The sequence below is a fragment of the Saccostrea cucullata genome, unplaced genomic scaffold (assembly GCF_032062105.1).
Source record: "Saccostrea cucullata isolate Sc308-1 unplaced genomic scaffold, CSIRO_AGI_Scuc_v1 ctg687, whole genome shotgun sequence".
NCBI classification, from domain to species: Eukaryota; Metazoa; Mollusca; class Bivalvia; order Ostreida; family Ostreidae; genus Saccostrea; species Saccostrea cuccullata.
This window is the reverse complement of record NW_026925479.1, coordinates 203,941-265,210: the sequence shown is the minus strand read 5'-3', so window position 1 is coordinate 265,210 and position 61,270 is coordinate 203,941. Positions and strand designations below refer to the sequence as shown.

The 61,270-nt window shown below is 33.7% G+C and overlaps 2 protein-coding genes across 2 annotated transcripts; both read right to left on the bottom strand.

The window, feature by feature from the left end:
• Positions 1-5,475: 5,475 nt before the first annotated feature.
• On the bottom strand, positions 5,476-6,288 carry LOC134268938 (uncharacterized). The gene has a single exon (XM_062751172.1). The coding sequence runs from the start codon at positions 6,286-6,288 to the stop codon at positions 5,476-5,478; it is 813 nt and encodes a 270-aa protein (XP_062607156.1).
• A 2,706-nt stretch (positions 6,289-8,994) lies between these two features.
• On the bottom strand, positions 8,995-44,534 carry LOC134268942 (neprilysin-like). Its single transcript, XM_062751177.1, has 22 exons — positions 44,196-44,534; positions 43,175-43,332; positions 32,501-32,536; positions 31,461-31,622; positions 30,499-30,582; positions 29,985-30,199; positions 20,846-21,025; positions 20,596-20,691; positions 20,292-20,437; positions 17,494-17,587; positions 16,854-16,982; positions 16,589-16,687; positions 15,334-15,411; positions 15,115-15,218; positions 14,966-15,024; positions 12,768-12,819; positions 12,504-12,571; positions 12,275-12,408; positions 12,112-12,177; positions 11,634-11,732; positions 10,998-11,074; positions 8,995-9,805 (listed from the first exon to the last, which is right to left on the bottom strand). The coding sequence occupies exons 1-22, from the start codon at positions 44,255-44,257 to the stop codon at positions 9,706-9,708; spliced, it is 2,298 nt and encodes a 765-aa protein (XP_062607161.1). The 5' UTR covers positions 44,258-44,534; the 3' UTR covers positions 8,995-9,705.
• Positions 44,535-61,270: the final 16,736 nt, after the last annotated feature.

The window sequence follows — 61,270 nt, the reverse complement described above, 5'->3', positions numbered from 1 at the left end:
TAGTGAATCGACATAATGTAGAACAGTGCGCACAGTATGACATGAGCTTTTCACATCAGATAATAAAAACTTAGATGTCATGAAAAGTAAACATAACGAAATGCAATTTGACGAAATGTAATTGTAGTGTGTGTAAATGTCATAAAGAGTTGACATAATGTAAAGGAAAGTTAACACGATGCAATAGTAGTGTGGGTAAATGTCATAAAGAGTTGACATAACGTAAAGGAAAGTTAACTCAATGTAAGAGTAGAGTGAGTTAATGTCATAAAGAGTTGACATAATGTAATGGCAGGTTCACACGATGCAATAGTAGTGTGGGTTGATATCATAAAGAGTACACATAATGTAAAGGAAAGTTCACACGATGCAATTGTGGCGTGAGTAAATGTCATAAAGAATTGACATAATGTAAAGGAAAATCCCCACGATGCAATAGTAGTGTGAGTAAATGTCATAGAGTTTACATAATGTAAAGGAAAATTAAGACGATGGCATAGTAGTGTGGTATAATGTCATAAAGAGTTGACATAATGTAAAAGAAAGTTCACACGATGCAATAGTAGTGTGGTCTAATGTCATATAGAGTTGACATACATGTAATGCAAGGTTGACACAATGCAATAGTAGTGTGAGTAAATGTCATAAAGAGTTGACATAATGTAGTGTAAAGTTGACGCAATGCAGTTGTTGTGTTCTGCTATAAGGCAGTGACGGCGTTCCATAAATGCACCTTTTACAAATATTCAAGTTCAAACATATACTGTAATGCTGCACAATGTGAAAAACCTTATTGATAAACTGGTCTCGACATTTTTTGCAACAGCTTGAAAAATATTGTTTAAGGACGAATTTTTTTTTCATATCGTCAAAGTCTGCAATCCGATCTCTTTAAAACGGCTCCTTTGAAATTTTTTTTCAATGAAATAAAATTTATAAGCATTTTAAATCACATGATCCAATTCATTATAGCACTTTTATAGGGTAGTGTTAAACTTTTACTTTAAAAAAATAGAAGACGAATCTTTTTTTTTTTTTTCATTCAATTTCAAACGACTTCAATTGTTCAATTTTTTTCTTGTGCATTACTATTTGTGCCTTCCACAAAAGGTTGTTGGTTTGCCATATATATACACTTTCTGTTCAAAAACATGTCTTTTTAACCATCATAAATAGTGAATATTACTACCCTTTTCCATATCACATCCTGTGCCTTATCAGCCAGAGGGCCCACAAAAGGTAGACATGTTGGTTTGCCATATATATACACTTTCTGTACATAGTCTAATGTCTTTGGGTTTGTTTCACTAAACATTGAGTAGAAATTAAATTTCAAAAAGTTATTATACTGTTATTGTGGTTTTATTTACTAAGGGTGTGAGTTAACCATCATAAAACAGTATAAAACAGTATATATATGTATCACCTTTTTGGTTTAACCATTTGCACTCAGTGGCGGTTGTTAGTGGTGTTGTTGGAGGGTGTGTGTGAAATATATGGAGATAATGGAGATAACAGTGTTCAAGCTCAAAAGTCCATTAAACAATGCAAAATAGGAGCAGAGCAAAAACATCAGAGGTGGGATAAGCGCCATGGAGGAGCTAAAACGAACTAAACTGTCTGCCTTCGGTCTAACGGCCTCAGGCAGACAGTTTGTAAAAAACGCATGTTGCCCTCGAACTCGGTCAATAAATGTATATTGGTTCATGAGTAAGGGAATTTGACGATTGAAAAGTTTAAGTCATCTCGTTTGTCATAAAGTTTGTTTTTTAGAATAGCCAGTTCTCAAGTAAAATATCTATGAAACAGATGTGTGGCGGTTGTTAGTGGTGTTTTTATGTCAAACTCACTGGGATAACATAAGAATGTGTGTGTGAAATATATTTAGTCAGAATAGCAAGTAAATGACTATCATGGTTAGTAATTGTAAACATAATTAGTAAGAAGGATGAATTCATTTACTTATAAAATGATTTACTAAGTATCAATAGAATTACTTAAATTATAGGAATTGTATTACTTAAAGTTAGTAAAAGAACTACTCATTATTGTTAAATTATTATTACTTAATTTAGAGATAATATGATTTCTATTTACTAAATTTTATGAATTATTACTAAGTAAATGTAATTCTGAAATTAATCAAAATCTATAATATTATTACTCAAAATAATACTAAGTAAATGAAATACTTATCATATTTACTAAAATCGACATTATTTACTAGAAACACTGCAAACGTCATGAGGTTCCCTAACTGGGCCCTCTGAATAGTTTAATAGAAGAAATCTACTCATGATGGAAACAATTATACTTTCTATTTCTTTTGCCAATTTCTTTGTAATTGTTTTATTATATATAACAATAAAACATTTAATTCCAACTTCGAAAGCCTTAAAAATTGATAAGTTGTATCTTTTTAAGGACCATTTTAAAAATGGTTAAACATTTCAAGTACTTAATGTCGCATTTTTATTAGTGTGACTTTTTTTTCACATGAAGGAATATTTAGAAGAAAGATAACTCCTCCTCACAGACAATTAGTGATTAGACTACCATATTTAAGTAATTACTGATCTGAATTCTAGATTTAGTAAATAAATTTTTGTTTTAAGTAAATCAATTAAATACAATTCAAACGAGATGTGTTTGTGAAACACCTATGCCCCTGTATGGCAACATTTCAAAGGTTAAACTTTTCTTAAATGCAAATTTAAATTATTGGGATTTCTTGATATCTCCAAGGTCAAAAGGTCAAGGTTATTGGTATCTAATGAAAGGTCTTGCCAAAAAAAATACATATGTGAAATATGGAAACACTTGCCTTAACCCTTCAGAAGTTATGGTCAAGGTTACCAATTTTGAAATGTAGCCCCAAGGTCAAAGACAAAGGGACAGATTTGGTGGTACAAAGAATACAAGGATGAACTATGTATATGAATGCACTAACCCTAATCCTTTTAAAGTTAGAGTCAAGGTTTGCTTTTAAAAGTGGGTCAAACTCCAAGGTCAAGGTCAAAGGGTCAAAGTTCTTGGTATCCTATGAATGGTCTTCTCAAAATGATTACATATATGTAAGTATGAAAGCACTATTCCTTACCGTTCAAACGTTATGGCCAAGGTTAAAGTTTTTTTCACAAGGATGGAAATCCCCATGGTCAAGGTCAAAATTTCATAGTTGTTGGTATTCAATGAGTTCTTTCAACAAAAAATATATATGTGAAGTATACATGTCCTGGTATTTACTGTTCAAAAGATTTGGATAAAGAATAAGTTTATTTTTTGTGTAATATGAAACTTCAAGGTCAAGGTCAAATTTGTGTCTCAGACTTGTCACAAGGAATACACGTGTGAAATATGAAAGTCATAGCTTAAATCAAAAGTTATGGGCAAGGTAAAAGTTTCTGTGGATAAACAGACAAACAGAGAGACAGCTCACTATATACGGGATTAAAATATTAATTATATAGTAAATAGTGGTAAAATGTAAGTAAAGACCAAGTAATGTTATTACTTATATACACAAATTTAAGTAAATATAAATTACTAAGTAAAACTTTTTAGTGTGTAAGTAAAACAATTCTTTAAAATACAAAAATCAAGTAAAACATTTGAATCTAGTAAATGACATATATTTCAGTAATTGATTTAAAATTTTAAGTAAATGCTTAGTAATTATCTATTACTTATCTTTGTTATTTCAAGTAAAAAATGACTACTAAGTAAAACTTTTTTAAGAGTGTAAATGTAGAGTTGAAGGCGACAGCAAGTGTTTTCTTCTTTTCACGTATAAAATGTTGGACAAAATCTGCTTAATATGAATACAAAAAGGTCTGCTAATAACGGGGCGCATTTGGTACCAATGCATGGGATTCCAATGGATTGTTGGAAGACCTGGTCTCAAAAAACACACAGAAACTCAGCACCTTTTTCAACTTCAGAGTACTTGTGTGTACAATCAGAATTTTTTTAACATAGTAATTTTGGAAATGACAAAGTAAGTAAATTTACGAGTTCCATTTTATTGAAAAAGCAGTTGTCGATGGTATCAAAACACCTGGGGTCTCAGTTCAGAATAATGAATCCAGAGTGTGATTCACATCGGCATAACTCATTATCATTCTTTTAAGCATACTGTACTATCTCCAGCGACTGATAATACTCTTAAGATGTCCCTTATATAGAAGTATAATATGATAACGTTTTATTTAGAAAACGCAATTGATATAAATATCCGTTTTTGAAAAACCGAAAGAATATTTGGTCACCTGATCCCACCTCTGATGTTTTGGAGGTCCAACCTTTTTCTTGATTATCAGAAGCCCTCCTTGAATGGGGAATATCCCTTCAATTAAACACACTTGAACTAAACACACTTGAACTCCCTTTGTCCAAGAGTATTCTATACTGTAGATCACTACAGAGACACCTAAATGCAAAATAGTTGTTTGTTATTTCTAGGCGAGTCAGCATTTTCGTGAGCTGTACCCTATAAATAAATAATATTTTATATTGTACAATATATGGAAAAAAGTAAAATTATTTCTTTTCCCACTGATCGCCATCATACCAGTATATCTCCTTTGGCAGTTCTCTGTTTCTTTCTCCTTTAGTGGAGTCTATCTTAAAGCTACTCTTGCTTTAAAATCTGATGTTACTGTTCTCAGTTCAAGGGCACTCAATTTCTATCGTTTCATTTAAAATCATATTAACCCGCTGTTCGTACTCTTGTATTTTTCAGATTGTTGTTTGTCAGCTTTCATGAATATGCAGATCCAATAACATTTGTTTTGAAAATCATTTTGGTTTTGATTCTTTTTTTTGATTGGTTTTGATTCTGACAAATGATTGTTTGATTGATTGTATGTTGTTTTAAGTCCCATTCAAAAATTTTTCACTCATATAGAGATGTCACCGTTCTCTGGTGAAAGACTTCAAATTTTAATCTTTACTCAGCACCTCGGACCACTGAGCATTGAGGGTTCTTTATCGTGCAGACGTGTGACTTGACACGGAGCCTCAATTTTTAAGGTCTCATCCGAAGAACCCGCAACTTTCACCTCAGAGTGCCTAGCGCTTAGAGAAGGAACATTTGCTATACCTATTTTTATCGACTTACGTCAGTCGCGGCCGAGATTCGAATTCACGACCTCCCGATCACGGAGCGAGTGCTATACCGACTGAGCTAACTTGACGATTCTGAAAATTGAAGCGTTTTAGATGTTCCGTAGGGTTGAAAAAATGACATTGTTTTAACTTTCCGTCAACTTTTTCATTCAAGTTCCAAAATCCATGATTGTGTACGAGTATTTATTTAAAAGAAACTCCAATTTACAAACTGAGAATGAAAATGCATAGTTTCTGCATTATACTTCCTAATTCATAGATCTAGTTATCGGAACTTTTTACACTACCCGACTTTGGCAGTGAAAAAGGCATAGATAGATAAATTAAATGTTTTAACGTACAAATATATTAATATTCCAAGTTGAACACAAGCACTCTGTTCAGATATCCACAGAAAATATGATTTTCTGAGTCTAAACACAACCCCTGACAATTTAAGTTCCCTGAAGGTGCAAGCGTAATAAGGTAAGCGAGAAACAGCCCTTTTCTATTCAGTAAATGAACACGACGTTCAGCACCGTCCATAACCAAAATGTTACCGTTTCTGTCACAGGAAATTCCCCCTGGACAAAACAACGCCTGTGAAGTTCCAGTATAAGAAAATCGCCTTTTCCCATTTTTCTTAACCACTACCAATGCTCCTGTAACTGGAGAACTCCAGTCAGAAACACAGATATCCCCATTGCCTCTCTCCGTAATATATCGAGGATCGTGAAAGATGGGTTGCCTCTTACTGTCACTGTCTGATGGGATTTTCCGAATTTCCCATTCTTTTATCGTGTAACGGGAAATTCTGGCTTCCTCGTTTAATTTCTCCCCTATCAAAAAATCTTTACTTATTTGAGAGTAAAATATGCAACATGGCGTCCAGTCGTTTGCGTTGAACGCAATTCGTCTTATTGTTCTTCCTTTTGGATTCAGTTCTCCTACAGTTTTGGTTGTCACATCTACAAATACTAAAATGTCATCTTCTCTTACTGTATGAATTCCGTACCCCTCAAGTGCATTAATTTTTTTCTCCTCCAATTCATTTCCGTCATTGTCAATAAGGAATATTTTGCCAAACTGATTGCTGACCCAAAATGATCCAGATGAGAGGCAAGAAATATGGCGGCTTCTGCCAGCACTCATAACAGACAAGTCTTTTTCTTGTTGTGCCATTGGTATGCGTTTGTCTTTCTTAGGCCGTCGATCCCTTTTCTGCTCGCATGGTTTCTCAGCTTTGCGGTCTAAATTCCCATTGCATCGGAAACAAGTAGCACCAATACTTTTTCTGATATATTCTGGCAAATTTTCTTGAAAGTCATAACTGCATGGACTCTTCTATTTCAACATTAAGATGGCAGCATTCAGTACATATTAATTTGTCACATATCTCACAAGAACATACAGAATCGCCGAAACAATAGGCGCACTTAATGGGACACTGGGCTTCAGCCATATTGACAGGAAAAAAACGTAAGAATAGTCCGAAATTTTCAAGAATATACGCTTCTCAAATATTTTCAAACATGTAAACGTACACACAACTTGAATAACTTGCTTATTGATAAACTTGTTGTTGTATAACCTGGCATGCTGTTTAGCAACAGTTTGAAAGACGGTAAGACACTATAACATTTTAAACTTGTAGGTGTCCATTTGTTTCGCCGATTATATCTCAAGATCAGCTGAACAGAGTTTGCAAACCTTCTTTTAAAGGCAACATTGTACCGATCATAAATATGTAACTTCTCAATTGTTTATTGGTAACCATCACAACTCCCATTCAATGACATGTTACGGTTTTACTATTAGGGTTTGAGGTATTGTTAGGAAAAGAAGAATTAAATTATCTTAAGTCTTATCTATATTGTTTATATTGTTCTTCCCTTATTTAATTTGTATTCTTTCAATGGACTTTTGGGCTTCAGTAATTTCGTTATTTTCACATTTCAACAAACACGAAAACAGATAGGTCACTATATAAACTTGGATAGCATAATATTATCTGTCTCCCTAATCAGTTCTGTTTCTCAAAATATAATTTCATTTTTCCCCTTTCATCAGAAATTTTTATTTTTTCTTTATATCCCATATCATTATTTTTTAAAAACCTTCCAAGACCTTTTCAGATACTGTAAATGTATTATTTTTAAATTTAGCGACACTTCTCTGCGGTAATGGATTTTTTTAAGGAGTTAGCGTTGATTAGCGTGTACTTGAATAAGTGGATGTTAAGGAAGCCTAAACACTAACAAATAGTGATTTTTGGACTTCTAGAAAAATATATCATATATAGGTGTGCATATGGAGACTATTTAATTCATTTTCAACAAAGGCACCTCCCTTGACTCTGCAGGAAATTTTTTTAAAAACAATGGACTATGTGTGAACAGAAACACTGTTGATTACTTACATTTATTTTGTGAAAATTAATGAAAATAATGAATTTAATTATTTATTCTTGGTCTAATATAATTCTAAGCATATTTTAGACTATTACAAATTGTGTAATAAATTATAAATAACTTTTTTCTATCTCACATCCTAGGGCGGAGCATAAAACTACCCTTTTAATAAGCAGTCTTTGGTGTGCTGTGTTTAGAGCTTCCTGAGAAATTCTAAGTTAGAATACACAGCGATATACGTAATATATTTACAGTAAATCTAAAAAAAATGAAATATTCATATTCATTAAAAGATTGTGAGAATGTATTATAAAACGTTTTCTACAGATGGAGTGCAAGAGATGATACACGCGCACGCGGAAAAATCAACATAATAAGCTAAAAATTCGAGGGAAAAAGATGTCAGGAAAACGTGAACTCGACGCATGATTGTTTAAATGTTTCTTGAAAGTATCTTGATTAGAATGTAACTTAAATTTTGGGATATGATATCTTAAGCTGTCAACTATAATTTGGCAAAGAAAACATTCATAAATTTTAGTTTTAAAATTTGATCATTTTATTATATCTTTCTCTTCTTCTAAAGGAAATCAAAATAGTCTAAAAAATAAATAAATATGATAGATAAAATAGAATTAAAACAATTACACAGTCTTGCCTATGAAGGAACTAGAGGTACTTTGAGCAATGAAATACCTTAATAATACCCCCGCCTCCCATATGGTTATAATGGCAAAGTCCATGTTTTGCTCTGGGAAACTCGAAATAAGTGTCAGATCAAAAAGTAAAATAGGAGATGCACAATGGCATTTTGTAATGAAGATTCTGTGAAAATACCATTAAATCTTATTCAGTTGTATAGGAGGAGTTGCGGATAAGAGATTGGTACACTTCAATATTATGGAAAAAATGACCGCGCCCATGTTTTGCTCTGGGAAACCCAACATATATGTCCGATCAAAAAGTAAAATAGGAGGGCACAATGGCACTATGTACTAGTATTATCAAAGCTTCTGTGAAAGTTTCATTAAATTTTATTCATTGGTAAAAGAGGAGTTGCGGATACCCCTCACGCTTTTCAAGTGGGGGGGGGGGGTGTATACTCTACATAACTAGAGGTAATGTGAGCACCGAGCTGTGCACAATGACATTGTGTAATAAAGAATGTGTGAAAGTATCGCAGCTCCTCCTATACCACTGAATGAAATTTAATGATGCTTTCACAAATTCTGTATTATCTTGCCAGTTTTGATTTCAATTCTGAATTTTTGTTTGAAAATATATACTTTTTTAGGTTACTTATTCTAGTGTTTGTTTAAAGCTTCCAAGCACGTTTTTTGATTAATTTACGAATAAATTTTGATATAAAAATGATTTATTAACAACCATTGTCATACAGTATTATATACATTTATTCAATAAAAATATGATTTAACCATTACTAATACAAATGTAAATCACATAAAACATGACAAAAATATATCATATACATGTATTGCATATAAATGTTCAGGTAGGTTAAATATCACAGCAATTAATCACCTTATACTTACTACATAGAAATTGAAAATAAAATCAATGTTCGATTTAAAAATAATTTCACTTTCTATGCAAGACTTGTAAAAAAAAATTGAGGGCAAAGTCATGCTTAAAAATTTACTGTGAAATCACTAATTTTCACGGGGGGGGTTTAATTTTCGTTGTTTTCGAGGCATGAAGAGACCCACGAATTTATGTCCACCACGAAATGTAAATTGTCATATACATAACTATTCAATAGTTCTTCATCCACGAAATTAAATCCCCACGAACCCATATTATTTCCTCAAACCATGAAAATTTGACCCCACGATAATACATGTATGTGATTTTACAGTAATTTACTTGGTTGCAGTCAATACAAAATTTATAACAAAACAGTAACATCGTATAAATATTGGCCTTCCAATCATTAATGACATCAACATATTTATTGTAAAAATAGTTAAAATTTTAAGTGGTGCATTGTGCTTCATAAAGAAATGTAAGATTTTTGTCTTTGAATAAATGCCATGGTTGCAAATATAAGTTTAAAAACAGTATTTGTTCTTTCCTTCAATGCTCTCCTTTGTATTTAACGAAGAAATATCTTATAAAAATTTAAGGATAACATTAATTTGGATTTTTGCAGTGGGTACATTGTTATAGACTACCACACAGAACACTTGTTAGCTGCGTTCATAAAACTCGAGGCTGGGCAGTTAAACGCTCTCGAGAAATCTTCAGAGTTCTGTAATGTACCAATCACTCTGTTAAAAGAAAAAGAGAATGATGCATGAATTATCACAGGGTTTTGACACAATTGGTGCTAAATTAGGAGAGTAGGGACCAAACATATCGCCATTAGATCCTTGGTAGCTATGGCTTGCTCCAAACTTTCATAACATCACGATTTATACGGAAATGTATAAGAAGTTTTTTCTTGTCAAAATCTAGCAAAACGTTCTAATTTGATTTTAAAAAGTCCTCTCTAAATGTCTATAATGTTATTTGAAATTGACTCAGTGCAAAACTTTAAATTGATTAATTAAGATTTTTCACATGAAAAAGACGTTAATGGTTATTTAACAACCAAAATCTATGATAACCGTGATGACGAACTTTTCTATCGTCAACTTCCCTTATCTATGCAGCAATATACCTTCATCACCTACATACGGAGTTAACATATCTCAGTTGATTAGATACGCAAGAGCATGCTCTATGAACAATGTCAAAAGCGAAGTAAATTATTGACAAACAAGTTGATGAAACAAGAATATCATCAGTCTCGTTTAAAGTCATCGATCTTTTCGTACGTTCTATGGTCGATACAATGACCTTGTCAACAAATACAATTTACCATTGAGTTAAATGCTGATTGAAGTTTTTCATACTTATTATTACTGCATTATTTATACACTGAATTGACGACGGACTTTACCTTTTTTCCGATCAATGACAGGGAGCACACGGCGGGTGTGACCGGTCGGCAGGGGATGCTAACTCCTCCATGGCACCTGATCCCACCTCTGATGTTTTGGAGGTCCGCGTTTGCTCCGCTCCTGTTTTGTATTGTTTTATGGATTTTGATCTTGAGTGCTGTTCGTTATCTCCATATGTTTCATCTAATATAAAGCCGATAAGTTTGAATTTGATCTTTCTCTAAAAGGACACTGAATAGCCAATTAAATAATGTAAAGCTGTAGTGTAATTTAAAAATTAAGTTTCCAAAACAGAACAGTTGTCATTTTCGAAAGAGTCTGATGGTTGGCAAAAATAGAAAAGATTAAGTTGTGAATAAAAACAATATGGGAAGGGTTAAAATTGAGTATACATATCTCTGAAGTTAGGTTCACAATTTATATATCAAACAAGGATAGTCTTCCGCCTTTTGGCCAAGAAAATTCTTTAAAAACTTTTATTTAGTAAAGATTTAGAGTTATCTTTCTTGCACCTTACCTGAATCTACCTGGACTGTGCACACCTGTCAGGATACGGTTTATAGCTGACTCTCGACGCATGTTTCCGCACCAAACCTTTTAGGCAACAAAATAAAAAAAAACATAATGCATTGTAGGATAACTTCCTGTACACCCCCTACTTATATCCTTCGAAAACTTGAACAAAAGTCTTTATGAAGAACAGTATGCTTTTAGAAACATCTTTGGCGTCTTGCAGCGAAAGCTCATCATCGCACTAACATCATCGCCTACAACATTCGCTGTTTTAAGTCTGCTGTTTTAAAGGTCAGTGGAAGAATCTGATAATTACCAAAATGATTAATGATATTTGACTCTTTAATTCTGATGAAAAGTTCATTTTTGTGCACCTGCGTTATGAATTTACAGTGTTCCATGTTACGATGATCTGGAAAATCCTGAAGCATTTCTCCCTACAAACAGCTACATTTACGAATATTATACAGGTCTCATCAAAACGAGATTTAAAATGTGTACGTCCGTACTCTAAAAATTGAAATCCCCAGAAGAAAGATAGATATCCATGTAATAATAACCCTGCCGATTATAAAAAGATTATTAAACTGTTTACTTTATCACTAACTGATATTTTTTGGTAGTGAGACATGATATTCACCTGAGCAAAGTTAATGAAGAATATTTGGTCGTGTGTGTACTTGACCCCCGGTAACTGTTCCTCCTCCCTTCCTCTTGTTTCCACCCATCTTCTGTAGGCCTACAGATTAACAGTCTTCATATATCAGGTCATTATGACAGTTATACATGTATAGAGTATTTTTAAGAAAGAAATAGCTACTTAAATGATTGCCAAATCCTAAATTTTGCAAATGTGCTTTGAAATCTAATACATCGTATTATTCATCATCTTCGAATTGCTGATAGAATAGTTTTGGGTCAAAAAGACTTCAATGTAAAAATGTTGAAAAAGTAATAAATTAAAAATCTTCCCATTTTTATCTATTTTCAAAGTTATTTGGTATATGTTTAATAGTCAAAAATTTAAAGCTTTAATTTTTTACGACTTCTTCATTGGCGAAGAGACATTCAGTAGGTACATGTATATTTCCTTGTATTGCATACACCAGTTATCTTACTCGATAGCTTTCCTTTAATCCTCCATTATCTGCAATGTTTTCTCCGAGAGTATTGATACCATTCATCTAAAACCATGAAAAGGAAAATAATTAAAAAATGTTGTTATTTTGGAGCAGTCAATGCAAAAATGAAATAAAACATTAATTTGGTGGAGGACCTGACCTTCATCCCGTCAGCCTCAGGGACGGAGAAGTTACCGTACTGGTCAACCAGACATTGAGCCTGCTTCTTAAATGTCTGTATCACTTCATCCGTCCACCATTGCTTGAGATTGCCATTTTTGTCATATTGACGTCCTTCAAAATAATTGTAAAGTTTAGATTTTAGATGTCCTCACAAGAGATTTGGAAAGAAAGTATTAAATTTTTATATTCTTTATAAGATTCTATACCTCTGTCATCAAAGCCGTGGGTGATCTCGTGTCCAATAACCACACCGATACCTCCATAATTCATAGATCTAAATAAAAGAAACAATCAAAAGCAATACCAAGATATATTAATGAATTAGAATTAGAATTAAAAAAAAAAGTTTCAAGTAGGTCACATCATCCGTGTGTTTATAATATATTCTAAATGCTTTAACACATTTCGCAAAATACTAGTATGGCAATTTCATGTCCAAAATTTACTCACTTGCTTTGAAAACTACTCACTTGGTCTGTGAACTTGAAAAGAATGGAGGCTGCAAAATTCCAGCTGGAAACACTGTAATAGATATTAGGCATTTACAATTTTTAATGGTATAGTTGTTTTTCTGGTTGAATGCGATACTGTTTTTAATGTTGATAAAACTTAAATGAATGCAATGAAGTATAGAGGTGGTATTTTGAAATTGTAAGCAAATTCTGATATTTATCGTAGTATTACGAATTTCACGCCAAACATGAAATTAAACCTTTTTTTCATGTGACATGAATGCTTTAGTCATTTTCATTTGTATGCACCTTTTTCTCAGAAAATTAAGAAGATATGTTACTTTGTTTATCAATTTATTAACAATCTATTATTTGCAACTGGAAAGAAGTGAAATTGAAGTGCTTCTTTTCACCATCACCTATCTTCCCCTTTCCTTGTGATATAGACCCCGGTAAGGAACAGAGGGTTTCTATTCATTACTACTGCCTGCTTTGATTCTGCTTTATTCTACGACCGCCAACCAGTATCAGCCCATTGGCTAGCAACATATACATATACTGTGGAAGTTTGGAGGGAGGGGTGATTGCAAAAAGCGTCTGTCTTTGCCAGACAAAACATCTCCGTAAAAGAGCCATCAGTCATGTGATCCACATACCTTTCCACAGGTGCTCAGGTGCTAGATGCAAGTTGGGTAAGGCCCCAGGGAGAACCACAAGGTTTCGAGGGACATTAAACCTCCATGTTAGATGCATTGTATGCATGGTCAACCAATTTGTAAACAGGCCATAATGCCTGCAAATTTAGACCAAATCTTTGATTTAAATAGAGCGCAAGATATGAACCATGGTGCCAGAGGTAGGTGCGATTTCTTTTGTTAAAAGTGTGGGTTATCTGTACATGATACGAACAAAAACTTGATAACTTGATGGAATCTTTAGTACAGATGACCTTTACTTTACCGAATATTTATACTTTGTGAATTGTACTTTGAATGCCATTCATTCTTGTAAAGATAAGGAAGTTTGAAAATATTATTCAAAACAATTTTAACTGCGTCTTACACATGTATTAACAAGGGTCGTTGACTTTTTGCTCAATAAGTCAGCTTTAAAATGAAAAAGAAGACAATAATCTTTGTCATCGGATACAGAATTCCTATCCTTTATATTCATATCATGAGATCGTGTTCTTATTCCCATTTCTAAATTTTGTGAAGTGAAACTTTAAAAAAAAATCTAAGACGCAGTTAAGATTATATATCTAGGAGATACAAATAGTCCTTTCTTCTAATGTTGAAAATATAAAAATATTACGTCGTTCGCACAAAAAGTATGTTGTTGAAATATGATATGTCGGTCGAAGGACTAATGCGAAGATTTTGTAATGTAATGAAAATAGAAAAAAAAAACAATTTTGATCTTATCACAAACAAATAAAAAAATAAATAAACAAATCCGGTAACAGGGGATAAAATTCAGACCTATAGAAATTCCAGATGATCTAGAACGAGTATTTGTTTACAAATTTACTTTGTAGAAATTTTCCAAGTCCCATATCTATGGAAAAAAACCCAGCTTTGATATTAAAAATCATCCTTTTGGTTCCGTCTGTAAGAACATCCAAATTTTGCGTTGATGTCAAAATTTAATAATGCAAGCTTTAATTATTGAAGGATCAAATATATTAACCTATTTACTATCTGAAAGAGGAGTACAAGTTTTTCTTTACCCCTAAAAAAAGCAGATACTCGTAGAATTTTTATACGGAATAATAAAGGCAAATATACGCTATATTTACAAATAAAAACTCGAGATCCGGTGTCACGGTTAGCATTTGCAGGATAAAGATGATCACTAATCAAGAACACTGAATGCCGAGAGAAGAATCAAATAACAGAAGCCCTTAAAATTCTGTTATACTTTTTTAAACTGAATACTAATATCTTCTTCTTGAGCTCCCACTGTGGGACGTGGAGACCGGTCCTTCGGATAGATAGGCCGTATAAACCGAGGTCCCGTGTCGCAATAGGTGCTGGCACGAAAAAGATCCCTCACTGCTCAATGGCCCTAAGTGCATAGTATAGGAGAAAATTTGCTAGCTCTCCATCGGCAAGTGGTGGCGTCTCCATATGAGTGAAAAATTCTCGAGTGAGACGTTAAACAATATACAACCAATCAGTCAATCTTTTTACAAGAGCTTTTTTATATTGACTTACTGATTCGATTAAGAACACTGTTGTAATAAGCATTTACTGTGGCGGGAGCCGTACCCCACCTGTTAAAAAAATAACAAAAATAAATTAATGACATAAACACAATGCACTAAGTACCAGAATGACAGTAAAGAATGTTTTGTAATACTCACTCATTTTTGTCGACTTCAAATCGAAGATAGCGCAGGGAGTCGATCGTTGACCTTCTCAAATTTGACAGGACATTTTCAAAATACGTATCTGCCTCTGCTGTATACTGTAAATATTATCTTTTTAATATAAGGCATCATTGAAACATCTCATTTTGCATAAATCCTCATTAAAACAGGTATCCATGAATAGAACTTATTAAACACCTATTAAACACTCACATTTTCGTAGTATTCGTCTAACGCTGTCTTATTTAAGATGAAGTCTTGATATCCAATCTTTTCTTGAATAAATTTCGCCTTAACGAAATTAAGAAATGTTTTTAAAGGAACAGTATAACTTATTGCCATCAATAAACGAACAAAAACACTAAAATTAAAAGAAATCTTGTAAGAACTAAATAAATTTTTCATAAAGGAAGTTCGTTTTGTTCTTCAAACAATCTTATAGGTAAAATAACAAGAGGCCCACGGGCCTTATAGGTCACCTGAGCATTCTGCAACAACTTTCCAGTTATTGAATTTGATTCATGTTTTAAGCCAGATGCTATATGGCATTCACAATTTTGAAAGAAGCACCATTGATCATCATAACAATACACTTAGCAGTTGCTTAGCTTGATTGATTTGAAAATGTCCAATAATAAGTTCATAGGATCTTCATGAATAAAATTCATGAAAAATTCAAATCACCTCGCAGGGGTACTGAATACCCATACACAAGGTAGGGAAACAAAAAAAGCTTTCCAACTAATCAGTAATATTCAGCAATAATCAGTAGTGCCCCTAACACTGTGTAATAAACCCATGACCCTAGGTCCACACATTGCACAAATTTTAAAAAGGCACCCTTAAAATTGCCTATCAAAAAATAAATAAATGTTTTATAAATACAAAGGAGCAGATTTCAAACAATTTATTTATTTTCAGTATATAAGTAGAGATAAGTTTTCAAAGAATTCATGTATTTTTACAATATAATCTATTTGACCCTGGGACCATAAAATTCACAATTTTGGTAGAGGCACTCTTGCTCAATAACTATGCACTTAGTTAGTTTATTTAATACCTAAGAGCAGAGAAGAAGATTTTCAAAGAATTTGTGTATTTTCAAAATATAATCAAAAGAGCCCCGCCCTAACACCAGAACCCCTGACCCTGGGACCATAAAATTCACAATTTTGGTAGAGGCACTCATGCTTATCATAACTATGCACTTAGTTAATTTAATATCTAGGAGAAGAGAAGAAGATTTTCAAAGAATTCATGTTTTTAGAAGTATAACAATTTTGATATCTGCTCATCATAAACTATGCAAAAATTTATTTGATACCCAGGGGCAAGAAGAAGATTTTCAAAGAAATCATGTAACAATTTTGGTAGAGGCTCTATAAATTTTTCCCTGCCCTAGCAAGAACCCTTGAGGAAGTTCGTTTTGTTCTTCAAACAATCTTATAGGTAAAATGAAAATGTATGCCTTTTCTTTAGCTAGTCCTCTTGTTGTATCATCCATCCATGTGTTTTCATCCACAAGTTCTCCAAAGGCTGCTCTCAAATTATGGATCATATCCAAGGTCTGGAAAAATATGTAATCAGTGTCTGACTCATTCACACATTGATGAAAAAAAAAATATTGATTTCATTCAGGAGATGATGAAAATTTCTATGACGATCAGCACAAGTCCGATGAGTTTTAGTATTATTGTTTCTTTCAAAACCATGTTGAAAAGAATTTGCATTACCTCTTGCTTTGCATTTTCATCGAAGGCTTCCTTTACAAAAAGACGGCCCAGGGATAGACCGTAATACGTGTTGACGTAGGAGGCACAGCTCCGCCATCTTGCTCTTGGAGTTGATGTTCCATATAAAGCCTTAAATGCCAAAATTCTTTGAAAATAGATTGTACCAAAGACTTTGAGAGTGGCAATTTACTTGTAAGACAGACATATGGACGGATGTAGCATCATTTTGCAAACAGTCTTGCAATCTGGTTTTGGACCAGTAAAAAACTAAATATGAGATTTACTTATATTCTACCCCAAACAAGAGATGATCATAATTTGGCAACCGGATGCATAATCTAATGGAACTAGTTCAAATTATTCTTAGGATGATTAAAATTAAATTGAGTCGTAGATACGCATTTCGAAGATGATCACCAGAATCAATCAATATTATTTTTGTAGTGAAATCATAATTTTCGCAGGTAGTTATTTCTTTCTTTGTATTCGTGGTTTTCGTGTTTCTCCAACCAAGAAATTTAATCTTCGGAAATCAGTGTTGTCCACAAACGAAAATCTGACTGGTTCAATTGATTAGAATCAATATATTCGTTCACAGGATTCTTTTAACGAATTATAATTGATCAAATTTAACACTTACCTTATTATACTCGGTCACCAAATCTTGGAATTTCTGACCCAAATTACCTATCCTGTTTTTCATAATACGCCATACAAGGTAATTTGAGATGGTTCTGAAATAAAAACTTTATCTTTTCTTATCCAACTCCTCGCAAAAGGCTTTAGATTTGTCTTGAGATACATTTTAGTAAGTATAGCTGGTGTACTTCCTTTTAACGGTTAATATTTAACTAGAAAATATGTACCCTTTTTTGCAAACTTAGATACTTTAGAACCCGTTATTGAGAGATTGGTACAATGTATATTTTGTAGACTTGGTAATAAAAATGGATTTTAAGATGTGGTCGAAAAAGAAATACATGTATCACTAAATATTTTAACAAAAATAAAAGAATCTTTATTACCCGGTACATTTTGTTTCACAAAAAATGTTAGGCCCCAGTCACACTGTCACGATTTTAGATCACGATAATCAACGGTTTGAAATTCTGCGATTATTCTTGGATGTCCACAGTCGGTCCGTTGTTTGTTTTTTTTTTAATGCTTTACTTTTGAAAATTTTCATACATACAAAAGAACAAAATACACTCACAAACACATCCTCACACACCACACACACTCTGTGCACCTTTCCCAAAATACCAAATGTTCATAATTACATCTAAAGTGATACTTGAAATTTTTTTTATGTATGACAAATCAAATCAAACATTGCCCATTTACTATACATTTTACTTCTACAATGAAAATTGCTCTCACAATATTTTTCAATTTTCCTGTAATACTTAAAGATGTTAATTGCTTCTGTGAATTTCGGTCGGTCCGTTGTTATTACCTTGACACATCCTAATAAATCGAAACAATCTTGAATGATCCGTAAATCGCTACGACTATTTTGAATTGTCGACGAATATCGGGAAGCTTCTTTGCCTAGTACTGAAACATCGTAGTCGGCCCGTACGGTAATCTTAATGCGTGGAGTTTTGAGATCTATTCTTGTTTGAGGGGAACGATGGCCGTAATACGGTAAATGTACGGCTATTACCGGTAATGACGATCATTTATGAACCGTACGTTGTGACTCAGTTGTTGAAGGACAATGCCAAGCAAAAAATAAGAATAATGTCGACGTACCAATATTTCCACAGGTTGCACAACGGTTTCTGACGGACAGCTACTATGTTTTCACCGTCACATACTGGTGGGGTACAATGTTTTACGGTTTTTAATTCACGTGTTTTTACAAATTTTGCAGAATTACCAAATCCTGTCTCGGTACTGATCTTGATGGATTTGATACTTAACCATCAGCTCAGATTTCGACTTCTGAATTTGCAACTACATTTGAACAGCAAGCACAGATAATACGTCTTGGCAATGCTTTTGAGAACCAGAGGAAAAGGAAGAGAGAGAAAGAGGAGAAAAGTTGGGTCAGACTATGGTTGCCTAGGCGAGATCTTTTGAGGTACTTCAAAAGACTCATGGGTGAACTCAATATCAAATATCTTGTAGCCGAAAAGATTTTTTTAAACAGTGGAGCATATCCTGGGGATCCTTTTCAGAATAGAGGATCGAATTAGAAGAATGATATATATGTACTCTGTTTAGGAAGGCTATCCCTCCTGTGTTAAAGCTGGCTATAACCTTGCCTCGGGAGATAGACATCACTCAATAATGTATGCTTTCAAATTTTCTCACAATACTACTTCCCTCTCAATACGTGAGGTTGTCAAGCTGCCATCGGGGTAGACGCCGAAGAAGTAATTGCTTGCCCAGTAACACCGGGTGAATGGAAGACCATCGAAGATGGATTTAGGATTCGATGGCATTAACTCCTTGTCTACTCGGAACTCTTGCGATGTGCTGTTGAAGAAATTAAAAAAAATATCCATAATGAACCTATTTCTTTGCGTCATTTCCCTCGCCCCTGCCCCAAGATCTGTTCAACGGCTCGTTAATTCGAATGCTGTCACACCGCCCTTTGAGTTCCATTGCAGACTCCATTTTTAACTATGTAGCTTTTATCTACCATACTTGATTTTTTGCCGGTGTCTCTAAAGTCTTTAGACCCTCTGAGTATAGACATGGATTTTCGTTTAGCCTATCTGCTAAGTTTTTTTCATTTTCTTCTGACAACAGAATAGAACATTTGCATGGTAGGAGTCTCTTCGTCACTGAGGAGAGGGAGTGTTTTTTTCATTTTCATCCATATTTCTTGACCCGGTAATTGTACTCTCACCCTTATGATCAGTCCATGTAGGGTTTTCAACAAGAGGAACAGACTTAAATGCTTCTTTTGCTTTTTTATGGTGGAAGAGTGTTCACATAATTATGATTTTTTACATTACCTCTTCTGAAAGGCAGTTTACTGTAACCTTTTGAAATTTGTTGAAGCTGACGCGTTTTAAAAGATCATGTTATTCCCCGAATTCCTTGCAATTTGCATAGAGTGATATTAGGAAAGTCTTCGTTATTCTTTGCGTGTCCGTACGTGCGCCATGAAAAGTTGTAGGATGAACGTATGAATGCATTGGCCGTCCTTGGTGTGACCGTTGCACTGTGAGATTTCAATGCGGAGCACCGCGTTTATCCGTGACGATGTCCGTAGTGAGAGAAAGGTGTTCTCCAATGAAACCGTGTTAAGACCTTCATAAACCCTTTTGTTATCTTAACCGTGTATATTATTTATCGCGCCAAAAAAAAACCGTATCAGCATCACTGTTCCATACGGTCTTTAAAATCTTTAAAAAAGTTGCTACCCATGCCTACTACCCTTGTTTCAGTGCAAATAACTGGCACAAGAAATCTTTTGAATACCTGTTTGAGTATTTCCCCAGGACTTCAAACATTTTTGAGAAGTATGGAATGGCCCTGACAATAATGGTCTCGTCAGGAGGAACATTGACATCAACTCCTTCTATTCTCATCACACGTGTGATAAAGTCATCCCAGTCAAACTTGGCCTACCAAGGAAAAACATCACATTAATGTTTTCTAATTATCCATATGCTGATGATATTTTGAAATTTTATTATACATTATGTGTTTGAAGTAAAAGTCAACTTTCGCATCAATTTTGAAATATAAATTAGTAATTTTTCATTTTTTTTCAGTGACGTACTCCATCTGGTACAGTATAGTTAATCTTCAGTTTCTGCATTTCTATAGGATTGTACAGAGCAAAACTGTCTCTCCTGTCCTCATCTCTCATAGAAATCTGAAGTAAGAAAAGAAGGAATGAAGCAGTTACTGGAAAAGGTAGACATGTCATTTGAAAGACAATGTTGGACATGATTGCACGCCGAAATATGGCCGACTCGGCTTTAAACAATATACAATCAATCAATCAATAGACATGATTGTAATGTTACATTTGCCATGTCAGTTTCCAGTTTGATAACTTCTTCCATATCTCGGTCGGCTGTAGATGGATCAGCATGGAACTCTTCTGCCACAGCTTGCGCAAGCGCTTTGTAAGCTCTCACCATGGTGTCGTTTAAGCCATTAAGATAGTACTTTCGACCAGGCATTCCAAAGTCCGGTTGATCCAACTGCAATATATATCATTTACAAGAATCTTTTATAAGAAAAAGGGATTGTTATGAGGTTTTCTCCAGGCTTATAAAAGGAATGTAATAGGGATGTCAATTTATACTTGTACAACTATAGCTACTCTATTTGCCGACACCGAGTCTTAGCTCACCTGAGCCGAAGGCTCAAGTGAGCTTTTCTGATCACATTTTGTCCGTCGTCCGTCTGTCTGTCCGTCTGTAAACTTTTCACATTTTCGACTGCTTCTCAAGAACCACTGGGCCAATTTTGACCAAACTTGGTACAAAGTATCCTTGGGTGAAGGGGAATTTAAATTGTAAAAATAAAGGACCAAGTCCCCTCACAAGGGGAGATAATCAAGAAAAGACAAAAATAGGGTGGGGTCATTAAAAAACCTTCTTCTCAAGAACCACTGGGCCAGAAAAGCTGAAACTTATATGGAAGCATTCTGGGGTAGTGTTAATTCTAAATTGTAAAAATCATGACCCCCGGGGGAAGGGCGGGGCCACAATTGGGAATCAAATTTTTGCATAGAAATATATAGGAAAAATCTTTGAAAAAAGAACCCCTAACCCTGGAGCAACGCATTTTACAAGTTTGAAAAAGGCGACCTTTCTCATCATAAATGTTTGACTTATACCAAGGAGCAGATTTCAAAGCATTTATTCATTTTCAGAATATACGAGGGGCATTTCAAAAGTCCTGAGAACTGTTTAATAAAAAATTAACCCTTTTACGGAAATTATGAAGTTTGATATCATTGGAAAGATAAGAAAAATATACACATATTGTGACGTCACTTTATAATTTTTATGACGTAATATCTCCAAAAATGACGTCAGAATATAGAATGTTTAGCATACTGAAAACTCGCGTTTTTATTCAAATGTCACAATTTTAAAAGTGCTGCCAAAAGCTTATTTGAAAATATATTTCAAAGAAAATTTCCATTTGCAAAGAAGTAGAGCAGAACAATGATACTGTTTATCAACAATACTATATTTCATTGTTTGGTTTGTTTACTAGCGCGGTTTATGTTCGGTTATGCTATCATCGACATTCATCCAAGGTTTTAAGTTACATGATACGACTGGATTTTTGGTCTTTTATATACTTCTCTATTGTATGAAATAAAACAGTTTCTGTGTAAAACTAAAGAACATTAATGCAGTTTTCAACAAATATATTTTGAGTAACAGTACTCTTACCGTTTACAAATAAAATGTACAAAAGTCTTGCCCCGGTTCATACTTCATGTAAGAAGTCACGAAATGAGATGAAATGGGTTGGTGGGTGGGGCAATTGTCCAAGACAGTGCTTCTGATAGAGTCAGCGGCATTTGTCCAAGACAGACCTTCTGGTAGAGTCAGCAGCATTGAGCAGCATTTCTCCAAGACAGACCTTCTGGTAGAGTCAGCGGCATTTAGCGGCATTTGTCCAACACAGACCTTCTGGTAGAGTCAGCGGCATTAAGCGGCATTTGTCCAAGACAGACCTTCTGGTAGAGTCAGCGGCATTTCTCCAAGACACACCTTCTGGCAGAGTCAGCGGCATTTAGCGGCATTTGTCCAACACAGACCTTCTGGTAGAGTCAGCGGCATTTAGCCGCATTTCTCCAAAACAGACCTTCTGGTAGAGTCAGCGGCATTTAGCGGCATTTCTCCAAGACACACCTTCTGGTAGAGTCAGCGGCATTTAGCGGCATTTGTCCAACACAGACCTTCTGGTAGAGTCAGCGGCATTTAGCGGCATTTCTCCAAAACAGACCTTCTGGTAGAGTCAGCGGCATTTAGCGGCATTTGTCCAAGACAGACCTTCTGGTAGAGTCAGCGGCATTTAGCGGCACTTCTCCAAGACCTTCTGGTAGAGTCAGCGGCATTTAGCGGCATTTCTCCAAAACAGACCTTCTGGTAGAGTCAGCAGCATTTAGCGGCATTTCTCAAAGACAGTGCTTCTGACAACATTTAGAGAATTTGTTTAACAAGATTGAGTGCTTTAATTCCTTTCTCCTTTATTTTCAGTAAATTCCTTCATCTTGAAAAAGATGTAGGACTCAGGAATAAACAAGTCCATAAATACTGTTTTGTATAGATCATAGATAAAACAATCTTAATTACAGTTTAATCTGTTGTTTTTCCATGGATTTACTGATATACAGTAATTAATGGAGAGACGGTTTACACTTTTATGTATGAGAGATACTTAAATAGTATAATATTTGTTTTTCCTTAATGGCAGGGACTTGCTCAATTAGTAATACATGTATTTATTTTTTTTTTTTCATTTGGTTTGATGGTATTTCCAGTACTATTCAAAAAACATTACCCCGGTAATTAAATATCAGTTTAACTTGTACAAAGAGCTCTTTGTTAGTATCTTTGAAAATAATTCAATTAACAGCTTTATCTTGGTCAACACTAGCCATGAGTATCATGCTGATTAGCAATTTGCAGTTATTGATATCTTGCAGTCAGATACAGACAAAATTACCACCAATATAACAAAACAGGAGATGATTAGGGAAAAGGTGTTAAACATCTGGCTTCATGCATTTGATATTGCTCAATTATGTGATTATGACTATTAAATTTGAAGTACCCCATGTATAACATATTAATTATAAGTTATATTTATGAAAATATGTCAAATAAAATACTAAATAAAGAAAATAATGTAATTACTCCATAAATTACAGTAACAGAAGAAGCTTTAATGTTTCAATATTATCTCATTATAAGTAGCTGTGTCTTAATTTATTCAACAAATAAACCCTATGAGCATAGTATGCGACTGTGTTAAACTATTTCTATCGATAAAGTTAGAAAGAAAAGACTGTCAGAAGCACACCATGCAAAGTTGAAATTATTTTTTTCAAGACCGATTTGTAAAAATCCAGTAAAGGATTCTCTACAAAAACTTTCATGCGCTGATTTTAGAGGAATACATTGTCTATTGATTTAATCATGCAGCTTATTCCGTAAAAGATATAAAACTGGGATAGGTTAACATTTTACAATCATGCAGCTTAGGCCATATAATAATTCAATAAATTGCTAGATTCCCATCCAATTTTTTTTTTAAAAATCAAGGCTGGCGGCCGGCTTTTATTTTATACTTTTTATTTTTTCAATTTCAAAGATTTTTATTGACCTGGTCATTCGGTGTAATTTTATCTACAATACCTGAATAAAGGTCATAGTAAAGGTTCAATTATCTCCTACTTCACATCATCACCAATCTTTTTCAACCAATGACCCTTGTTTAAAATATAGCGCCTATACGTATTACAGCAATTACTATCTTTTCAGTCGTTAAAATCATATCAACTTTCGCAAAATTTAAAACGAAAGTAGAATGGTAGATGGATACCGATCCCGATGAGAATTAAGACGAAGAAAAAAATCGAGGCGGGGATATAAATTCAGGGTGGGCAGGGATGAGAATCTAGAAATATTTTTATCATGGCCAATATTCAGTAAAAGATATAAAATTCGGATAGGTTAAAATTCTGTAATCATGCAGCTTATTCCGTAAAAGATATAAAATGCAGCTTATTCCATAAAAGATATAAAACTAGGATAGGTTAACATTTTATACTGATGCAGCTTATTCCGTAAAAGATAGGTTAGCAATTTGTAATCATGCAGCTTATTCCGTAAAACATATAAAATCAGCTTATTCCGTAACAGATATAAAATTGGGATACATTTTATAATCATGCAGCTTATTCCGTAAAACATATAAAATGCAGCTTATTCCGTAAAAGATATAAAATTGGGATACATTTTATAATCATGCAGCTTATTCCATAAAAGATTTAAAATGCAGCTTATTCCATAAAAGATATAAAAATGGGATAGGTTAACATTTTATAACCATGCAGCTTATTCCGTAAAAGATACAAAATGCAGCTTATTCCGTAAAAAAGATATAAGATGCAGCTTATTCCGTAAAAGATATAAAACTGGGATAAGTTAGCAATTTGTAATCATGCAGCTTATTCCGTAAAAGATATAAAATTGGGATACATTTTATAATCATGCAGCTTATTCCGTAAAAGATTTAAAATGCAGCTTATTCCGTGAAAGATATAAAACTGGAATAGGTGAACATTTTAAAATCATGCAGTTTATTCCATAAAAGATATAAAATGCAGCTTATTCCGTGAAAGATATGAAACTGGGATATGTTAACATTTTATTATCATGCAGTTTATTTCGTAAATTTTTTTTATTAAATGCAGCTTATTCCATAAAAGATATAAAAATGGGATGGGTTAACATTTTATAACCATGCAGCTTATTCCGTAAAAGATTTAAATGCAGCTTATTAGTCAGTGGATCAATTTAGTATGTAAATTCTAACATTTAATCATTCATGAAATTTCCAGAGTTATAACCCGCAAATCAAGTTCATATCAATTTCGGGAAATTGAAACAGTATGGTATTTGGTTTTTCATTTATACAGCCAGCAAACATTTCCAGTAGTGATAATATACAATTTATTTCACATGAAACGCTTCATACCGCTTCACACAACTTACTAGCTAAGTATATTAATTCAATTTTCAATCAAAACTCATAAGAATGACTTTTAACAATATTGGTGTAAACTATCTTTTAATTTTACTTCCCTAAGCAGGTAAGCATGACCTACGATCATTCTCATAGAGAATGCTGCTGACTCTACCAGAGGGTCTGTGTTGGACAAATGCCGCTAAATGCTGCTGACTCTAGCAGAGGGTCTGTCTTGGACAAATGCTGCTGACTATACCAGAGGGTCTGTCTTGGACAAATGCCACTAAATGCCGCTGACTCTACCAGAGGGTCTGTGTTGGACAAATGCCGCTAAATGCCGCTGACTCTACCAGAGAGTCTGTGTTGGACAAATGCCGCTTAATGCCGCTGACTCTACCAGAAGGTCTGTGTTGAACAAATGCCGCTAAATGCCGCTGACTCTACCAGAGGGTCTGTGTTGGACAAATGCCGCTAAATGCCGCTGACTCTACCAGAGGGTGTGTCTTGGAGAAATGCCGCTAAATGCCGCTGACTCTACCAGAAGGTCTCTCTTGGAGAAATGCCGCTGACTCTACCAGAAGGTCTTTTTGGAGAAATGTCGCTAAATGCCGCTGACTCTACCAGAAGGTCTGTCTTGGACAAATGCCGCTAAATGCCGCTGACTCTACCAGAAGGTGTGTCTTGGAGAAATGTCGCTAAATGCCGCTGACTCTACCAGAAGGTCTGTTTTGGAGAAATGCCGCTTAATGCCGCTGACTCTACCAGAAGGTCTGTGTTGGACAAATGCCGCTAAATGCCGCTGACTCTACCAGAAGGTGTGTCTTGGAGAAATGCCGCTGACTCTACCAGAAGGTCTGTTTTGGAGAAATGCCGCTAAATGCCGCTGACTCTACCAGAAGGTCTGTGTTGGACAAATGCCGCTAAATGCCGCTGACTCTACCAGAAGGTCTGTGTTGGACAAATGCCGCTAAATGCCGCTGACTCTACCAGAAGGTGTGTCTTGGAGAAATGCCGCTAAATGCCGCTGACTCTACCAGAAGGTCTGTTTTGGAGAAATGCCGCTAAATGCCGCTGACTCTACCTGAAGGTCTGTGTTGGACAAATGCCGCTAAATGCCGCTGACTCTACCAGAAGGTCTGTCTTGGAAAAATGCCGCTAAATGCCGCTGACTCTACCAGAAGGTCTGTTTTGGAGAAATGCCGCTAAATGCCGCTGACTCTACCAGAAGGTCTGTGTTGGACAAATACCGCTAAATGCCGCTGACTCTACCAGAAGGTGTGTCTTGGAGAAATGCCGCTAAATGCCGCTGACTCTACCAGAAGGTCTGTTTTGGAGAAATGCCGCTAAATGCCGCTGACTCTACCAGAAGGTCTGTGTTGGACAAATGCCGCTAAATGCCGCTGACTCTGCCAGAAGGTGTGTCTTGGAGAAATGCCGCTGACTCTACCAGAAGGTCTGTCTTGGACAAATGCCGCTTAATGCCGCTGACTCTACCAGAAGGTCTGTCCTGGTATGATGAAGTTGGCTATGATTTTCGTGACTTCTTACATGAAGGAATAGCCTCTTGCCCCTGACTTGTTTCTGTGCGTAGTTTTTCTCATTAATTCAACTCCGGCGCCCCAAAACTCAGTATTGCTTTTTACTTTTGACTCCAAAAAAGTTTTATAAGTTACATAGACATGTAAATTCTTATTTAATTTCCATGAATTAATTTTTGCGAATATGTGGAGGTACGGCGGGGTTACAACTGCGCCCGCGCCATTTTGGATTTTACGAGAAAATATAGGGCACACCAATCTTAACTTCTCTTGAGCTCTCATCGATCCCACAAATATGGTTAAAACACCTGACGAATTGATGCCATAGAATTTATTAACACGATCGTCTATTTTTCTTTGATTGCCAACTTTGCCTTATTCTCACAGTTGGGTCTGTTTTACGCAATATTTTGAGCAAGATTCGATAAAAGCATTCGATGTTTGACAATCGCTTAAACCATCTCAGAACAAGAAGATCTCTGAAATAGACCACCATATGATAGATTGTAGTCTATGTAAAGATTCTGCCAACTGTCATTTACGTCCGATAGCTTGCACCCAAGTAATGAGCAAAAGTTGTTTTTAAAATTTTTCATTGATGAAATTGTGTCTTTTGTTACGTCATTTTTATGGCCAGTATTGAAAGTATGCGGAAGTATGACGTCATTTTCAGAGTTATAACGTCATAAAAATTATAAAGTGACGTCACAATATGTGTGTATTTTTCTGTTCTTTCGAATGATATCAAACTCAATAATTTCCGTAAAACGGTTATCTTTTTATTAAACAGTTCTCAGGACTTTTGAAATGCCCCTCGTAATTAGAGCCCTCCTTCTATAATACCCCTGACCCAAGGGCCTTGATATTCACAATTTTGGAAGAAGAATTGTTGTTCATTATATAGGTAGTTCATCTGCTTTTTTACATAGAAATATATAGGAAAAATCTTCTTCTCAAGAACCACTGGGCCAGAAATCTGAAACTTATGTGGAAGCATCCTAGGGTAGTGTAGATTCTAAATTGTTCAAATCATGACCCCCGGGGGAAGGGCGGGGCCACAATGGAGAATCAAATTTTTACATAGAAATATATAGGAAAAATCTTTGAAAATCTTCTTCTCAAGAACCACTGGGCCAGAAAAGCTGGAACTTACATGGAAGCATCCTGGGGTAGTGTAGATTCTAAATTGTTCAAATCATGACCCCCGGGGGAAGGGCGGGGCCACAATGGAGAATCAAATTTTTGCATAGAAATATATAGGAAATATCTTTGAAAAAAGAACCCCCTAACCCTGGAGCAACGCATTTTACAAGTTTGAAAAAGGCGACCTTTCTCATCATAAATGTTTGACTTATACCAAGGAGCAGATTTCAAAGCATTTATTCATTTTCAGAATATAATTAGAGCCCTCCTTCTATAATACCCTTGACCCAAGGGCCTTGATATTCACAATTTTGGAAGAAGAATTGTTGTTCATTATATAGGTAGTTCATCTGCTTAATACCCAGGAACATAGGAGATTTTCAAAGAGTCATTTTCACTATATAATCAATAGAGCCCCGTCCTAACATTAGAACTTCTGACCTGTCTGGGTCCATGAAATTCAGAATTTTTGAAGAGGCATTATAGCCCCGCCCTAACACTAGAAACCCTGACCCTGGGTCGTTGAAATTTACAATTTTGAAGAGGCATTCTTCATCATTGTATCTATGTAAAAAGTTAGTTTGTTTGATACCTAGGAGCAGAAAAGATTTTTTTTTTCAAAGAAATAATGCATTTTCACCATAAAATCGATATAGCCCAGCCCTAGCACCAGAACCCTAACCCTAGTTCCATGAAATTCACAATTTCAGAAGAGACATCCTTTCTCAGCATAAATATGTATGTAGTTAGTTACCAGGTAACTCAAGAGCAGAGAAGGTTTTTCAAAAAATAAATGCATATTCACTATACAATCAATAAAGCCCCGCCCTAACACCAGAACCTCTGACTCTGGGGCCATGTAATTCACAATTGTAGAAAAGAAACCCTTTCCAATCGTTACTATATATGAAGTTATATTGTTTAATATGAATTAATGCATTTTCACTAATCAATAAAGCCCCGCCCTAACATCAGAACCCCTGACCCTGGGGTCATGATAATCACGATTTTAGAAGAGGCACCCTTTCTCATCATAACTGTGTATGAAGTTATTCTGTTTAATACCCAGGAGCAGAGAAGATTTTCTAAAACCTAATGCATTTTTACTGTATTTTTAATACAGTCCCACCCTAACACCAGAACCACTGACCCAAGGGCCATGAATTTCACAATTTTGGTAGAGGACTCAAGGCTTATTACAATCATACCAACAGTTTGACTGCTTGATGTCCAGGAGTAAAGAAGATTTTTTAAACAAGAATGCATTTTTAGTGGTTTTGGCCCCACCCCTCAAGCCCCAGAAGGGCAGGGACCATGAAATTTATATTTTTTTTCCCTTCACCCATTGATGTTTTATGCCAAAATCATCTCGGTATGTCATGGTGTCTACGTCATACATTCGACGCTGTTTTTCACAAGTCGAAAAGGATCGAGGAGTTGCGATTGATATTTGGACGCGACACAATGTTTGCTTCTGCTACGTCAAGAAAAAAAAGTAACGTAATTTTTTTCGATATCAATTGTACATGTCAATGCATTACAAAGTAAAATGATCAATAATGCTCGTTCAATTGAAATATATAGACAAAAGGGCCGTGTAGTATATACACGCAGCTGTGACCAGATAAAAGCAATCAGGTGTAATGAATGCAAAGGATTTATATACCCCCATGCTAAGAAAGAAAATTAGACAACTAATATGGCGTATGTCTATTTAAGATTCGTGTTCAGCTTTAAGCAATTACATAAGTAAACTCACAAATATGACTCTTGATGATGAGTTTTTGGAATCCGTATACACATACAAGTTAATTAGTGGTTTGTTGTTATAACGAAGGAGATTTAATAAAAGCGTTGTTAAGTTGTACTCCGACTCGTTCCAGTGTCCGCCCGTGTTGTTTCCTAGGACAGGCCAACCACCGAGTTCCTTCAGCAGGCCAAAGGAGGGTTCAATACCACGACTTTCTATGTATGCTGAAGAAGAATAATTTTCATGACTGTATCAAGAATTTTACAGTTTTACAGAGAAATACTACAGTGAAGATTTTTAGGTGTACTTCAAATATGACCAACAAAGCTCCATCGTAGGACCTTTGGGAGACAACATCTTACAATTATAGAATTTTGAAATGCGGAAATTGTCTCAATTCAGTATAAAGTATGCTTGCTTGTTTATTACCTAATAATTAATTAAGAAGATTTTCAAAGGTATGAACTACTGTATTCAGTTCCATTTGACAGACCTATGTTACTGGATATATAAGTGATCTTACTTTGATTGACACACGACTTGTAGAGATTTTTGGCGTGGGTTACAGACTCTGGGTCACTGGGTGATCCGGGCTGCTCCAGTACAACTAAACAATACATGAATACTCCAGTTCTTATAAGTGTACAATGAAAGACATAACATTTATATAACCTGAAAATAATTGTACGTCTTTTTTATTTCAGAATGTTCCATATTTTGATTTGAACATGAAATTTTGAGTGGGATTTTAAGAAAGAAAAATATCTTTCAGGCCCATTAATACATTGTTTTTATGCATGTAGGAAATTAAGACTCAGTATCTTCAATGGAAAGGCATTTATAATTATTTTTGTCACGTTAATTCAAGATTTGCCCCAATACATCAAGTTTAGATAAAGTTACTGGGGTATCCAGTTATAGTACAAATGATTTAGAAGTTTTTTTTTATGTATGACCTATTTTACTTATTTGATCTGGGTCATTTATATAACCTGAAAAAAATTGTACGTCTTTTTTTAGTTCAGAATGTTCCATATTTTGATTTGAACATGAAATTTTGAAGGATTTTAAGAAAGAAATATCTTTCAGGCCCAATAATACATTGTTTTTATGCATGCAGAAAGTTAAGACTCAGTATCCTCAGTGGAAAGACATTTATAATTATTTTTTGTCCCGTTAATATAAGATTTGCCCTAATACATCAAGTTTAGATTAAGTTATCCAGTTATAGTACAAATGATTTAGAAGTTTTTTTTATGTACTTATTTGATCTGGATCATTTGAGCCTATGTTTCAATGTTATTGCATTAGGTATCATAAACCATGCTTCAAGAAAAAGAAACATCGTTTGTAACACGAATCTGGTCGGTGTCATTTTTGCTGATAACCTTTTGGCCCTTTCTTAGCGGTGCTTACTTTGCCTACTGTGTACTTATGCTGACCTCGGGTATATCATTTTGGGTTCAGACAGAGGCATAGACCTACTTTTCATGATGACTTCTACGTCTTCACGAACAACACCAAACATGTCGTAGCTGGACCGATCTTCTGGAATGACATTCTTCTTCATCCAGGTTCCGCAAGCAAACTCGTAAAAGTTGTTACACGGTTCAACTTCAGTGTTTAAAGAGCTGAGAAGTCGTGAGGCTAAAACAGGTGTGAGAAACAGGTCATGTTTCTAAAAGTTTCATCATTAGATGTATATTCAAATCAAATAAATCATAGTCAATTCCGTCAAACCTGCTGTGGCCCTTTTCACAAAAACACTTAAGACTAAGATAAAAAATTTCACAATTCTGTAAGATTTTGTTTAATAGAGATATTCATTTTTTTTCTAAGATGTTATGTACAATGATGTGTAAATGATGCAGAAGTAAGAGTTTTTGTGATCTACTACTACGTAGATGCTCGTTTTTTTTTTGTCTTAGTCGTAAGGTTTTTTGTGAAAAGGGCCACTGAGTTGCACAGTGATAATAAATAGTATTCACAGACAACTGAAACATATTTACAACTACTAGTGGATAGTTAAATTTATTACATGTCTCTTGAGTAGATAATGTGTATTGCTTACACGTTGAACGGAATCTGTTGGAATATAAATTTTATCTACTGTAAATAAATCAAAGCACTGGCAACAACAACTGTTATATTGCTTTATAATTCTACTTTTAGTCATTTATAGAGACATCGAGAGGCATGTTATGACACCACGAGTAGCCTGAGACGAAGGCAGGGTACACAATAGATTGTACCTTTGTCAATTCTATTTTCGTACCATTGGAACATTTTTCTAAAACTTCATTATTTGCCATAGAGATACTTTACAATTTGTTAAATATTTATATTAGAATCCAAATACTGCGACTCATTTCGACAGAAAGCTGCTTCAAAATTATATTTTGCTTATTCGTGTCATTGCTTTCTTTTAGTATGATTGTATAATTCCTGAAAGTGCCAAGCAAGGGTTAGGTAGAAAATGATTTGATACCGAAATTACCATTTTTTAATTTAAATTTAATACTTACCGGCTATCGAACATTCGGGTGTGAGACAAATGTTATCTGAAAATTAAAAGAAAATGTTATAAAATAATCGCTGACGTATGTACTGCCATTCTTGTCTAATTAAATTGATATAGTTGTTAATAGATTTTACATGTATTAAATAGTAAACAATATATTACAGGAAAACTTTTTCAGCCGATACTGATGAAAATATCCAGCAGATACAAAATATTTTTCACGTGCGTTTAGAAGTTCATTAGGTGGGCTTTAGCTAGGACACAAGACTCATTATTTAATACGAGTATAGAACAGAACAGAACAGAACATTTTATTTCTAATTTAGAGCCCATAACAGACAAGTATGAAATTGTTACAATAATTAAGGAAAAGATAAGCCAATGAATAGCAAAACAATTATACAATTAGCAGTTGACATAAATCATTTCAACAATAATCCTGTCTAAACGGAATACATCAAATATGCATGTATGTGTAAAAGACTAATGGTACTATAACATGTTATCATTTATAAATTTGCCCACAAAATTAAGAGTTTCCTTATCTTCTGTATTGAGTAACCAATAAAGTTTTTGTTCATCGTCTAAAGCTGAAAATAGTGGAAATTTATGATTAATTAACTGAAATATTTCTTTTCTTTGATGATCAAATTTTTTACATGTTATTAAAAAATGAGTTTCATCATCTATGTTGTTAGAATTACATCTATTACATAATCGATCTTCTCGAGGAATATTGGTAAATCTTCCCACTTCAATTTGTAATCTGTGACAGGAAATTCTTAATTTACATAAAGATTTTCTGTGATGAAAATTTTTAACAACTGATAAATAATTCTCATAACCCCAATTTTGTTTGAGTTTCACATATGTGGATAATTTGCCATCGGTGTAACTTTTATAACTTGTATACCATTTCTTCACATAATAATCTAATAAAATTTTATGACAAAATGACTTAAATTTATATTTCCCATAACAAATAACTTCATCTTTAATATTCAGTAATTTTCTTAATTTCTGTATAAATGCAAACCATGAGTTCTTTCCATTCACAAAAAGCTTTTTACTACATTCATATGCATCTTTAAGTAAAGGAAATTCTATGGACAAATTCTCAAATCTATACCAACTTTTAATCAGTAACCTGGCAATATCATAATGCAGGGGGAACCTTCCCAATTCAGACAGTACTGCAAAATTTGTGCTTTTCTTATGAACGCCGAGAATATATTTACAGAATTTAAGGTGTATTCTTTCACAGGGTAGATTTTTAAAGCAGTCTTCAACTGTTAAATTTTGGCAGTTTAGGAATTTTTTAGTATTTATATTACTTGCACCCCACACCTCTGCATTATACAAAAGAATTGGTTTAATGGTAGAGTCAAATACATGTATACTGGTTTTAATCCCAGGGTTCAAATCAATAAAATCCTTTCTTAATTTATAATATGCTTTTAATGCTTTTTTATAAAGCTCTAATCTTGCTACATGAAAGCTTCCAGATACACTTAGGTGGACTCCAAGATATTTGTACCTGGGCACACATTCTATCATATTATTTTGAAACATTAGTTTTTGTGTAATATTACGACCAGCCTTATTAAAGATCATGACTTTTGTTTTTTGAATGTTTACCTTTAAACACCAATCAGAGCAATACTTTTCAAGTTTAGCGAGTCTTGCTTGTATACCTTTAGCTGATGAGGATAAAATAACAATGTCATCTGCATACATTAAACAATTAACAGTTTGTGTCTGAAGCGATACTTCATCAATACATGAATCTAAATATGAAGGAAAGTCATTGATAAATATTTTAAATAAGGAGGGGCTCAAATTATCCCCTTGACGGACGCCTATAGCTATTTGAAATGGATCTGAGAAGAATCTCCCAATTTTCACACATGCTTGACTATTTTTATATATATTACTAATGATATTATAAAATTTAGATCCAACATTCATGTCAAGTAATTTTAGCTTTAATCCTGTATGTATAACACTGTCAAAAGCTTTATGAAAGTCAACAAAACATGCATAGAGTCTTCCTTCTTTTGTGCTACAGTATTTATCAATTAGACATTTTAGAACAAATAGGTGATCAGATGTTCGTGCATTTTTGGTAAAACCCATTTGAGATTGATGAATTAAATTATGTTCTTGAAGAAATTTATCTAGTCTAAAGTTCAAAACACTGTTGAATAACTTGCCAAGAGTGCTGGTAATTGTGATACCCCTATAATTTGAAGGATTGTTTGGATCATCAGACTTAAAAATTGGACTTATGTACCCATTACTCCAAGCTTGAGGATAAAAACCATATGTGAAACAGCTATTAAAAAGTTTATGTATACAGGGAAGTAAATAAGATTGACTATGCTTTAACATTTCATTAGATATCAAATCAAGTCCCTTGGCTTTTCCATATTTTAAATTTGCTATTGCATCAACAATTTCTTTATTTGTAATCATATAATCTAATTCATTAAAGGATGGGTTATTCTCCATGTCAGCCAAAATTAAATCTATCTCTTGTATCCTAGAATTAAAAGAGTTATCACACACAGAGTGAAGATTGCGAAAATGATTAACCCATGTTTCAGGATCTATGTTTGCTGCAGAATTATCTTTATTATCATCCTTTAGGTCATTGATTAATTTCCAATATTGTTTTGGTTGTTTATTTTGAAGTGCTTCAAGTTGATTTAGAATAGAGTTTTGGAAATTTTTACGCTTAAATTTTCTTAATTTATTGTACTCTCTATAAAGTTTATAGTGATGATTCTTAACAAGTGGATTTTTAGGAAACATGCTATAAATTTTTCCATGTGCAATCAGTCTACAGCGCATTGTTTGCAAGTCTGAATCAAACCACTTTTTATTTTTTTGCTTTTTAACATTCTTTCTTTTATGACTTGTCCTATTTAATGACATGTTAGCAGCAGTTATGATTATATCATTGAATTCTTCAGCCTTTTTCTCAATATCAGTAGATGTAGCTTCTGTAATAAAGGAATCTAAAAAAGACTTGATTTTTTCTTGTATCTTATCGGAACTTAGAGCCAATTGAAATTTAATAGGGGAATCATCATTCCATTTAAAATTTTGAGGGGCAGGGTGCAAGGTTTTGGTATTAGTAACATTTGAACTCTCCTGAAACTTTGCTAGAACTTCCCATGATATTTTACAGTGACAATCAGAAAGAGTAGGAATAAAACTAGATACCCTGAAATATAAAATTTGTTTAACTAAGTTTTCACTTGCAACAAGGTAGTCTACTGTGCTTTGACCATGCGTGTTAAAACATGTGTAATCACCAAAAAAATCCCCAATGCATCTACCATTTATAATTCTCATCTGATTACTAATACAAAAATCGATCAATTCTTTTCCTCTTTCATTTAAAATGACATCACGGTTACTACGTTTACAAAAATCATTATCAACCTTGTAAGTTTTATACAGAGGAAGGTACCTTACATCATCATGTACAATAAAATCATCTGATGCAGCAGTGCGTGCATTCATATCCCCACAGATCATTATTTCCCCCTTAGTCTTAAATTTATAAACATCTTTCTCAATAATTTCAATAACATCATAATTTAACTTCTGAAAGTAGGTTGAATTTGAGGGTGGAATATAACATGCACAAAGATAAATGTCCTTTTGAAGATTAAAAAACTGTTTTTCAATTTTTATCCATTGAAAATCTTTCTGGGTACCTGGTAACAACTTGATATGTTCCTTAAAACAATTTCTACGAAAAATGCCAATTCCCCCATAAAATCTTCCATTTGCAGACATGTCCCTACATACAGGGAAGTATGAAAAACCATCAATAAAAAGATTTGTATTATACCCAACATGTGTTTCACCTAATATAATAAGATCATAGTTTTTTACCTCCTTCAAAAATAATTCATCATTTAGCTTATTCTCACCTTGTGTAAAAATTCCTCCAACATTCCAGTAACAAATTTTTATGCTGTGTTTATACATATACTTGTCCATATTGGACTCTTAATTGTATACTACTGAATAAAGAATTATACAAATAAAGAAAATTAACTAAGTTATATAAATTCAAAGATTCTCTAGTTTCAGATGTAAAACAAGTTTTGATTTACAATTTCAAATATTTATCACCATTGTGTTGATGGCCCTTTCTATGTTCAGCGAAAATAGTTTGGACTTTGTTTAAATTTACGGTTATAACTATTGCCCTGGTATCCATAATTCCAGCTCGGGTTGCCCTTGTAGTAATGGTCCCCGTTATTCGACTGGAAATGCTTTTCCTGGTTGTAGTTGAATCTGTTTTGATATTTATTCGCATAACCCTTAGAGACGGTGCTTATCTTTAATACGGTGTGAATTGCTCTCTTCATGTTGGACGCTAGTATGGATGTTCCCTTTGGAGACAGGTGAAATTTGTCCTTGGGATTCAGTAACTGAATTGTGGGTAGATATCCGTGCCACATGTTTTCGTTGTCAGAAATATGAACTCCAGGATACTCCATGTAGTCCCTCTTTATGATTCCATCCAGAATCTCACAGTTTACCTTGTGCAAGGAGTTGTCTTCTCTTGGAGTGGTTAGAGATATGATGGTGTTGACATCTTTCCACTTCTTTTTAATGACCTCAACCACATCCTTCAGTTTCTCGGCGCATTCTTCGGGACTAACATTCCTAACATCATTTGTTAAAGGGTGGAGGACTACTACATCAGGTAAGCAAGAAGAATTCATAATAACATCCTTTGTTTCATCAAGAGTATATGCTGTAACTTTAGTAACGTTTACATCAGACGTAAGTTTATCCTCTTTAATGCCATTCACATTGGAAGTACCTATCAATAACGCCATTGGTTTTCGATTCCTCTCAGCATTGGTTTCCAAATCTTTCGCCCTGCTGGTTTCAATGTCCTTTTCGCTGCTTGTGAACATTCTGGAGAGCTGCGATTTTAGGGACAAAATTTCATTGCAGTAGTCGTCAGCTTTTTTTCTGAGTGATCTATTATCATCCATGAGCTGATCATTTTCTTCATTTTTTGTGCTCAACTTTTCTGATAGGTGTTCATTTTCATGCTCCAAATTCTTGAGTTTTCTCCCCGTCTCATCCTTGGTATTGTTTCTGCTGCTTATGAACATGCTGGATAGCTGTGATTTTAGGGACAAAATCTCATTGAATTGTTCATCAGTTTTTTTTCTGAGTGATCTATTGTCATCCATGAGCTGATCATTTTCTTCATTTATTGTGTTAAGCTTTTCTGACAGGTATTCGTTTTCATGTTTCAAATTCTTGAGTTCTCTTCTCAGTGTCTCATCTGTTGTGTTGTTTTTTGCTTTTTCTGTTTTTAGCTGAGATTCCAATCTTGCGATTTCTACTGTTTGATCCTTCAACTTCAGAGATTTAATTGTATCTAACTCTGTCTGCAAATTATTTACGGATCTGGTCACTTTCTGTAAGGCGTCGGACAAGTTTTTCTCAATTTTTGACATTAGTGTTGCTTGTGTTTCAGTTAACTTGGTCAAAGATTCGACGAAAATAGATTGTAATTTATCAAAATCTTTGTAAGTCACTTGGGGACTACAGGTATCGGTATTTTCTGGTTGTGACAAATCTTCTATCTGATCTTTCGGCATATGTTCATGTTCAAGAGTTTTTAATAAGGTTTCATGATCAGGGTCCTCTGCTTCTTCGTTTGATATCTCAGATTTTTCATAATGACAAATGGCGTTCACAAGGGATAGAAGGATTGGGAAATCATTTCTTGCGAAAATGTCGTGATGCAACCCTTGTGCTTGTATCACTCCAGTTGTAATAAATAGGGTGACCTTGTACATAAGTTGTGTGTCCTTTACTAAACCAATACAAATTGCTTTGTTACTTTCAGCCACCCAGTCATTCGGTTCGTCATACCAGTCTACTAGATATGATAAGGCCTCTAACTTCCCATAATGTTCATAATAGAATATTCCCAGAGCTCGTATCCATGCTTCTAATCTCTCCCTAGTGATACGAAATGCTACCATGTGAGCCGCCTGATCATATAACGAGTTGTCGATCTTTTCAATTTCTAGTTTCTTTGCTTTAGGCCCTGATGGGTTTTTGAAGTTATCAGGTAAGCACTCTTGAGGGTATTCCTTGTAAATTACACTCACTGACAAATCCACCTTCGTTAGATCTACTTTGAATGGTAAACTCACTACCTCCGCCATTTTGACTTTGGCGCCATCCCTGTCATCGATATTGTTTACAGATTTGTCACTTTCAGCCATTTTCTATACTTCAATGTACTGTTTGTAAATTAATTTGCAGTCTAAAATATCTGTATACCTTTGTGCCAATCTACATTCATACACTTCTTTTCCATAGAAAGGGATAACAACGCTGGCTATTTTTTCATCAACCGTGCATCCATAACCGGAACCGGATAACCCACGTAGTTTTTAAAAATAAGTTCTTTACACGAAGCACTAGAAAATTCATCTAATTTACTTAACCGCATTTATATTGTCTGCAAGTGTAATGATCAAGAAATAACAATAAAATAATATATTTACAGGGTGATAATAAGTTGGAATTTAATTGGATCCCCTTATTGTGAAGAAATGTGTGATTTGTTTTTTCAAGTTAGGTGATATATTATGTTGAGGTGCTTTTAAAATGAGAATTAGTTGGAAATTTATAAAAATTGCTGCAAAGCAAGAAGACAAAATACACAGAAATAAATTGATCGAATTTGATGTTCTTAAAATGTGTGTCATTGAATGTAGTGTCATTGTGAAAAGTAAAATATGAAAGGTAAAGATCACGTACAGCGATCGATCGTAAAAAAATTTCAATAAACAATACACATCTGTGAAAAAGGGAATAAAACATGGACCCCTGGAAATTCCTAAAGTGGGATCGTGTGCCTAGGAGGAGTAAGCATCCCCTTTTGATTGGCTAAACCCACCGTAAGCCCCAGGTTATGATCAGATAGACAAAGTTATCTGTAGTCAATTCAGTATAAGAACAAAGGCCTAACAATTTGTGTGAAACTAGTTAGCGAACTAACGAAATATTTAAACGAGCTCAACTTATCAGCGAGTGATGTAGGATCGAAAATGAAGTGTGTAAAGCAATATGATTGAAAAGGCGATTATGAAACCAAATTTGTTTTGGACACAAAGTGTCCAAGATTTATTAATACTCACCTTTAAAGTGTAAATGTTTTTTTATGTACTTATAAAATTACACAATTGTACTTGTTAATTGTTTTAAATGCGGTCAAATCTCGTTTTTACATAACGTTAGTTACAGTGTGCAGAGGATGGGATATGAAGCATTTCATGGTTTTATTTTTTAGAATAGTTTTAAACCTTTCAAGGCTTTAGAAATCAAAACAGGAATACCAATCTAATTGATTTTTTTTTTTATTTTACCATAAAGCTCCAGTGTTAAAACATAGAAATTCAGACTCAGTGATATTTTACATAGAAGTTCAGACTCAGTGATATTTTACATAAAAATTCAGACTCATCAACTCATTTTGGTCCATTTATCACAAAAGTGGAAATTTCAAAGTAAATACTTTTTTGTATAAGCATCTAATGCCAGTTACTTATAACACATGTACATTTATTATATGTAGCGATTACGAGTATGAACTCTAAAAAATAAGAAACAGCTAAATAATAACACTTTAACTAAATTATGAGTATGTCTGTCATAATTTATGGGTTTCTTTGGTTATACTTTGCAATGACTTTGTTTTGGTCAAATTTCTTTCCTTAATGCAATTTCGGAGTGATCCCAATATTCTAGTTATATGAGATTTATAGGATTGTAAAAACTTTTCATTAAAAGTTCTGATCTCTTTCGCATTTTCTTGTTTTATCATTGGTGGAGGGTATGAGGATTGTATACCACATGTATATTGTAGACACACTCCTTAGTCTGGACAACAGGAATAAACCTGGAAACAATTTGATCGGGGAGACTATGAGATGTTGTCATTAGTTCAAAGCGAAACCGTCTGATTACGACAGACAGTAATCCCAAAAAGCACAGAAGAGATTTTCACACCTGTGAATTATGATGTTACTATGAGCTAAAACGATTTTAAACTGCTTTCTATAGGATAGTACATGTGTTATAGAACTTTCTTGTTATTTACACAAGATAAGAGAGAGAGAGAGAGAGAGAGAGAGAGAGAGAGAGAGAGAGAGAGAGAGAGAGAGAGAATAATGCTATGCTATGTAGCCAAGTGATAGACAAAAATGTTCTAAAAATGAAATGATTTCAATTTTCGCTGAAATATTGCCGACTCGACGTTAAAATCAATCGATTAGTAGACTCGAGTTGATCCAAAAGTAATGTCAAAACTGCTATAACATCTTTGATATTTGAAAGTTTTCAACAAAATTCAACATATTAAAATCTCTCTCTTTTTTTTTTTGCCCTAAAACGTCATTGAAATACATTTTGCAATACTTTATGAAATACTAAAATAAACACCACATTGGGTATCGTCTGTCATCGCAAAGAATCTAGTTACCGTATACAGAGATAGCGAAGATTCAAGATCAAAAGTCCATTCAAACAACACTTATCAGGAGCAGAGCAAACGCAGACTTCTAAATTATCAGACGTGGGATAAGGTGCCAAGGAGGAGTGAGCACCCCCTGTTTGTTTGTTTATTTACACTCAGACCATACAATGGTATATCAGGTACAAGACAAGAACATACTTACATATATACAAAATACAAGGCCAAATAAGGAAGAGTAGTGTCAATTAAAGAAAATAGTTATTAGAAGCAGGCCAATATCTTTTTAGCAAACAAAGACAGTTTTAACAGTGAGTCAACATTTGTGATGGAAATAATTTTCTCAAACTTATATAAGTATTTACATGAGAACAATACTTCTTATATTAATAATTTTTACACATAAAGACTAAAAAATTTTGACATTCCATTACATAATGAAATTCATCACCCAAAGTATTTTTGCTACATAAATTACATAATCTTAAAGATCTATCAGTATTAGTCCATCTACCAGATTCGATTGGAAGTTTGTGGTTACAAGTTCTAAATTTTGTTAATACAATTCTTAAGTCTTTTTGGAGTTTACTTAAGTACATTTCTCGTCCAAAATTGTTTTTGAAAATCCTGTAATTTAAACATTTAGATGAGTTTGCTATGCTCATATGCCAGTCTTGTATAAACTGATTTAACAATGTTTCTTTCACAATAGATTTTAACCATGTAATACTAATGAAATTTTGATTCATCCACACATAAGATAGACCACAGGAATTGCCTGTCACACCCGCAGTATGCTCTATATTATGAAAGGGTAATAACAAGAAAATCCGCCGACAATTTGGTGTGTAGATAATGCTCTAACAATTAGTTCATACAATTAGTATGAAAAACGACTTAATGATCTATAGATTCTATTTGCTGACCTTATGGTTAGAGCATAGAGCATGGTTAGACTATGCAATTTACGAAGTGATGAGTTGAAACAAATCTTTTGCTATTCTTGTTCAAGTAATTTCGTTGTCATAAATAAACTCATTTTAGTAATTTTTCATACGTAGAGCATGCTCTTGCGAATCAAATCAAGTGAGATATAAATCCCATATGCAAGTGATAAGAATACTAGTATATTGCTGCTTATGTAAGGGAAGTTGACGATTGAAAAGTTTGTAATCACATTTATTATAGAGCTTAGTTGTTAGACTACCATTAAGGTTTTTTAAGTAAAATATGAAACAAGTATGAAACAGATCTGTCACACTTTGTGGTACCTTTTATTTCAAGCTCACTGAAATATATTCATATGTCGTGATGAATGGAAATAACTTTCTTAATTGATAATACTTCGTCGACATATCTTAATGTCGAGTTGGAAGACTCGGCAAGTGTTTTTTTTCTTTTTCTCATGTATAAGACTTTAAATAAAGTCTACTTTATATGAATACAAAAATAATACTGCTGATAACGGGGTGCAATTGTTACCCATTGGAATTCCAATAGGTTGTTGGAAAATCTGGTCTCCAAAATCCTCATACATATTGTCAATCAGAAACGCCAGTACTTTTTGAATATCAACTTCAGAGTATCTGTGTACTGAGTATCTTTGTATCTGTTTACAATCAGTGTTTTCTAACAAAATAATTTTACAGAAGACCAAGGACAAAGCATATTTTCTCTTCGAAACTCATTTCGAATTAAAAGATTTAAACACAAAGGAGTGAACTTAAAAACAACATTTTGACTAAGTCAAGTAATTTCTGTTTCACAACTCAAAACGACGATTTGTAGCAACCGTTAAAGAGTACCACACAAGAGGTTAAAAATATCTGAAACCGTGGGCTAAAAATTGACATCATGTGAAGGTTATTCTGCTAGCCATAGGTAGACAAATTCTTAAGTTGTGTGTTTTTTATATCTTCATATTTAAAAGATCTGAATGAAATTGTAAGACAAAAAAGCAATATATAATGTAGATAGGGGTATTCATATATAAAACTTTTTTGAAAACTTTTGATTATCAAAGATTAAATAACTGTTGTGACATTTCTTTTGGATTAAACCTCGCATAAATCACCCATCTAAAGCAATATGTAATTACAGTTTTAAGAAATCCTCGTCATGCTGTTGGAGTTATCTTACCTGACGTGCTGGCAGCTGGTCCGCCAGCGGAGTTTGTAGTTTCGTCTTTACTGGTGTTAATGTAGAGAACAATGAACACAACGCAAACGACTAAAACGGCTACACTAAATATTATAAGGAACTTCTCTAGGTTTGTTCGAATGCCTTTCTTCTTGAAACTGCAAAAAGAAAAAACTGGCAATCAAAAAAATTATGCCTCGTATATTATTAGGTTAACTACTAAAAACGAGAATATTAAAATGACTTTTACAAAATTTACAAGCATTCGTCAAAAATATTACATGCATTCGTAAACAAAATAATAATCTGCTCTAAAACGTAGATTTGGAATTCCTTAGTAGCTTTCATCTAAAATTAAATAAAAGAGGGCAGTTTAAGTGCGTCAGAGACTCGTGTTCATATCTGGCTCAAATTATAAATAAGATAAAACACCGACGTGTTAATTGGCAATCTAATTAGCTATTTCAATTCTTTGGTATAGACGTAATAAAGATGAAAACTGATGGTCAATTTTCATGTACGTTAAAAAATTAACACATCTACTATCCAAAATGCATATATTTCTTTATTGAACAATCAATTTACATACTAGTATTAAATTCAAAGCACATTTTGAAGACATTATCGCGTGGCAAAGTGTACATTAGATACATGTACATACATACATACTGAATAAAACACTAAAAGGAAGAATGTTTATGAACATCAACCGTATATTACATCAAAACGTAATGCATTTATAGAAATATGAACAAAGTACATATTCTCGCTTCAGTGCATGCTACCTTTATTCATTGCTGGATGGTTTGTTTTAATTTAAAAATACATGTAAATAAAACGCAATCTGCATCTAGTGAATGCGCATTTATTATGTCTTATTTACTTTAAAAAATTATATTTCTGGCATAGTTACTTAATTTTCTGTGATTTATTTTGAGGTTTTTAACAGTTTTAATGTTAATTTTAATCAACACCGTGTTTATAGGACCTTGACAAATAAATACTATACAAAGAGGCTTACCTTAATTGTACATCTTGTACGTCTAATTTCGTATCACCGTTAGTTTGCTTTCCATTTTGCATTATGCCGTTTTTTAACTTTTTTTCCCGTTCTCTTTTGATTTTCTAAGCAATATCTGCTCTCTCAGATCTTTGGGGGTAACAAAAACACCCCCTGGGCTCTTCTTGTAGATTCTAGCAACGCTATCACCTGACGGTCAGTAAACGAGATATCGTAATTCGACCGATACCTTGTTGCGCCCTCTCCTAAAATCGGCGACACACAAATTGGTACAAGTAGAGCTGTAAAATCGGGTAGATTGTCTTTTGGTAGATTTACATGTAGGTAATGTGGATATGACACACACCGAAATTTACTGAGGTAACTCAGGTACCTTCTGTGCAATGAGCGTAAAATCTTTGAAAAGCGATTGTTTTTTTAAATACTTTTTTTTTTAAAAGTTTTGTCGATATTTATTGTTTTCTAACACTGGATGTAAGTAATATAATAGCTTTTTGTTTCAATAATCCTTAGCATGTTTTTATGTTTCATTTCAACGAATCTAAAGGAAAGTCATTTATGTATAAAAAAATTTTTTTTATAATTGTGAGTAAAGCATTGCTGCATCGGATCTTTTATTTTATATTTTTCTCATATATAAATCTTACTTCTTGTCATGATTCCAGTTTTAAAAAATCGTATTTTATTCTGCAACATTGATTAAAGCTTTGTGGAAAGAACAGGGATATTAGACAAGATTTACATATTGTTTATAACTTAGCGTTACTGCTCCATTGACTATAGTGAAAAAAAGTAATGGAAAACATGTGCATGTATATAACTAAATTAAAGGAATGATTTGAAATAGAAATTATGTTTTCAATAAGGCATGGATTGATTATTATTTGAAAGGCAAGAAGGAATATTTTGCAATGTTAGCATAAAATTATCTGTTTCCTTTTTACATCATGGAATATTAAGAAAAATGTTATTTCATTGTTGAAGTTTGTTAAATTTTTTTTTCATGAATTTCGAGTAATTTACCAGAAACCACAGTCGAACAATATTAGCCATGCATTGACCGAATTCGCAGAAAGAACAAACATCACATTATATTTACTGAAAACAATCTAGAACCACTGCATACAAGGTGCCATAAACTAATTCAGATTTATCAATTCATAAAATATTTTATGGACACCTGATATGGCGGTGCTCTGTTAGACACAATTGAAAACGCTAGGTGGAAAAATTGAATAGTTATTTATTAATAAATCAATGACGAAGCAACCTAGATATGACAATGCATTTCCAAACAAAATTAAACACAACTGAAAAAAAACAGTGTCTATCAAAATCATGAAAATATTTAATCATCAAAATGCCTTCTTTGGTTGTAAGTATGAATATTTAACGTTGCAGCTGTTGCAGATGCTGACGCGGGTTGTGTAAGTTTTTCCTGCAATAGCAATAAGCGCTCATTCCCGTAGAAACAGAGATGCATTTTGTTGTTTATATCAATATCTTTACAAAAACATTTAAAATAGTGTTTTTTTAGAAAATTTTTAGTAAATGATAATGAATATATTTTGATATGTGCTTCATTGTACATTTAATTGATGGAACAGCCACTGAAATATGCAGAAGCGATATTCTTATTTTTGTTTATAGACTGATAAACGACAATTGTTTCCTTAAGAAATGAAGGATATAATATTCAGTGGATGTGAACTTAATATTCTAATTTTCTATTATAATTTTCTATTTGAATTATAGTCATCAATAATACGCAATGAAATCACGCATGATACATAAATGTACAGTAAACAGAACGTATATTTTGAATTAAACGGTATGAAAATTCGTCAACTTCCGCCAACGATCAAAACCTATTTATTTGTGACTGAAATTGTATTGATTTTTTTAAGTTTCAGTTTCTATTATCTTACAATTACACGTATAAGTACACCAGATAAACAAGGGGGGTCCCCTTAAACATCAAACAAACGAAATGTATAACTCATTGTCTCGGCTTGGAATAAAACAAAATATTGAGCTCTCTCTTACTCCCCTCTATCTCTCATACTGTAATATGGTTGTAGTATAGTATGAGAGATAGAGGGGAGTAAGAAAGAGAGAAAGGCTGGGATAAGAGAGAGGGGGTGTGGGTAAAAGAGAGAAGGGTTGAATGAGTAAATAGGAGGGAGGGTGAGAAGGCCAGGGTGAGTGCAGAAGTGAAGCGAAAGAGGAGTCAAGGAGTTGTAATGACATTGTAATCCCCAGGAAGACTAAGGGAGTTCCCCCAAATTCTTATGGATTGATGGCAAGGGGCTGTGTCGTCTCAGCATAAGAGAACTGTCACATTCGCATGTAATAAGAGAGAGATATTTAATTATGTCGAAATGGGCAGCCGTATGATCCGATCGGAGTTCACACAGAAACTGTTGGAAAAAACACTGTGACAGCCTGGACTCCGGGAGCCCAGGCATTCAAAGGGCAGCGTATAACACCCACCTCGGAATGGAGATAGGAGTATGGAGGGGTACATATTAAAACAAGTAAGAACTACTCGTCTTGTAGCAAATGAAATATATTGAGCTAACGAACAGTATTCAGGCTCAAAAGTCCTTTAGATCTAAGCAAATTGCAATACAAATTTTAGAGCAAAGCAAACACGGATTCGTAAAGCAGTATAGACCTGTGGGACCAGGTGCCATGGAGGATTGAGCATCCCCTGCCCACCGGTCACACCTGCCGTTTGCTCCTTGTTATAATCGGGAAATAACGGGAAAATCCGTTGATAATTCAATATGCCAAATTGCTTATATACTGTTCAAAGCATTAATTTCATAAAAATACGACAATTACCTAAACATATTAATTATGCAAACCTATTATTCAAAACAAAAACTATTTCATAGGTTAATTTATTCGTCGCACACACATGCATGTACTTGTATAAAAATAACTCGTTCAGAACATCCACAAATCATGCCTTTTACCCTAAAAGTTTTTATATCAACCTAGAGCGACGTTTCCGATCTAACTATCGTAGGAACCAGAAATCTCTGTGGAGACTGTAGCTCTACTGGTTTGTACTTATAATAAAGGAAGAGAAAAGAAGCAGTTGGGACTTAAAACTTTAAAAAGCAATATATAGAATAATGATCCTCGATTAAGTCACTTTTTGTGTCAATATTGCAATAAGACTACAACTGTAGGAGTAGCTTTTAATAAAATTTTACAGAAATATTTTACAGAAATTTTAATCATCAAAAACATAAAACTGATTATATAAAACAAATATATAAAACAAATTATATTATAATCAGACTAAAACTGTAGAAGAAGTAGCATTTTAAAAGTATTTCACAGAAATTTCTATTTTTAGTCACCAAAGCAACATTGTTCATCGCAATCAAAAACCCATAAACAGAATTATGTATCTTAGTATAGTCTACTTGTGTGCCAAGTTATATTGAAATCAGACCAAAACTAAGGAGGAGTAGCGTTTTAAAAGTATTTCACAGAAAATTCTATTTTTAGTAACCACGGCAACACCCTTCATCGAAATCAAAAACCGATAAACAGAATTCTGTATCTTAGTGTAGTCTACTTGTATGCCAAATTATACTGAAATCAGACCAAAACTGTAGGAGGAGTAACATTTTGAAAAATTGTTAACAGACAGACAGACGGACGGACGGCGGTGTAACGACGAAAAGTGACCCCCGTAGAATATTGACCGGGGGTCATTTTTCTAGGTAGAATTTGACCCTCTGGTCAATATTCTACGTAGAAAAATGACCCACTTTTCTGTAGAAAATATGGCCTTGGGGTCGTTTTTCTCCGTGTGCATTGTAGAAAAATGACCCCGTTGAATAATGACCCATTGTCATTTTTTGATGCAAAAACATTCCTTTTGGCAGGAATATTCTAATGTTAGGCGAATGTATACGGGTAATATCAAGCTGCCTTATGCTTTGAATTGTCAATTTCTGAAAGCTTTTAAGCTTAAATAACGAAATCAAAGTATACAATACCTTACATTAATAATACAAACTGTTAAATCCCCATTAAAGGAAAACAATATAAATGTTCTAACTATAAAAGGCTATTAAAGCAAACATACGCGCGTTCATAGAAACGTTTACTAAGTATTACATTTTATACAGTAAGTTTCCATAGTTGTCATTTTAATCTTTAAAAATAGGTCATTTTCTAGCTGGTATCAGGAAAAAAGTTTCCATAATTAATGAATTATAAATCTCTTTTATTTTACCTTCGATAGATAATATGCAAAAATCAAAATAAAGTTTTATATTTCAAAAGTATAACGTTTTTGATCCCTACTTTTAAAACTGGCGCGAAAAAGGGGGCTAGTTTAAAAATTAGATCTTATAAAAATATTTGGTCTTCTAAGAATAAAGTTTCAAACTTCTCAGAAAAAATAGGGATGATTTAATTTGTAAAAATAAATACGAAATTAAATTGCCTCTGACCTATGATACAGTGTACAAGGGAAACAAAAAGTGGTTAACTTAAAACCTGTAAAATGTCTTTTGTCGTATGCTAGTGTCAAGAAAACCTTAACAAAATGGGTGTTGTAGCATGAAAAATGATTAGCTAAAAAAAGAAGTGCTCGTCTTTTCAGAAATTGGCACATGCAGTATCGTATTCCCCGTTCTACATGTACTTATGATGATTTTAGGAAGGTTTTTTTTTTTACCAATAGAAAAAAAACAAATGTTGGATGATGAAAAAGTTGTTACTTTACATGTTATACTTATGCCCCCGTAAACGAAGTTTCGGGGATATATAGTTTTTTTACCTGTCCGTCTGTCTGTTTGTATATTTGTCCGCAAAAACTTGAACCTTGCCCATAACTTTACACCGGGTGGAATTATGGCTTTCATATTTCACAGGTGTATTTTTGTGACAAGACCTTTTTTGTGTACAACCAATTTTGACCTGATATTTTTTCATACTTTCAAATGCAAGTAGGGGGATTATTAAAAAATCGCGAAATAAAGTCGTCGCGAATAAAAGTTGGTTTACAGTATACCATTCTCTCTTTCTTATTTCTTAATAAAATGCAAATTTCTCCTTGTAAGGTCTCGTTATAAGGCATTAGGGTTGCGTTCGACGGCATTCGCAGCAAACCCGAGTAAGAGTAAGCCTCAGAATTCCCCCGTCTCCAATGTCATTGACATGAAAATTATATATGTATATTACGTAGGTTTGTTTTCTAAATATTTACATTTCCAATGTCTTTGTCCTAGATAAAATTACCAATTGTAAATGTAATTGATTTCCTCATGAATGTTTTGGCGCGGTTCAAAAAAAACCACGTGCAGGGCGGGACAACACCTAGAGAGAAGCAGGCTTGGAGCCCGTGGATTGTAACATGCGGAATCAAAGCATGTAAATATAAGGAATAACTGTCAGATTTTTCGAATTCATGAAGATGATCAATGGATTGGCTTGTGTGATAATTTTATGCATAAACGCCTTCGGCGTTTATGCAAATTATCACACAAGCCAATCCATTGATCACTTCATGAATTCGAAAAATAAGACAGTTATTCCTTAACTGAAGTTTGAATTTCAGGTGTAATATATCATTGGGAAAGTGCGATACAATAGTAACATACATGTATTCCCCATTTAGAGCGTGTGCAACAGATAATATTTATTAATCGTCCTTTAACCATGCTATATTAATTGAATCCAATACACATGTAAACTAGAGATAATGTGAGCATTGAGCTCACTAAATGATACCCCCAGCCTCCCATATGAATAAAATGGCAAAGTCCATGTTTTGCTCTGGGAAACCAAAAATATGTGTTAGATCAAAAAGTAAAATAAGAGGTGCACAATGACAATATGTAATAAAGATTCTGTAAAAGTTTCATCAAATTTCATTCAGTGGTATGAGAGGAGTTGCGGATAAGAGATGGGTACTTCAAAGCGTAACAGACGGACGGACGGACATACCGATTACTATATACCCTCCCGCTTTTCAAGCCGGGGTATAAATAATGTCAAATCGGTCATACAAAATTTTGCCAGTATTGGTAAAATGTACATTGTATATGTTTGTAATGATTATAACTAGCACTTAGTTGACATCAAGGGCATGAACTTCTGCAACTATGTTTCAGGTCCCTTGAGAAAAGCATAAGTCATTTAGGATGCACTTTGGTTGTTTGAATGAGCAGTCATTTGTCCCAACATTTATAATGTCATGTTTCCTGCAACACCGCCACGAGTTGCTCAAAAACAATTAACCTTGTTTCCTTGACAACTGGACTAAATCTTGTTTCCTTGACAGCTGAACTGATCCTTGTTTCCTTGACAGCTGAAATGATCCTTGTTTCCTTGACAGCTGAACTGAACCTCGTTTCCTTGACAGCTGAACTGAACTATGTTTCCTTGACAGCTGAACTGAACTATGTTTCCTTGACAGCTGAAGTAACCGTGTTTCCTTGACAGCTGAACTTAACCTTGTTTCCTTTACAGCTGAAATGAAATTATCTATATTTCACTTTTTCCGACAATTTTAAAACAAGAAAAAAAGGACAGAAATGTCTGAACATTCTCATGACATTGGGTTGTAAAAAGCTTTCCACAAAAATTACGTGACAATGTCTTGTCATTTGGAGCATTTTAGTACCTGAAAATTATATAAGCCGAAACTAGGTTAAAATTTTTATACCAGTTCTTTTGCGATGCGTTTACGAGCCTTTATGCAAAGCAAGCATTCGAAGTCGACAGACAAAAAGATAGATGTAATCTGTCCTCAGTCCTCGCGGAGCAATAAATACATGATTAATATCCGCCTTTTGACAGGGGAATTGCCGCCTCACCAATTACTTCCTCGCAACAAATCTTTGGCGAAATCAATTACGTTATAATCTTTGATTCAATATGATTTATATATAATCGTCTCAAACACTTTATCATCCTCTACAAGACTGGTGTCAAACACCATATTTCTTAACTTGTTGTTAACCAGGCCGAAAACTTTTAACGACGTTCGATCCTGATTTTTAAAGTCTTAAACTTTTTTTGCCAAGTATATTTTAAGTTTCTACATACAAAGCTTAATTAAAATTCAAATCAAAAAATGGGGGTCAATACGCTTCTTTTGGCGCTACAGCACATTTAATATGACCTTCTTGCACTGAAATTTGTGTCTTAATTAAAAATTAAATTTTTGAAGTTTTCCCTCCAATATTTTTATCCAATTAAAACATGAAACAAAATGAACTATAAATTTGTTTAAAAAAAGACACTTAAAAATTATGACTAAGAAAAAGTATCAAATTGCTTCGCATAATCAATTATTTGACCTTTCTGCACTAATAAAAAGTGATTTTTCTGGCACTGAAAATTTAATAAGCAAGAAAATTATTGTAAAGTCTTAAACTTTTTCTGATTTTAAGCCAATAGGTCAAATTTATCTTGAATATATAGGAAAGAACATCAGTAGTGGGGGTATATGATGTAAATTTTCAGATATTACTAAAAAAGTGTCAATTTTACGTTAAAATTGGCTCAATTTTTTCCCGGATTTTCAGAATATATTGACTATATTTGTCACACTTAGTTGATATAATTCATAAGAAATAATTTAATAGATATTTCAGAACCAGCATAACACATTTCTCTGCAAAAAAACAGCTTTGTATGCAACCAGGATGGAAAAATAGGAATCCAAAATTAACAGTACTGTTATAGTTCAAAATGGAAAAACTGATCATTTTCGTCTAAAAAACCTTCCGCCACAAAATTATAGTCCCTAGCTTAATTCTACTCGAATGGAATTTTATCGCGGTTTTTTCATTGGATATAGTTAAATTTGCACTGTAGAGTACAGATTTAATGTTAGAACTTAAAAATGTTGCAGAATTTTATAAATAAAGGACCTGACCAAAATACGCTCAAAATCGCAGGATCGAACGTCCTTAAGAGGTACGAGAATTTATATCGTAGTATTGCAATAGAAATTAGAATATCGTGTCTCTGGAACTGTGTTTTCTTCACAGATTCAGTAGTATTGTACCAACTAATCCAAAAAAAAAATGTAAAGTTAAATTTAGGAGGAGCTGAACATGTTTAAAATGTGATCATTTCGTTGCAGTCCCATTTTACTGAATTGATGACAAGAATTTGTTACCTTGACAAGATGAACTTTCAACACTGGGCAGAGACGTAGCTGATAAGTAATTTGCATCTCTTCGACTACTTTTCAATATTTTTCCCAGAATACCTATATTTATCAATTGAATTTTCCCATCTTGCTGAAATCGACCTACATATTAACACAGGGAATGCTGTTTACACTGATGCTATATGTATTGATTTAAAAAGTAAAAACAAGGTAAAGTTGTGCATTGATTTTAAAAAGTAAAAACAAGGTAAAGTTGTTCGAATTCCTTCGTAAATCTGATATCAAAATTGCCACCATAAATAATTAGCAAAATCCTCAACTACTACAGAAATTTATATGGCTTGTAAAATGGTTGTAATTGTTCGAAGTATCTATTTTCTTTGTCATAAATCGATTCAAAAGAATATTTCCCTTCAGGTTTAACTTCACATCCTTTAAATAGTAAATAATAAACCAATGAATATAAAACCAAGCTGTCTTAGAAATTTTACGGAGTTTCTTATATGTGCCGAATGCAAAATTAAAATAACGTTAACTTTAGTGTCGATGCTGTCAGTTCCATGTGGAATGTGTCCATAGTATCCCGTCACGAGGTGCAAATTAAATTAATACAAATTAGCGTTTCCATTGTCTTTCAGAATAAAAGGGAAAATGCTACCCTTCACCAGGTTTCGATATGAGCAACATTTAAGGTATCATTATTTGTAACTGTTGACCTTAAAAGTGATTTTATTTTCATATACTTGTAATATATTATATACATGTACTTCTAACGTAGTTACTGTTAAGTCCACGTCCAACTATTAGTTTTGTTCCATGTAACAGTCACATCTAGAAGAAATAAATCATATTGTGATATAAAAATCAGACGTTGTTTGAAAATGTTAAAAAAAAAATTTGAATTTAACAGGGCACCACCCCATCCCTACCCATAAACAAATATAAAGTTTGAGTGTGTATGCATCAGCTTATAGACAAAGCTACAACTTAGATAAGTATAAAGAAGATGTCATTCTGAAACACTGGTGCACAGAGTGACAGCCTATAGCGAAAATTAAACTTTCTCAAATGCAAGCCTAACTCCAAAGCCAAGCTCAAAAGGATCAAAACTATTGTTTTCCAATAAAGCACTTACCTCAATGGATATACCGAAAGAATATGAACGCCCAAGCAAAAACCATTCAAAAGTTAATACCAAATTTAAAGTTTTTAAAAACTAGATCAACCTACAGGGTCAAAAAAGATCAAAGTTTATAGTACCCGGGAAAGGTATTGACACAAGTAATACACATATAAAATATAAAGCCCTATCACCATACGTTCTAAAGTTATTGCCAAGACTAAAGTTTTTTTAAAGTAGTTCAACTCAAGGGCCACTGTTTAAAGGTCAAATTTGACATGCAACAAGGATTATATCTGTTTATTATGAAAGTTTAAGTAATATTAAATGCTCGAAAGTTATGGCCAAGGTCAAAGATTTTTTTAAAGTGAGTAAAAGTTCAAATATTTATAATCAAGGATTGATTGATTGCACGAGTATATGTCCCATTCGAGAATTTTTTACTCAAGGATAGAGTTGTTACCATATATCGCTGGAGGGCTTCAATTTTTGACCTTTACTCGGCACTCGGGTCATTGAGCAGTGAGCGTTATTTATCGTGCTAATGCCTGCCGTGATATGTGACATTGATTGACCCGGAAAAAAACTTTAAAGGGCCGAACGCTTGGGAAAAGAACAGTTGAAACCTATATTTTTATCGACTTAGGTGTCTCCTGCGGCTTGGGTTCGAACCAACGACCTTCCAATCACGGGGCGAACTAAATATCCAAGGTAAGGTCGTGTCCCAATGAGACAACTGTGAAGTATAAAAGCCCATGCTCCAACTTTTCAAAAGTTATAGGAAAGATTAAAGTTTGGTGAATGTTTGTTAAAGTGGTTTGAACTACAAGGTCAAGTGGTCCAATATTTTGGTTACCATAGAAAGTGCAAATGTAAAATATGAAAACCATGACTTCAACCATTCAAAAGTTATGGATAAGGTTAAAGTTTATTATAAGACATACAGACAGTCGGACGGACAGGGCAAAAATATATGCTCAAATGATATTTGATGAAAGCATTGGTCAGTTTGTATCGCAAGAGAAACACTCTCTCAAGTTCTCATTTTCTGTAATTTACTGATTGTATATTGTTGGTTTGAACATACGAGGGGTGATCAAAAAGATAGTGAACTAATTGAATAACTTCCATCAAAGAAACAATATTTGGTTTCAGTGTTGATTATATTTTAAATTTGTCCTCTCCGATTTTAATGCACATCTGCCACCGTTCTGCTCGTGTGCGAATCACGTGATATAGACGGTCACGTGACCTCCTCCGTAGCGTTCTGTTACAAAAGCCGAAAGATTTTTCCGAGTTTAATAAGTTAATTTTTATAACCAGAACAGCTCATTTGTCAGAAATGGTCAATTCTCAGCAACAGAATGGGTGGAAAAGAATATCCTTTCCAAAAATAAGCATGGCGACCATCAAAACCCAAATCTTCTGTCTCTGGAGAGACGTTTATTCAAAGTGGAAAGGGAATGGGTGCCTACTTTTTATTATATCTAATATGTTTAAAATCTAAAGAAAACGATATCTAAGGAGTTTAATAATCATATCATTGTCGAAATATTCAACTATTTTTCAAAGTGTAAATTGGAGGTCTTTGATAGCAAATTGCTAAATTAAAAACACATCTCTTTTCAAACTTGCTTTCACTGGGCAAAATAACAAGTATCACATTCGGCCATCTGCCTTCTTTCACTAAAACGATCAATCCAATCAATACTTGAATTTATAGAAAGCCATTTGTCTTAAAAAACTATGTGCAAATTATCATACGCTACTTCAAAGGAGTTTCTAAGATATACAATAAATTTTACAGTCGTTTGCCGAACGAGTACAACTGAGAAAACCATTTTTCGTCACAAGTGACCTACAAAGTGACGTCATTTTCACATTGTGACGTCACAAACAAGGAGCAAAACTATTCAATATATGCTATTTATAGAACCTGTGTATAGCTATCTATCTATATATATATATATATATATATATATATATATATATATATATATATATATATATATATATGTGTGTGTGTGTGTGTGTGTGTACCAATTTTTGTTCTAATCTGAATCGTGGTTTTGTAGATATTGAGATAGTTCCCGAACTTTTTGATCACCCCTCGTATTTTATTGTATAAATACTATACAAATGGTTTGAACACAAGTTCTAACAGCTTACTAGGTTCTCACCATAAACATAATGTATATTGTTTAACGTCCCTCTCGAGAATTCTTCACTCATACATGTATGGAGACGCCCTTTCTGTAATATATATATACCGTGAACGCAACAATGTGTTCAAAGCATCAGTATTTTCCATGTAAACATATACAATGATACTGATGAAACAAAAAGCTTATTCTTGAAGGCGATAATTTCTCCATCCCTAAGTAGAATTCCCGATATACTAGAAAAATGTTGGTGTCGGAAGGTCATAAAAAACAACTTGAAATAGCACACTTAAATTAAACCAGAAGTCTCCGTCGAGACTGTAGCTCTACTGGTTTGTACTTATCAAACACCATTGCACTATTTTATGTATCTTAGTGTAGTCTACTTGTATGCCAACTTATTTTGAAATCAGACAAAAACTGTAGAAGGAGTAGTGTTTTTAAGGAATTCCACAGAAAATTCTAATATTTTGAGTAACCATAGCAATACCGTTCATTGAAATCAAAAACCGATGCACTATTTCATGTATCTTAGTGTAGTCTACTAGTGTGCCAAGTTATATTGAAATCAGACCAAAACTGTAGAAGGAGTAGCGTTTTAAAGGAATTTCACAGAAAATTCTATTTTTAGTAACCATGGCAACATCGTTCATCTAAATCAAAAAACGATGCACTATTCTATGTATCTTAGTTTAGTCTACTTGTGTGCCAAGTTATACCGAAATCAGACCAAAACTGTAGAAGGAGTAGCGTTTTTAAGGAATTTTAAAGAAAATTCTATTTTTAGTAACCATGGCAACACCGTTTATCGAAATCAAAAACCGATGCACTATTCTATGTATCTTAGTGTAGTCTACTTGTCTGCTAAGTTATATTGAAATCAGACAAAAACTGTAGAAGGATTAGCGTTTTAAAGGAATTTCATAGAAAATTCTATTTTTAGTAATCATGGCAACACCGTTCATCGAAATATAAAACCGATGCACTATTCTATGTATCTTAGTGTAGTCTACTTGTGTGCCATGTTATATTGAAATCAGACCAAAACTGTAGAAGGAGTAGCGTTTTTAAGGAATTTTACAGAAAATTCTATTTTTAGTAACCATGGCAACACCGTATGAAATCAAAAACCAATGCACTATTCTATGTATCTTAGTGTAGTCTACTTGTCTGCTAAGTTATATTGAAATCAGACAAAAACTGTAGAAGGAGTAGCGTTTTAAAGGAATTTCACAGAAAATTCTATTTTTAGTAGCCATGGCAACACCGTTCATCGAAATATAAAACCGATGCACTATTCTATGTATCTTAGTGTAGTCTAATTGTGTGCCATGTTATATTGAAATCAGACCAAAACTAGAAGGAGTAGCGTTTTTAAGGAATTTCACAGAAAATTCTATTTTTAGTAACCATGGCAACACCATTCATCGAAATCTAAAACCAATGCACTATTCTATGTATCTTAGTGTAGTCTACTTCTGTGCCAAGTTATACTGAAATCAGACAAAAACTGTAGAAGGAGTAGCGTTTTTAAGGAATTTTACAGAAAATTCTATTTTTAGTAACCATGGCAACACCTTTTATCGAAATCAAAAACCGATGCACTATTCTATGTATCTTAGTGTAGTCTACTTGTCTGCTAAGTTATATTGAAATCAGACAAAAACTGTAGAAGGAGTAGCGTTTTTAAGGAATTTTACAGAAAATTCTATTTTTAGTAACCATGGCAACACCGTATGAAATCAAAAACCGATGCACTATTCTATGTATCTTAGTGTATTCTACTTGTGTGCCAAGATATATTGAAATCAAACCAAAACTTTTTAAGGAGTAGTGTTTTAAAGGAATTCCACAGAAAATTCTATTTATAGTAACCATGGCAACACCGTTCATCGAAATCAAAAACCGATGCACTATTCTATGTATCTTAGTGTAGTCTACTTGTGTGCCAAGTTATACTGAAATCAGACCAAAACTGTAGAAGGAGTAGCGTTTTAAAGGAATTCCACAGAAATTCTATTTTTAGTAACCATGGCAACACCGTTCATCGAAATCTAAAACCGATGCACTATTCTATGTATCTTAGTGTAGTCTACTTGTGTGCCAAGTTATACTGAAATCAGACCAAAACTGTAGAAGGAGTAGCGTTTTAAAGGAATTCCACAGAAATTCTATTTTTAGTAACCATGGCAACACCGTATGAAATCAAAAACCAATGCACTATTCTATGTATCTTAGTGTAGTCTACTTGTGTGCCATGTTATATTGAAATCAGACCAAAACTGTAGAAGGAGTAGCGTTTTTAAGGAATTTCGCAGAAAATTCTATTTTTAGTAACCATGGCAACACCGTTCATCGAAATCAAAAACCGATGCACTATTCTATGTATCTTAGTGTAGTCTACTTGTGTGCCAAGTTATACTGAAATCAAACTAAAATTGTAGGAGGAGTAGCGTTTTGAAAAATTGTTTACAGACGGACAGACAGACAGACGGACGGACGCCGGACGCATTACTATCGCATAAGCTCTTCTGGTCTCTGACCAGTAGAGCTAAAAAATAATTGTGCATGTTTTATCATTTGGATTTTCGTAGTCAGTTATTTCTAACATATGTTTTAAAAAAATAATAGCAAAACTCTGAAAGGTTATTAATTATGGTTCCCGGTCAGGAAGAAGATATGGATGTTGAAAGATTCTTTATGCCTAATTTAATCGATGTTCGCTCCGAGAATAAATCCAGACATGGTTGTACTTGTATCAAATTTCCAATTTCCTAAGTTTTCCCATCCCCTAATCATTTACTCGGACAAAGAAATTAATCTTCATTATAATGATCAGTGGTCTGGTTTATAATTTAAAAACAGTTGCTGATGTAGGTAATATGTTCTCTAGTAGGAAATTAAAAATTTGCCATCAATCCATGTTGAAATAGAGAAAGTGCGAGAGGAGAAAAATTCCTGATCTTTCTGCGATTAATATTAGATTACAACAATACAATGTCTGATATTCCACTGGGAAAGATTGAATTAAGAAATCATCTGGGTTTTTTAAAAAAACATTTTTACAATCGGATAATCGAAAATTCTTGAAATCGGCGATGAAAACACAACGATTTTCATTTGCAGGAGAATTCGCATTGGGAATGTGGAATCTTACTTATTAATTTATACCTATAATATCTATGCAAAGATAATCTCGAGAAAACTTGTTAGTTGAACTAAGAATGTCAGTAGATGTATATAAAACTGTCATTTGTAAAAGACATTTCTATAAAATTGTCTTTAGTGATATCGATATCCCTAGTGACTACAGACAGAAATTAACAATGCATTATGTACATCTTTCAGAATGTTCAGTTGATTTAACACGTTGGACATTTGTTATATTTACATTTTGGTGAAATTCTATATTTAAGGTTGCATCAATGCTAAGAAATACAGACAGTTAAACACGCATCACGGCAAATAATGGTTTATACCGGCTCGGTTTATAGATGCATGCTCTGTAATGTCTGTAATTTTCTTGTCAGGAAGGTCAATAAATTTCTCCAATGTACTGATACTGATTTTATCTTAGCAAATATTTTCCGTTCCAATAACGAAGAAAAAAAATTGTTTGTGCGGTGATAGCAATGAGTATACTGTACATCCAAATTTTTTTTACAATATACATGTATAAAAGATATTGATTCCTAAATTAATTGGCTTAATTGGCATCAAATAAAATTATTGTATGCTTACGAGCGAATTATAAAGATTCACAAACTGGCAAGGGAAATAACTCATCAATGTTAAGAACGACATGATATTAACGGAAAATATAATTTCATACGATACGAACACTCATGCAAGAATAAAAAATGAAATTTTAATTTATATGTAGATCTTTTTCTTTCCAAACTCATTTTCGTCTTTTTTAAATGAAATATATAAAGGTTACGTACATGCGGTAATCGATCTAACAGAAACCATGCAAAGAATAAAAATCTGTGAAAGGGGCATAAAACGGACCCCCCCCCCCCCCGGAATTCCAGGGATGGGATCAGGTGTCTAAAGGTGTGAATTCCATATTGGCTATCCACTCCCGCTAATACACTATGTATTGATGTGGTAGACGAAATATTTTGTAGTCAAATCACATTACTTCAATATGCCAATAAAAGAATTGACGCGCTTAATATAAGTAACATTCTTAATCGCAAAAGTGTCCAGTCTTGTATTCCACCTATTTCAAGTTAAAGACTTCACCTTGTATTTCCTACAAATATACATCGACCATTGCTTCCAAACTTTTCAATTACAGTAAAACGTTACAAGGCCTGGATATCGAGTATCTGAAACATAATCCTCCATCGTGTTCATATTCTTCTTCGCCCTATAACTATAGTCCTGCTGGACACGTTATTACAGGTGACGTAAATATATTTAATAATGAGGATTATAGTTCACTTATTTTAAAAGGTCCTAAATATAAGGACCCCGGTCCTTCAACTGGCGTCGTAATTTCATAAATATTATGAATTCTTTTGAAGATTACGTCAGACGATGGACCAGATATGAAAAAAGAAGACATTGACACTTTGTCAGAATGGATAAAATGTTTCAGATCCATGTTGAAATCGCGAATTAAAAGATTGAGGGGCAATATGAAAACCGTCTATCCTTCTGTATTCATTAATTCAGAAGTGAAAAAAGAATTAGATTGATTACATGATCAGTACGTACTTTTCCCTGCTGACAAAGCGGGTAACAACATTGTCTTTGTTTGTAAGGCTCATTATATAAATTGTATTTTAGAAGAACTTGGATTTAATTCTGCAAGTGGTAATCCAACTTATACTCATAGCTCCCTTCTAAGGAATTCTTCTAAATCATATGTCAGTTTTGAATTTTTTTAATATCCCGTAGAACCAAAATGAATTTGAACTACCATATTTATATATTGGATTCCGAAACTTCATAAGAATCCTTACAAAGATACATTGCGGGTTCCAGTAAATGTTCAACCAAGCCTCTTTCTTTACTCCTCACTAAGATATTGACAGAAGTGAAGGAAAAACTTCAAGAGTACAGTGCAACAATATATTCAAGAAGTGGTGTGAATCAGATGTGGATACTCAAAAATTCTAAAGAACTTTTGGACACTTTGAAATCACAAGATTTTACCAAAATCAACAGCTTAAAAACTTAACGACTTTTCAACTTTATACACAACCATTCCCCACGATGAATAAAAGTGCAGGGTTTTTGATATCATTGACAGCTGCTTTTTCAAAATAAATATGGAACTCGTAAAGTTACTTACCTCGTCATTGGTCATTTGCAAAATTAATTTATTAAAACACATTCTGATTCCATACACAACTACTCTGAAGTTGACATCAAAAAGATGCTTGAGTTTCTGATTGATAATATCTATGTGGTTTTTGGAGACCAGGTCTTCCAACAATTTATTGGAATTCCCATGGGTACCAATTGTGCTCCGTTATTAGCAGACCTATTTTTTATTCATACGAAGCAGAATTTATGCAAAATAGTATGCGTGAAATGAAGAAAACACTTGCTGTGGCCTTCAACTCGACATTTAGATATATCGACGACGTATTGTCAATCAACAATGGTAATTTCCATTCCT

Bases quoted from the DNA above. Each gene is read 5' to 3' on its own strand.
- LOC134268938 (XM_062751172.1), bottom strand. From the start codon at position 6,288: ATGGCACAACAAGAAAAAGACTTGTCTGTTATGAGTGCTGGCAGAAGC.
- LOC134268942 (XM_062751177.1), bottom strand. From the start codon at position 44,257: ATGCAAAATGGAAAGCAAACTAACGGTGATACGAAATTAGACGTACAA. The intron at 16,688-16,853 runs GTAATGCAAATT...ATATTTTTCCAG, and splicing joins ATGAAAATGCAAAGCAAGAG to ACCTTGGATATGATCCATAA. The intron at 12,820-14,965 runs GTAAGTCAATAT...TATCTATTACAG, and splicing joins CAGTGTTCTTAATCGAATCA to TGTTTCCAGCTGGAATTTTG.